Raw genomic sequence first — 72089 nt, 5'->3', positions numbered from 1 at the left:
GCCCAACAATATGCCGAATGGATTGTTCAGGACTGGCATAACGCTCTCTTCACTGATGAGTGCAGCATATGCCTTTAACCGATCATTTGTCGGAGACGTGTTTGGAGGCACACTGTCCAGCTGGTGCAGTAAGGTGGAGGTTACCTGCTGTTTTAGGGTGGGATTATGTGCGGCCGGCGTACGCCGCTGGTCGTCATGGAAGGCACCGTAACGCCTGTACGATACGTGAATGCCATCCTCCGACCGACTGTGCTACCATATCGGCAGGATATTGACGAGCCATTTGTCTTCATGCACGACAATTCGCAACGCCATCGTGCCCATCTAGCGAATGACTTCCTTCAGGATAGAACATAACTGGGATAGATTGAAAAGGGCTGTTTACGAACGACGTGACTCACCAAACACTCTGAGGGGTGTACGCCGAATCGAGGTTTAGGTGTGGGACAATCTGGACCAACAGTGCCTTGATGAACTTGTGGATAGTATGCCACGACGAATACAGGCATGCATCAGTTCAAGAGGACGTGCTACTCGGTATTAGAGGTACCAGTGTGCACAGCGATCTGGACCACCATCTCTGAAGGTCTCGCTGTATAGTGGTACAACCTGCAATGTGTGGTTTTAATGAGCAATAAGAAGGGCGGAAATGATGTTTATATTGACCTCTATTCCAGTTTTCCGTGCAGGTTCCCAAACTCTCGGTACCGAGGTGGTGGAACACTTTTTTTGATGTGTGTATATGAAAATTCTCCAGGTGTGGAGCAACATACACATCTACATCTGCAACGCGTCAGACTCATCTGCCCAAGTCTAAGATATTGTTGCACTCTACAAATTTGGTAACCTTCTCACATTCACTTTCAGAAAAGACAGTGATACTATAGTATAGCTTTGTCCACGCCAATGGTTTCTGTGCTAAAGATGAGCTCCTAGAAGTTGATTCTAGAATAAAACATTACATTTTTTGGAATTAATGAAAAAAATGCATCATCAAAGACGTAAGTCTTCTCGTTTACGTATGTCACGCGTTACACAACCCCAAAACAGGCAGAGGAAGATGTTCACAAGGAAGGGTTACCTTCTTTCATAGAAATCAACTGGCTGCTATAAGACTTGGTTTACCGGAAAAACTGAAAACACAACAAGCTATTGTCGTAAAAGGTAGGAAAAAAACATAGGAAACCAATCTTCTTCGCAAATGTATATGTACCTTCCACTAGGGATCTACCAATATGTCTCTCATTAAATTTCTATACTTGGCCCAGAAATCATCACAGGAGAGCTTAATGCCAGATCAACTGTTGTTGGTGAAGAAACCAAGAAGAAAAACGGCGATCTCCCCATTGCCCTCCGCGAAACTCACGGACTTCGAACGTGGTCAGGTGATTGGGTGTCACTTGTGTCACACGTCTGTACGCGAGATTTCCACACTTGTAAACATCCCTAGGTCCACCTGTGACGGCGACCGGGTGGCAGAAAGTGGGTGGAGGATGCCATGTAAAAGAGACTGCTGTAAACTGAGTTATTGCGCAAACGGTGTGAAGGTCTGTGCATTCTCATGTTAGATCCTGGGACGATACGGACAGAACAGCTGGTGTACCTGTCTAGAGGAGGCAAGACTGTAAGCCCCCCTGACACCAGGAAGTCGCCATGTTCATTTAGTCAGCGCCAGAAATATATTTGATGGGCACGACTATTTGGGAAGCTTAACACCATTCATTCAGAAATTGGAATTGGTTAGCGTGGAAAGATTAGACCTCCTCGTAAATGAGGGATATGACCTCGTCTATGCAGATGCTGTTACGCCAAAACATGGGCATGCTTACCATGAGAACGACACTACCCTAATGTAAAATTTTCTTTTTTCGGACAAGAGAAATTTGGAGTCGCTGATTGGTTCCTCTCGTCATGTGCAAAATGGAGGCTTGCTCAGCAAGTGCGGGAACGCCCTAGCTGCGTATGGATTGGTTACCAGGCCAATAGAACAGTCAAGAGGGGAGATTCAATGAACAGAGGATAGTCCCATTGGTTTCTGCACTGTGGGGCGGTTTGGTTTTTGCTAATTCGGCTCCCGTAGCGGGGCTTGGCGGAAATTGGTTGCGGTTCTCTACCTTCGTCGTCGTCCGGCCTTTCCCTAATGGATGAGACCCGTTGTCTGCATCTTGTGGTGGACTAAGAGCCAGTGGCAGTTTCCACCTGTACTGACAGTGGAACTGCATATCACATCGCACATATCGTGGGTCATGAAGGTGAAATTATTAGTCCTGAGTCGGCCGTCTGACGTTTGATAATTCCAGCACACACCGTGGTGCCTGTGAGTCAGATTGATTTGGCCAGAACAGTCAACGGGTGCACCTCACACTGAAATCTGCCGGGATTTCAGTGATCTGAAAGGGAAGTTTCCCGCGTTCTGATAATCAGAACGGCAGACCGCTCAGTTCTCACATCTTCGTGGACACGTCAGAACTCTACAGCTGCCTAGCGCACCGCTCCCCGTCCACAGCGCGCCGTTTCCTGCTGCCGCCTGAATCAAAGTCAAAGGGCGAAACACTGCTACGCCGGAGGAAGTTTGTTAAATGTTATTCGCAGTAAGACAGAGACTTAGGAACCAGGATTTAAATTGTAAGACATTTCCAGGGGCAGATGTGGACTCTGACAACAATATGAACTGTAGATTAAAACTGAAGAAACTACAAAAAGGTGTGAATTTAAGGAGATGGGACCTGGATAAACTGAAAGAACCAAAGGTTGTACTGAGTTTCAGGGAGAGCATAAGGGATTAATTGACAGGAAAGGGGGCAATAAATACAGTAGAAGAAGAATGGGTAGCTTTGAGGAATGAAATAGTAAAGTCAGCAGAGGATCAAGTAGGTAAAAAGACGAGAGGGCTAGTAGAAATCCTTGGTTAACAAGAGATACTGAATTTCATTGATGAAAGGAGAAAATACAAAAATGCAGTAAGTGAAGCAGGCAAAAAGGAATACAAACGTCTCAAAAATGAGATCGACAGGAAGTGCAAATGGATAAGCAGGGATGGCTAGAGGACAGATGTAAGGATGTAGACGCTTATCTCACTAGGTGTAAGATAGATACTGCCTACAGGAAAATTAAAGAGACCTTTGGAGAAAAGAGAACCACTTGTAAGAATATCAAGAGCTCAGATGGAAAGGCAGTTCTAAGCAAAGAAGGAAAAGCAGAAAGGTGGAAGGCGTATATAGAGGGTCTACACAGGATCGATGTTCTTGAGGACAATATTATGGAAATGGAAGAGAATGTAGATGAAGATGAAATGGGAGATACGATACTGCGTGAAGAGTTTGACAGAGCACTGAAAGACCTAAGTCGAAATAACGCCTCGGGAGTAGACAACATTCCATTAGAATTACTGACAGCCTTGGGAGAGTCAGTCCTGACAAAACTCTACCATTTAGTGAGCAAGATGTATAAGACAGACGAAATTCCCTCAGACTTCAAGAAGAATATATAATTCCAATCGCAAAGAAAGCAGGTGTTGACAGCTGTGGAAATTACCGAACTATCAGTTTAATAAGTCACAGCTGCAAAATACTAACGCGAATTCTTTACAGACGAATGGAAAAACTGGTAGAAGCCGACCTCGGGGAAGATCAGTGTGGATTCCGTAGAAATGTTGGAACACGTGAGGCAATACTGACCCTACGACTTATCTTAGCAGAAAGATTAAGGAAATGCAAACCTACGTTTCTAGTTTCTGTAGACTTAGAGAAAGCTTCTGACTATGTTGACTGGAATACTCTCTTTCAAATTCTGAAGGTGGCAGGGGTAAAATACAGAGAGCGAAAGACTACTTACAATTTGTACAGAAACCAGATGGCAGTTATAAGAGTCGAGGGGCATGAAAGGGAAGCAGTGGTTGGGAAGGAAGTGAGACAAGTTTGTAGCCCCTCCCCGATGCTATTCAATATGTATATTAAGCAAGCAGTAAAGGAAACAAAAGAAAAGTTCGGAGTACGTATTAAAGTCCATGGAGAAGAAATAAAAACTTTGTGGTTCGTCGATGACATTGTAATTCTGTCAGAGACAGCAAAGGACTTGGAAGAGCTGTTGAACGGAATGGACAGTGTCTTGAAAGGAGGGTATAAGATGAACATCAACAAAAGCAAAACGAGGATAATGGAATGTAGTCGAAGTAAGTCGGTTGATGCTGGGGGAATTAGATTAGGAAATGAGACACTTAAAGTAGCAACGGAGTTTTGCTATTTGGGGAGCAAAATAACTGATGATGGTCGAAGTAGAGAGGGTATAAAATGTAGACTGACAATGGCAAGGAAAGCGTTTCCGAAGAAGAAAAATTTCTTCACATCGAGTATAGATTTGTCAGGAAGTCGTTTGTGAAAGTATTTATATGGAGTGTAGCCATGTATGGAAGTGAAACATGGACGATAAATAGTTTGGAAAAGAAGAGAATAGAAGCTTTCGAAATGTGGTGCTACAGAAGAATGCTGAAGATTAGATGGGTAGATCACATAACTAATGAGGAGGTACTGAGTAGATTTGGGGAGAAGAGAAGTTTGTGGCACAACATGACTAGAAGAAGGGATCGGTTGGTAGGACATGTTCTGAGGCATCAAGGGATCACAAATTTAGCATTGGAGCTCAGCGTGGAGGGTAAAAATCGTAGAGGGAGACCACGAGATGAATACACTAAGCAGATTCAGAAGGATGTAGGCTGCAGTAGGTACTTGGAATGAAGAAGCTTGCACAGGATAGAGTAGCATGGAGAGCTGCATCAAACCAGTCTCAGGACTGAAGACCACAACAACAACAACAACAACAACACGTAATATGGATTCGGTAGTCAGAAACAGTTAAGTGCGAAGGAATATTCCTTTTAACGCACATGTCCACAGTCCGGTACCATTATAGCACTAGAAACGATGTTGTGCTGACCAGCGTTCACATCGGATATGCCGTATTACTCCAAACGGAAGCAACGCTGTTTTAAGAAATGAATCGTCCACTTCAAGAGTAAGGTTATGAATTCCAACCGGTGTATACTCAAGCAAGACAGAGTAGCTTCGACACAAGCGGCGCTGCAGCATAGGCGGAAGTTAACTACGACCTGCTCGCTCGACGCGCAATGCGACACTGTCTTCTCCCCCTAGACCACGAGCTGCGGACATTTTATCACTGTTTGCTATGTCACTGATTCTCTTTATTTAAATGTGTTGCATAATTATTTCCTCGCGTTATATTATTTTCTCTTGTTGCTGGGTTGTTGTAGTGGTTCTTAGCACGTGGTCTGATTTAATGCAGTTCTCAACGGCAGTCTACCTTGTAAAAGCTGTTCTGTGTCTTAAAGGCGATCAGTGATAGTCAATGCTGCAACCAGTTTGAAGTATAGTTCCCTACACGCAGTTGATCAGGAACTGAATGAAATTGTAGGTTAACGTGCGACACCCATTTGCAAAGATTCCGATACACAACTGGTAACAACACTGTTGATATATTTTATTTAATGCGGCACTTTAGCGTGACATTAACAATGTAATTATTTTCCTTCACGCGATCTGCAGAAATATAGGCGAAATATCACGATAATTGCGTTTTATACTTCATAACCAGTTACGAGTTGTTGAGTTACACATAGTGCACAGACACCATGAAGAATAACTTTTCAGAAGAAAGATATTTTGTCACTATTGACTGACATGGCACAGTTAACCTTGGTGCAGAAATCCTGCAGTTTTCATACTCATATAAAATGCTTTTGGCGAGTATCAGTGATATTCAGCAGTGACCTATGAACTTCCTATTACAGCATCAGCTCATGAATTTCGCTGACCTCTCGTGTACTTGTGAAAATAGTCTATACGTGTCGAGAGTTACCGTGGCGCGCAAGGACGTGTTCAGTGGAGCTGTGTTAAGAGTTTGGGGACAGGTTGTAGGGTCTGGAGGTGAGGGACGCTGACCTCGATGGTCTCGTGTGCAGTTATCTTCGGTGAGATCTAGTGGTGCATTTTGCGCGAAAGGCACTGCAGCAGATATTTTGGCTGGCCTCCATAACCGGTTTCCTGATTCCAGTAGCCCTCTACGAGAACGTTACGTACCACTTTATATGCGTCTGAGACTCAAACATTCTCTGAGTGGTTTTCCGCTAGGTGACCACGTGGATTAGAGTATCCATTCGATTTTTTTCGCCAAAATTTTTATCTAGTCAAACGTACCTCATTCATAAAGAAAAGAGAGCAACCTCTCATTTGCAGACGAGATCCTTTGTCATGATGTTCGGTGAAAAGCTTTTCCACATGTATACCCCGCAGTCCACCTTGGAGTGCGTGGTGGAGGCTATTTTGTGTGCCGCTGTCACTTCCCACCTTTTCCGGTCCACTCACGAATGGTTCGCGGTTAGATTGATTGCCGATAAGTCTCCGATTGGACGCGAGTCGCTCTAATTTTATGTTCACGGTTCTTTTGCGGGATACACATAGGAGAAAATAATACATTTCTTGCCTGTTCTAGGAACGTACGCTCTCTTTAACAGCAAGCCACACCGCGGTGAAGAATGGTTTTCTTGCATTGTCTGGCACTGGAGTTCGTTGATCATCTCCTGACGCTTTTATTCGGTACAGTTCGGAGTCACATGTATTTCCACTTTGTTTCACATTTGACATTATCCCATGTGATTGTCCAGAACAACTAACATGAATAAATCGTGGGAGTAGATTTTCTTATTGTTTTCCACTGCTGATTTAGGTGACAGGCTGAATAATTTACTCATTTTCTCGGTAATATTGCTTGTGTCCAACTATGCGTTTTCGTTCCCGGTTGTCGAGTGCCTCCAGTTCTCAGATCTTTATGAGCTAGTTAAATAATTTCGCCAACACGGGCGATTTTTCTGGATTTATGGCAACAACTCCTCACTATCCACTATCATTTAAAAGATTGATTTAATGTTTTTGTGGGCTCCTCGCTATATTACATCCTTCCTCAGTAGTAAAGCGATGTGTATATTTCTGGTGATTTTGAGGTTCATTTGGTAATTTCGACGATTTACAACCACGTGAAGCGTAATTTACTTGTTTGATTAGTCAGTGAACTCAGTCGATGCTTGTGGAAACAGTTAACAATGTATCAATGCTTCCACTTTTCTCTGAGCTGGTAGACAAACTAATAGAGAAATTATTATTATCATTATTATTATTATTACAAAATTTTTCAAATGGCTCTGAGCAATATGGGACTTAACCGGCCGGTGTGGCCGAGCGTTTCTAGGCGCTTCAGTCTGGAACCGCGCGACCGCTACGGTCGCAGGTTCGAATCCTGCCACGGGCATGGATGTGTGTGATGTCCTTAGGTTAGTTAGGTTTAAGTAGTTCTAAGTTCTAGGGGCTGATGACCTCAGATGTTAAGTCCCATAGTGCTCAGAGCCATTTGAACCATTTAAACAAATGACCGCCTAACATCGCCACGTCTGTTTCAGACCAATTCATTCTCCATGCTTTAATTTCCTCTTTCTTATTCTTTACGAATATGCAGTACAGATATAGTTCTAGTCGTCCAAGTATTGTTTCACAGTCTAAACGTGCGTAACTCTATGCTGCCAGTGTTTACGCATTATTTCAGCGACCACTGGTGCCTATGACGTATACCAGTCAGCTGATACGTTCCTCTTAGCTGAAAACTATAGAGACACCTGGTGGCGGTTGAGGGTAATTACAATTAATACGTCCATTTCTAATATTTTTACTATGACCATTCGTCTGTTTGTTTAAATATTAGACTGTTATAAAATCGGAATCTTTTGAAAGATTGCGGAACATAGAAAAGCCTACAGCTCCACAATTTGTAGCGAATTAAGGTTTAAAGTATTATCTGCACAGGTGTAAATAAAACAAACAAATAAAACACAGCTGACTCCAGTTAGATTCGAACGCTCGTCCTTTATGTTCGTAAACCACGAGGCTGTAAACTGAGCCATCGAAACAGATTCCAAACGTTCGTCGAGATAGTAATTCTACCGACGTGGAGTACTTATATTTCAATCGTGTCTACTTGCTCGACTAATGATTTTCAAAAGAAATGATACGATGAGTTAAATTGCAATGAGTTTCGATAAATACTGTATCCTAACTATTATATTGCTTCTATTTGACGATATAAACACCAAGCTGAAGCTCCAAAAACCGCCTGAGTTGTGAACACTGGCTCTTCTGGACTTGGGCATTGGCAACGCTCTGTTCTCGGACTCTGAATTATTCGAGCCGCGTAATCTTTCTGTCTGTCATTGTACACTGCCTCACAAGAAACGTGAAGCACCCAGCAGACACGGTCAGATGTCAATGTAACACACGGATACCTCCTTCGTCGCGAGGACCCACCTCAGTGTCGCCGTGGGCTCGCAAATGACGGTCGTCCACCTCTTGCTGGACTGCCCACATTCAGCCGCTCTGCGGCGGACTTTTAACTTTCCTAACACCATAACTTCGGTGTTGGGCGACAATACCTCAACAGCAGCTTTAGTTTTTTATTCGTTAGGGTAGGTTTTATCACTTGATGTAAGTTTTAGCCATGTCCTTTGTCCCTCTGTGTCCTCCACCCTAGTGCTTTTAGGGTGGATGTTCCAATGTGTTGCAGAGTGGCTGGCTTCTCCTTTTTATTCTTACAGTCAGCCAGCCATGCTAATCTGCTTTCTTGTTTTTATCCCTTCTACCTATTTCTTGCGTCTCTCTATGGCTTTCTTGTCCAATTTTGTCCATTTTAGTGTTTGCTGCCCTTCTGTCGTTGTTGTGGTTCTTCCTTTCATTCCGTTTTGTGTTGTAAGTCTCGTTTGTTTTATTTTCACCCCTGTGTCACTGTTTTATTCGGAACAAGGGACCGATGACCTCGTAATTCGGTCCCTACCCCCTTCCCCCCACCCCGCCCCCTCTTTTAAACCAACCAACCAACCAATTCTCTGTGACAGCTAGAATGGCCTACTGAGAGCGTTATTGTTGTTCGTGTTTAGTGTCGGTGCCAGGATAGGTATTGTATGTAAGGGGCGTGAACAGCGCCAGAAGTTGAATGATCACCGTGAACGTCACGGAGATGTCTCGCACTCGTGTGAGACAGCGTTATCTGCATCGGTCATAAACTGAAAGGGAGGGACCTCATTGTGGGTCTCCACCTGGCCGACTGGTCGAATCACGCGACATGCAGGTTTGTGGGGCATTGGAATGGGACGGTGGCCCGGTGCTGGACTCCATGGGGGCGTGGGGGTAGACCTACTCGTCGTCAAGGTTCGAATCCATCACGTCTGACCACGTCGTTCCTAAGACATTCGCGTCTGCGCGTGCCACACGAGAACAAGTAATGGACTCCCAGCAACATTCTGTGTCACCATGCACCATTGGTGAGAGACCAGCAGCAGCAGACTGGGGAATTACCATCCCGCGCTTAGGCTGCCGTAAGCGAAAAGCAGGCACTGCCGTTGAATTCTGTCGATTTCTTTCAGTGACAATTTGGGGTTCTGCACTGCCACGGAAGACCATCGTCAGCGGGCATGGCGGCGACCTGGTGCGTTGTCCCGTTGTTCCAATGCTTGTGAGAGGCACAGCGGCGCTACTCCTGGGGTCGTGGTATACAAAGACATCGAGTATAACTTCAGGTCAAGGCTGACAGTCACTGAGGGAACTCTGTTCAAAAGATAAAGATACTGAGGGAACTCTGGCGGCACAACAATACTTTACGGACTTCTTGCGTTCTCTTGCATTACCTCCCATCCGGCGGTATGATGGTCTCCTTTTTCAACAGGACAATGCTCGTCCACACATGGCACGTATGCCGTACGATGTCGAACTATTCTCCTGGCCTACGAGACTGCCAGATCTGTCCCCAATAGAGCAGGTGTTGGACCAGTGTAAGGTTTGTGCTTTATTTCTAGTATTCAAGGAAAGTGACGTAAGCTCGATTTTCATTCGATGTGTCATATGTCACATTCTATACTGGATATTTTTCAAACAGTAATTTTCGAGTATATGTTACGCCACAGAAGCTCTGAGTGCAAGACTGTGATGTTTGCTGGTAGCACTGTCGTTGCAGTAGGCGTTCTAAGAGCAGCTAGAGAGAGAGAGAGAGAGAGAGAGAGAGAGAGAGAGATTCGGATACTGGCAGTACTGAGAGTACGGGCGGAAACAGCTTGGAGAACACAGACACAGAGATATAGAAAAGGATGAATTATCATTACGTAAAAATTAATTGGTCAAACGAGAAGGTAAAGCGCTGCTGCATTGCTTGCTTGCACGAATTGTAGTGTGTGTGAATAACGGATGGTTTTAGTGGCATCTCTCTTTATTGGTACAGGTTAGTTGGTTTGATTTTTCCGACGAGAGTTGGTAAAAGAGCGATAAAACCTACATCTTCTGAGTGCAAGCCATCTCTGTGGAAAGTTTACTATTTTCAGAAACTGGACTTGGCAGTGTATGATTTGTTACAAGCGATAACTTTTCTAAAGATGACTGTTACAGTTAGATAATGACTTTTTTTGTTGCGAATATTGTTTTTAAAGCTCTACTTTTCCTTCAATCATTTAACAACTTCATTTCCAGCAGCGTTTCCTCACAAACAAACTTTATTTTTTGGTTATGTGTGTCGCCACATTGCACGGAATGGAAGATAGGTCGACAGCGAAAAAGCAAAGCGTGATCAGTTCGGAAGAGTTGAACGTGCTTGCATTGCACTCCAAAACGTCTTCTCTCCTATTTAGGCTGCTTGCTGCTGCTGTTGCACATACGATCATAACTTCGAGCAGTACCAGGATTCTGTTCCACACGTAAGGCACATGAAACTTGTTAGGGCCAGTTTTGTATTAAGGTAAGATAGATCATTCACAGTTAGAGTTAGTTTCCTAAATTCATTGTCAAGTCAGTACAGCTAAAGTTCACGCAACATTTCGTATGCAGGCAGTTTTATTTTCACAATGCAGAGTTGCATGTGGATTATTCTGAGTGTAGAATCTGGCCAGTCTGACTACGTACTTAAATTTACACGAAAAATTTTCGTTCCTTATACAAAATTACCAGTCCAATTTTGAAAGAATGACTTTTTCATTCTGTTTTTTTTTTTTGTGTTGGAATTGCAAGTCACGTATTGTGACGTCGCACATTGTATTGCAGAATAGAATTTCACAGAATTGCTAATTTCATTTATAGTTTACTTTTCGAATCACCTCGGCAGAGTTAATTAGAAATACATTTATAAAGCTAGTTTTGGCGACTTTTTTTTTTTATCAGATAGCGATTCTGTAATTACACCACTTCTTACCCTGTACAGCGGTTCTTGGCGCTTCAGTTCGGAACCGCGCGACTGTTACGGTCGCAGGTTCGAATGCTGCCTCGGGAATGGATGTGTGTGATGTCCTTATGTTAGTTTAAGTAGTTCTAAGTTCTAGGGGACTGATGACCTCAGATGTTAAGTCCCATAGTGCTCAGAGCCATTTGAACCACTTTTTTACCCTGTACAGCAACGAGCCGCAGTGTGATTCAGGAAAACAGCTGCAGTGTCCTCGAACCAAACTGCATAACTTAATACACCACTTGTGTTGTCAGGACACCGACACAGATGCACGAGCATAAGCGACAGCTGTTTTCCCCGTTCACGAAAATAAACCTCAGTAAAAAAGTTAGCCGGCCGCGGTGGTCTAGCAGTTATAGGCGCTCAGTCGGGAACCGCGTGACTGCTACGGTCGCAGGTTCGAATCCTGCCTCAGGCATTAATGTGTGTGATGTCTTTAGGTTAGTTAGGTTTAAGTAGTTCTAAGTTCTAGGGGACTGATGATGTCAGATTTTAAATCCCATAGTGCTCAGAGCCATTTGAATCATTTTTTTAAAAAAGTTACACCAGTTCGGAAGTCAACTCCATCCCAACGCCAGTGTCCGGGCTGAGGACCAGACACAACCGTTGTGGGCCACACTGGCTCACGAGAGCTTCCAAAGCCGTATGACAGCCTTTCAGAACGAATTAGTGCCTGAATACCGGCCAGAGAGAATACAACGTCATTTTCGTAACTGTGTTCATACCGCCAGGTTGTTTGTAGATTTGACTCGATTTTGTAACCCCTGGAATAAAGTCGCGTACCCTCCCAGCCTGTGAGGTTTCATTTCGTTTCGTTCTCCCCTTGTAGGGGGCTCGCTTTTTTTGTTCAAAATGGTTCAAATGGTTCTGAGCACTATGGGACTTAACTTCTGTGGTCATCAGTCCCCTAGAACTTAGAACTACTTAAACCTAACTAACCTAAGGACATCACACACATCCATGCCCGAGGCAGGATTCGAACCTGCGACCGTAGCAGTCGCGCGGTTCCGGACTGAGCGCCTAGAACCGCTAGACCACCGCGGCCGGCACTTTTTTTGTCATTCGGCATATAGGCATATGTCATTTACACGTGAAGAGATCGTCAACAACGCATCTCATCAGCTCGTTGTTCCGGCGCCCTGCAGGCTCTTTAGCGTTCGCAGCGAGGGTGTGGTGGAGCGGGGTTAGGGGCGAGGGGTGCCGCCACCCTGTGACGTCAGCGTACGGCACTCCACTCCCGTGGAGCCGCGTGCTGCTCGGCTTCACACTGATACGATGTGGTCTCGTCGCACCTGGGCCATTTTTTAGTTCTTTTATTTTGAAACGAAAGCCATTTTCCCTTTGCAGTAGACACGCCAGCTCGCTTTGGTAAGATTTTTCAGCAGTCAGGTAAGGATACCGTATTAAGATCCAGGGATGCGGCTTACCACCACAACTCACCGTTTTGTAATTTCGAAGTAGTATCTACAACAGATGGCAACGAGATTTGTCCTTAAGGGGGGTAGGACGTCAAACGGGCCGACTTGGAGCAGGAGAGGCACCACAGGACATATTAATTTCCACTGTCTATACTTTTACAAATAAATTCATGAAACTTTGTCAGCATGACCAGGAAGGATTCAGAATTCACACTCATAGCAGTGGAAGTTCGAAAACATAAACGAAGTAATTTTTTTTACCTGTGAAATTTCATCATCTTTTTCACTTACTAATGGCAGCATTTGTTGCTATAGGTACACTTTTCTTCATAAGTAAGAGATATGGTTCGATGAATTTTGCACAGCATACAAACCATACTCAAACGTGTATGTAACTCTAGAATTTTCCAAATCTATTAAAAACTGGTAAAAATTGAGGTAATCAACTACAAAATTTGTGTTTTTTCTAAATATGAAGTTTAAAATACAACAGATCATTCGTTTTTTCATAAATTAAATAAATTGTAGAGTTTCATACACCTGTAAGTATGGTATGTATGCTGTGCAAAATTCATCGAAGAATCTCTCTAACTCATGAAAAAAAGTGTACCTATAGCAACAAATGCAGCCATTAGCAAGTGAAAAAATGATGAAATTTCACACGTAAAAAAATATTGTGTTATATTTTCTAACTTCCACTGCAATGAGTGTGAATGCTGAATCCTTCCTGGTGATGCTGACAAAGTCTTATGAATTTATTTCTAAAAGTATTTTACTGGAAATTAAAATGTCCTGTGATGCCTCTCCTTCTCCAAGTCGGCCCGTTTGACGTCCTACCCCCCTTAAAGGCGAGATGCGTTACAAGTCTCGTCTTTGTTTAGGCAGTGGGTGAACGTAATATTCGATCTACGCTAATGAGAAACGCTCAACATAAAAATCCCAGCTGCGCGTGCCAAGGTTCTACCGCATAATTACTTAAATTTTGGAACACAGGTTGCATTATCCAGGGTTCTATTTTTGAAAATATGGTATAAAATTCAGGGCGAAACTTGTTCAGAGTTTGTATGAACTTGCACTTTAAATAATCGAATCAGACGAAATGAATTAAAATTTAGGCTGCGGCCGGGACTCGAGCCCGGGTCTTCTCAGAGTCCCGGCCGCAGCACAAATTTTAATTCACTTCGTGTGCATCGATCATTAACGTAGATAATAAAAAGAGACTTAAATGTCTCAGGGAAATGTAAGATCTATTGCACTTTAAATTTTACAAAACGGGATAGGCTTTCAAAGCAAGGGATGAGGTACACTTTAGTAGGAATTTGTGAGTAGAAATTGTGGGTGTCGTCCTCATACGCCATACACAATACTGGCAATATTAACAGCTGAAATTTCATGCTACTGGTGAGTGTTATCTTTGCGGAAAGACAACAGAAAAAGATTTATGTACAACTGACTACCACCACATTTTCCATATGTAGAACGAAACGCCAGACGCTGTGACACAGGAAACACATACATCGAGCACCGCCAGTGTGGAAGTACTCAGTTGCACTGAAGTCACGAATTCAGCCCACACTGCACTCACGTGTCACACTGGCGGTTGGCCAACATCTGGTGACATCGCAGTCACATGACGAGCCCAGCTATTTTGCAGGATTACGATAGACGCAGAAGAAATGAAAAAGAATTCCCTCTGCGGCCGGGACTCGAACGCGGGTCTCCTCGCTTACTAGGCAGAAATACTCACCGTTACACCACCGCAGCATTGGGGTCAACGGTGCTGCACGCACTAGAAAAGTCTAGTGCCCTCCCCAGTACAAACTTAAATTAATATCTTCAGCTTATTTTCCCCCTAAATCGACACTATTGCCAGGGCTCTCCATCACTGTAATGGCACCCCAGCGTTGGATGTAACGGGTAAGTCCCGGACCTCAGGTGATCTTAAATGTCTCGCGGAAAATTTAATTACATATTATGCAGGAAGCAATCTCGATCATTCTATGCTCAGCGGCTCAATAAATATTAATAAAAATCAACCCACCCGTATATCAGGTACGTTTATTACGCGACAGCCAGCTACTTCTAAGTGAACGTTCTAACGTGACAGCAAAACTTAAGCCTTCGTAATTAATTCTCTCAAAGTGACAGAAATATTCTCGTGTGATGACTAAAAGATATCTAATTGCCACGCACTACAATCAAGGACACATTGTGGACCACGGCGAAAACAACACGAGACGTGGTCCACCTCTTCGCACAAGCGCAGCCGTCAGTACGTGTAGAGCACGGGGCGCTGATTAGCCTCGTCACACAACAGCCAGCTTCAGTTCAGTCGTTTATTAGCCTGCATTCAGGGTTCTCAGATGCTGGTGCCGTGCACGACTTCGTACAGGAAAGGTGGGCTGCAGCCGGGCAGAAGCAGAAACGATGAGCGAACGACTAAACAGAAGGTTTACTCAACTTGTATTGCTTCGAGCGCGTGAAGACGCATTGCAGGTAATGCGGCAAGAAATACACTACAGCTCACACTGTGTGGACGAGGATGAGGGCCTCTGTACTGAAGCGCCGACGCCGGAGTCGGAGTCGGAGCGGCGACTGGACAGCGGCGCCCGTGGTGCAGGGCCAGTGGGCGCGTGGCCCAGAGCCCTCCGACAGGTCCTGCGCGGCCGCTGTCGGCATCTGGCGGAAACTTGCAGTTCTGTTCCCAGAGTCACGACGCCCCTGGGGTGGTATCGATACAGGTAGAGCACTGCTTCTCCAGGTTTCGTGTCCAGTGTCTTAACTACTGTTCCACCACGCACAGTAAATCGCGATTTGAGGCAGTGAGAAATAGGCTCAACAATGCCACCTAAACAAAGTCCACACCGCCCGAAAGACGAATAGAATTTCTGCTTTAGTATTTTTCTGTGCATCTCGAAGAGCGGTTTAACTCATTAAAGTGACAGTATTTGGGATAGTCATTACAGCGTTAATATTGGTAAAGTGCCCCCTTAACTTCGCATAAGCTCTTATGAAAATATCAACAAATCTCACGAAAGTGGTCACTGACAATTCGAGAGGGAGTAACAATGAACCTTAACTAATCCACCATCCCTTTCATTACTTTTGCGTTGGATACCTACACTATTTAACGCATTTGTCCATCCATCTTCCTATAGGGCACAATGTGAGAGTTGTTTCTATACCATTACGCAGTACGTCTGTATTCATAGGTCTCATTTTAATGGCAATCGATTTCGCTGTTACATTACACCACCCGGTCAATGTTCTGCCTCCGTTTACACCATTCTCTGTACCCTTGTAACCTCCACGTTCCTAACCGGCCTACTGGATTGTGATATAACTGACCGTGATCGCATGTGCCTACTAAAGTTTTGCAGTTAGTAAGGCTACCGTTACCGAACGAAAATAACCCCGATTATCCGAGGAGAGTGTACAACAGATTCTTCTGAGGAAAGACTCTAATCTAAACTTAAGCCTAACACTGACGATAATTTTCAAATGGGTGGAATATAGCGCAATCGCTCACGAACCGCCTAGGGGAAAAAGGGAACCACGTAATGTTTACTACAAAAATCACTGATAACACAAAGAACACACTGATTCCCTTAGAAAAAAAGTATAATTAAACGGTCGCCAGCTCGCTAGTGAAACGAACCTCCAGAATCTTGAGAAAGGTAACGGCAGAAAAATTTAAGCAAATAACCGCTGTTGTGGCAACACAATGTTGCCACTCGTTTTCACAGCAAAACAGTCCACGAGAAAATGAATGAATCACAAAGCACTGAGTTTGCAGTAGTAGTGCGGCAACAAGGACGTGGCCCCAAGGTACCGTTACCCGAGATGGCGGCCGTCACTCCGAGTACCGTTAAGCAAGATGGTGTCCGTGACGCAAGTACGTGACGTCATGTGACGTCAGCTGATGACGTGAGAACCCTTATCCAAGATAGCGGCTTTTTGAGGTAAGATAGCCCAACTGTGCTACCTCTACTAAAATAAGATAATGGCAGTAAAGAAAGGGCTACCTCCACTAACCTAAGTCAACTCTTCCTAGGAACTAGGCATAAGTCTTTCTTTAAACAATTAGAGGTAGTAACACCATCAAGTGAGTTCGCCATCCTCTTCAAAAACTGGATGTTAATTTTGCTCCAAGAGCTTACTCCTGCAGCTGAGGCGAGTTAGTATTGTGTTGCCTCCACTAGAGCCTGTTCATTCAATTCGAATATAATTTGTTTAAATTTATTATCTATCTACAGCATCAGTGACGTCTTACCGCCATGAGAGGTTTAGATATCGGTGTTTTAATAGCTGTATTACATGCACTGGACGCAAGTCTTTATTTAAACAAGTAGAGCCACTATCAAGATCAAATGTGTTTGCCATCCTCTTTGAAAATGTGCATGAATTTTGCTGAGAGGGGGGGGGGGGGAAGGGGGGGGGGGGTTAGTATGGTGTCGCCCGCACTAGACGCTGCTCATTCATGTAGGCAACAAAATGTGTTCACTACGCTTCTAAATACCTCGTTTCATCAACTTTTCAAGGCCATCCAACCACATTTTCTACACGTATGGAATTACGGATCTCACCTAGTTTATTACGCTGATACAAAATACTCACCATGCCAGCCGTCTGGAGGGGAGGAAAATTGGTGTGAAAAAAGGAATCACCCTGTTCTGGGCTGCTGGAGAGAGGAGGGAGTGTACTTTATTTATTTTTTTGAACAACTTATTTAGCTACGGATTTGACCTAATTTATTTATCACGCTGATGCAAAACACTCACCCTAATGTGCAATATACAGTTTACAGACCACGAAACTACTTGTAAATAATTATACATTACACTGATGTGCCGGGAAGCAAGCAACTCGTAAATTACGAAGCCGGTCAGTGGGTAGCACACTGGATGCGCATTCGGGAGGACGACGGTTCAATTCCGCGTTCGGTCCCATCCTGATTTAGGTTTCCTGTGATTTCCAAAAATCGCTCCAGGCAAATGCCAGGATGGTTCCTTGGAAATGGCGCGAGCGATTTCCTCCCACGTCCTTCCCTAATTCGATGCAACCGATGACCTCGCTGTCTGGTTGTTGTTGTTGTTGTGGTCTTCAGTCCTGAGACTGGTTTGATGCAGCTCTCCATGCTACTCTATCCTGTGCAAGCTTCTTCATCTCCCAGTACCTACTGCAGCCTACATCCATCTGAATCTGCTTAGTGTATGCATCTCTGGGTCTCCCCCTACGATTTTTACCTTCCACGCTGCCCTCCAATACTAAATTGGTGATCCCTTGATGCCTCAGAACATGTCCTACCAACCGATCCCGTCTTCTGGTCAAGTTGTGCCACAAACTCCTCTTCTCCCCAATCCTATTCAGTACCTCCTCATTAGTTTTGTGATCTACCCATCTAATCTTCAGCATTCTTCTGTAGCACCACATTTCGAAAGCTTCTATTCTCTTCTTTTCCAAACTATTTATCGTCCATGTTTCACTTCCATATATGGCTACACTCCATACAAATACTTTCAGAAAAGACTTCCTGACACTTAAATCTATACTCGATGTAAACAAATTTCTCTTCTTCAGAAACGCTTTCCGTGCCATTGCCAGTCTACATTTTATGTCCTCTCTACTTCGACCATCATCAGTTATTTTGCTCCCCAAATAGTAAAACTCCTTTACTACTTTAAGTGTCTCATTTCCTAATCTAATACGCTCAACATCCCCGACTTAATTCGACTACATTCTATTATCCTCGTTTTGTTTTTGTTGATGTTCATCTTGTATCCTCCCTTCAACAGACCATTCATTCCATTCAACTGCTCTTCCAAGTCCCTTGCTGTCTCTGACAGAATTACAATGTCACCGGCGAACCTCAAAGTTTTTATTTCTTCTCCATGGATTTTAATACCTACTCCGAATTTTTCTTTTGTTTCCTTTACTGCTCGCTCAATATACAGATTGAATAACATCGGGGAGAGGCTACAACCCTGTGTCACTCCCTTCCCAACCACTGCTTCCCTTTCATGCCCCTCAACTCTTATAATTGCCATCTGGTTTCTGTACAAATTGTAAATAGCCTTTCGCTCCCTGTATTTTACCCCTGCCACCTTTAGAATTTGAAAGAGAGTATTCCAGTCAACATTGTCAAAAGCTTTCTCTAAGTCTACAAATGCTAGAAACATAGGTTTGCCTTTCCTTAATCTTTCTTCTAAGATAAGTCGTAAGGTCAGTATTGCCTCACGTGTTCCAGTATTTCTACGGAATCCAAACTGATCTTCCCCGAGGTCCGTTTCTACTAGTTTTTCCATTCGTCTGTAAAGAATTCGTGTTAGTATTTTGCAGCTGTGGCTTATTAAACTGATTGTTCGGTAATTCTCACATCTGTCAACACCTGCTTTCTTTGGGATTGGAATTATTATATTCTTCTTGAAGTCTGAGGGTATTTCGCCTGTTTCATACATCTTGCTCACCAGATGGTAGAGTTTTGTCAGGACTGGCTCTCCCAAGGCCGTCAGTAGTTCCAATGGAATGTTGTCTACTCCGGGGACCTTGTTTCGACTCAGGTCTTTCAGTGCTCTGTCTAACTCTTCACGCAGTATCGTATCTCCCATTTCATCTTCATCTACATTCTCTTCCATTTCCATAATATTGTCCTCAAGTACATCGCCCTTGTATAGACCCTCTGTATACTCCTTCCACCTTTCTGCTTTCCCTTCTTTGCTTAGAACTGGGTTTCCATCTGAGCTCTTAATGTTCATACAAGTGGTTCTCTTATCTCCAAAGGTCTTTTTAATTTTCCTGTAGGCAGTATCTATCTTACCCCTAGTGAGATAAGCCTCTACATCCTTACATTTTTCCTCTAGCCATCCCTGCTTAGCCATTTTGCACTTCCTGTCAATCTCATTTTTGGGACGTTTGTATTCCTTTTTGCCTGCTTCATTCACTGCATTTTTATATTTTCTCCTTTCATCAATTAAATTCAATATTTCTTCTGTTACCCAAGGATTTCTACTAGCTCTCGTCTTTTTACCTACTTGATCCTCTGCAGCCTATACTACTTCATCCCTCAAAGCTACCCATTCTTCTTCTACTGTATTTCTTTCCCCCATTCCTGTCAATTGTTCCCTTATGCTCTCCCTGAAACTCTGTACAACATCTGGTTCTTTCCGTTTATCCAGTTCCCATCTCCTTATATTCCCACCTTTTTGCAGTTTCTTCAGTTTTAATCTACAAGTCATAATCAATAGATTGTGGTCAGAGTCCACATCTGCCCCTGGAAATGTCTTACAATTTAAAACCTGGTTCCTAAATCTCTGTCTTACCATTATATAATCTTGCTGATACCTTTTAGTATCTCCAGGGTTCTTCCATGTATACAACCTTCTATCATGATTCTTAAACCAAGTGTTAGGTATGATTAAGTTGTGCTCTGTGCAAAATTCTACCAGGCGGCTTCCTCTTTCATTTCTTAGCCTCAATCCATATTCACCTACTACGTTTCCTTCTCTCCCTTTTCCTACACTCGAATTCCAGTCACCCATGACTATTAAATTTTCGTCTCCCTTCCCTATCTTAATAATTTTTTTTATTTCATCATTCATTTCTTCAATTTCTTCGTCATCTGCAGAGCTAGTTGGCATATAAACTTGTACTACTGTAGTAGGTGTGGGCTTCGTATCCATCTTGGCCACAATAATGCGTTCACTAAGCTGTTTGTAGTAGCTTACCCGCGTTCCTATTTTCCTGTTCATTATTAAACCTACTCCTGCATTACCCCTATTTGACTTTGTGTTTATAACCCTGTAGTCATCTGACCAGAAGTCTTGTTCCTCCTGCCGCCGAACCTCACTAATTCCCACTATATCTAACTTTAACCTATCCATTTCCCCTTTCAAATTTTCTAACCTACCTGCCCGATTAAGGGACCTGACATTCCACGCTCCGATCCGTAGAACGCTAGTTTTCTTTCTCCTGATAACGACATCCTCTTGAGTAGTCCCCGCCCGGAGGTCCGAATGGGGGACTATTTTACCTCCGGAATATTTTACCCAAGAGGACGCCATCATCATTTAATCATACAGTAAAGCTGCATGCCCTCGGGAAAAATTACGGCCGTAGTTTCCCCTTGCTTTCAGCCGTTCGCAGTACCAGCACAGCAAGGCCGTTTTGGTTATTGTTACAAGGCCAGATCAGTCAATCATCCAGACTGTTGCCCTTGCAAATACTGAAAAGGCTGCTGCCCTTCTTCAGGAACCACACGTTTGTCTGGCCTCTCAACAGATTCCCCTCCGTTGTGGTTGTACCTACGGCACGGCTATCTGTATCGATGAGGCACGCAAGCCTCCCCACCAACGGCAAGGTCCATGGTTCATGGGGGCGCTGTCTGGTATCATCCGTCAAACAACCCAAATCCCAAATTACCGAAATAATCCAGTACATACCATTCAGACGTGCAATCTACTCGTAGATCACAAAAATAAAACATGCAAGCCCGCTTACAACGCTTAATCACCAGAAAATAATTCATTGCACAACACTCTCTGCAAGTAAAAAGCCCAACTTATCAACCACTCGAACCCTGATTCTACTGCATTGAAAGCCTTAGTGCACACACGCCCTCTAACACATGGAAACTCTCCAATAACGGGAGGAAAGGTTAGGTTATCGTACTTAATTTATTTTGCTCTGGAGACTGACCCAAATATCCATTCTAATTACATAACTGATCACGAAGATCGGTCCTAATTACGCAACTATATGCATAACACTGAACAAGAACAGTAATAAACCCGCAAACAGTGACAACTCATATTATCCTGTTCGGGAAAAAAATTATACCACTCTAAAGCAGCGACAGTAACACTTAAACCCTACCCTACATCTACAAGCTAGGGCAAAAACTTTCAACACACTATATCCTGCTGTTCGACAGAGATGAGTTTAAAAAAGTCTGTTAGCTCCAAGCATATACCATCTATCCCTGTTTGACGTCAGAGTTCACTACACACGTCTATTAAAAAATCAGCCTAACTGAAGACAGTGGTGTATTTCGGATACTTCGCTCATGGTCGAATGTCATTCACTTGCAAGTATAGCGAACAAATATATATGTGTTCGATTTGGTAGGATGATTATGTCAATGCGTGGCCTGTGGTGGGAATGATTCAAGTCTCGCGCTAACGGCAGGTGGCTATCCATATGGAGAGGGCTGTAGCAATGCGGAAATATATTTGACTTAACCGTGTAGTCGTCTAGACGACCGAATAGCGAACTAATACTAATACTAATACTACTAATACTACTACTAATACTAATACTAATAATAGTATGTGTTGGACAGCTTTCGTGATCAAGTGGAAATATGACAAGACTGAATATGGATGTGTGTTTGCACTGGGTCATTTATTATTCCGTTATCATGTAAATAGTTTGGTCGAGTGCTTCTTCGCATTTGACATCTTATTTTGGTGAGAGGAGGACGATTGTGATGTGTGCATCTAGCAGGGGGAAGGTACGTATGACGGTTGTCTAGATATGAGAAAGACGTTATTTGACTTGGCGTGATTTGGAATTTGCTAAATGACAGAAATCTTTATTCGTGAGTGGAAATATCAGTTTAGACGTAAATCTGTTTGCAGAGGTGATAAGTTTCTAAGTCGAAGGTGAAAAACTATATAGATTTTTGCTCATAAAACTGGACTTTGTCTATTTTCGTGAAAAATAGGACATTTATTGTGGTCAGAAATGTTTTGCTTTATTATAAGAGCGAAGTTGATGTTAAATCGTTAACAATCGAATGCTGAATGGTAGCTCTCGTCCATTCCTGCTCGAGTATACTACGTGACGTGAAACAAAGTCTGGGAACGCGACGCGCTGTGGGGCTGTGAATGCGGTGCTTCGTAGCCATTAGGTCAGTGCACTTTTAGAGGAACAGGATGCATTTGGAGGGAAAGTGGGACTTTCGCGGCGAGCCGTTTTGGGGAGGCAGCCACCGTGAGACTGTTGGCGTAGTAACGCGATCTCATAGTTTGTGATTGTATGTGGATTAGAAGGTAGCCTTTTAAGACGAAGATCTCGCACTAGCTTCGGATAGGGTAATTTTTTAGTAGGCATGTGTAGTGAACTCTGACGTCAAACAGGGATAGATGATATATGCTTGGAGCTAATAGACTGTTTTTAAACTAATGTCTGTCGAACAGCAGGATCTAGTGAGTTGAACGTTTTTCCCCTAGCTTGTAGGTGTAGGGTAGAGTTTGTGTGTTACTGTCGCTGGTTTTGAGTGGTACAATATTTTTCCCGAACACGATAACACGAGTTGTCAGTATTTGCGAGTTTATTGCTGATCTTGTTCAGTGTTATCCATATACTTGTGTAATTAAAGCGGGATAAGGTGAGTTGTATAGTTAATTTTAACAATTTTAAGCCGTCCTTCTGCAGCGCTATGCATATAGTTGCGTAACTCTGATTAATTACGTAATTAGGATAGATATTTGGGTCAGTTTCCCGAGCAAAATAATTCAAGAACAATATCTTAAAAATGGTTCAAATGGCTCTGAGCACTATGCGACTTAACTTCTGAGGTCATCAGTCGCCTAGAACTTAGAACGAATTAAACCTAACTAACCTAAGGACATCACACACATCCATGCCCGAGGCAGGATTCGAACCTGTGACCATAGCGGTCGCTCGGTTCCAGACTGAAGCGCCTAGAACCGCTAGGGCACTCCGGCCGGCCCACACGGCAGGTCTAGAGAGACTTCCTAGCACTCGCCCCAGTTGTACAACCGACTTTGCTAGCGATGGTTCACTGACAAAATACGCTCTCATTTGCCGAGACGATAGTTAGCATAGCCTTCAGCTACGTCATTTGCTACGACCTAGCGAGGCGCCATTACCAGTTACTATTGATACTATAATAATGTACCGTCAAGACCGACGTTCTTCATTAACGGATTAAAGTTAAGTATTCCACCAGTTACGTCCGTTTTTTCTAAATTCTAATTTCCATGTCCTGTTCCAGACCGCACGGCAGCCTGCGTGAGCTAAAACGCGTGCCTTTCGGCTTCCTCTTGTAACCCGGTGTTGGCTCTCCTGCCAACCCACAACACTTTCAATGCAGTAGAATCAGGGTTCGAGTGGTTGATAAGTTGGGCTTTTTACTTGCAGCGAGTGTTGTGCATTGAATTGTTTTCGGGCAGTTAAGCGTTGTAAGCGTGTTTGCGTGCATTATTTTGGTTAGCTACGAGTAGATTGCACGTCTGCATCGTATGTACTGGATTATTTCGGTAATTTAAGAGTTGGGTTGTTAGAGAGAGGAGACCAGACTGCGAGGTCATCGGTCTCATCGAATAAGGAAGGACACAGAAGGAAGTCGGCCGTGCCCTTTCCAATGAACCATCCTGGCATTTGCCTGAAGCAATTTAAGGAAATCACAGAAAACCTAAATCAGGATCGGGCCGAAAGCGGGAGAGAACCGTCGTCCTCCCGGATGCGCGTCCAGTGTGTTAGCCACTGCGCGACTTCGTAATATACGAGTTGTTTGCGTCACATCAGTGCAATGTATTATTATTTACAAGTAGGTTCGTGGTCTGTAAACTGTATATTGCACATTAGGGTGAGTGTTTTGCATCAGCGTGATAAATATATTAGGTGAAATCCGTAACTAAATAAGTTGTTCAAAAAAATAAATAAAGTACACTCCCTCCTCTCTCCAGCAGCACAGAACAGGGTGATTCCTTTTTTCACACCAATTTTCCGCCCCTCCAGACGGCTGGCATGGTGAGTATTTTGTATCAGCGTAATAAACTAGGTGAGATCCGTAATTCCATATGTGTAGAAAATGTGGTTGGATGACCTTGAAAAGTTGTTGAAACGAGATATTTAGAAGCGTAGTGAACACATTTTGTTGCCAATATGATCGAGCAGTCTCTAGTGCGGGCGACACCATACTAACGCCCCCCCCCCCCTCCCCCCCCCTCCTCCTCTGCAAAATTCATGCACATTTTCCAAGAGGATGGCAAACACATTTGATCTTGATAGTGGCTCTAACTGTTTAAATAAAGACTTAGGTCCAGTGCATGAAATACAGCTATTCAAACACCGACATCTAAGCCTCTTATGGCGTTAACACAACACTGATGCTGTTGGTAGATAATAAATTTAAACAAATTTAAAGAAATTTATACGAATGTAAAGAAATTTATACAAATTTATAGAGATTATAGTCCAACTGAATTGAAAACACGATACTAACTCCCATCAGCTGTCAGAGCAAATTTCGTGAACGGAGTTGGTGGTTGTAGTGGTCTAATCGTTTAAATAAAGATTTATGTCTAGTGCATAAATACAGTTATCGATAGCTCAGCCTATTCTGGAGGTAACATGAAATTAATGCTGTAGATAGGTAATAAATTTATAAAAATTTGAACAAAATATATTCGAATTGAAAGGAAACACCATACTAACTCTCATCAGCTGCAAGAATAAACTGTTAGAGCAAATTTCGTGAACATTCTCAAACACGGTGGTGAACACATTTGATGGTTGTAGTGGTTTTAATTGTTTAAATAAGGACTTATGTCCAGTGCAAGTAATAGAGCTATCGATATCTTAGCCTCTTATGGCGGTAACACGACACTAATGCTGTAGGTAGATAATAAATTGAAACAAAGTATTTCCGAATTGAATGAGCAGGATCTAGTGGAGGCAACACTATACTAACTCCCATGATTTGCGGGAGTAAGTTCTCAGAGGTAGTACCATAATCCTCTTGGAAAATGCACGTTCATTTCGCTCTAACTGCTTAAGTAAGGACTTATGTGTAGAGCAGAACTATTTCATGTAACATACCGACAACCTATATCTCAGCCTCTTGTGGTGCTAACATGACACTAATGCTGTAGGTAGATAATAAATTTAAACAAATTTAATCAAATTTAAACTTATCTCAACAAATTTAAGCAAATTTAAACAAATTTATAAGAATTATATTCGAATTGAACGGAATACCATACTAACTGGCCTCAGCTGCAGGAGTAAGCTCTTAGAGGAAAAGTCGTGAACATTTTACAAGAGGATGGCGAATACCCTTGATGGTGTTTCAACCTCTAATTGTTTAAATAAACACTTATACCTAGTTCCTAGGAAGAGTTGACTCAGGTTAGTGGAAGTAGCCCATTCTTTCCCCTAATTATTTTACGTTAGTAGAGGTAGCGCAATTGAGCTATCTTCCCTCCAAAATTCAAACTTGCTGTCAGGGGGGCGTTTTACTTTCTTAGGTTAGTAGAGGAAGCACAAATCTGCTATCTTCCCTCCAACAGCCGCCATCTTGTATAACGGTACTCGAGTCATCAGCTGACGTCAATCGCGTGATCAGCTGACATCACGTACTTCCGTCACGGCCGCCGTCTTGGACAACGGTACTTGCGGTGACGCCCGCCGTCTTGCATAACGGTACTTTGCGGCCACGTCCTTCTTGCCCCACTACTTGCAGTTACTCATTCTGAAACACTAAATTTTGAAAGGAACGTTAATTGTAATTACTGGTTAAGTAAAAGTTTGTTATGCAAAAAAAAAAAAAGAGAAGAAAAAAATCTGTGAGTAACCTCAGGGTAACTTAATGCAAAATTTAGAAAACGGCAAGCAATTTATTTTTGATTATTGAAAGATTGAACTGAATTACCTTTAATCCAATGAGCAATAGGTTTCACTTTTCAAATAACAACAATCAAATAAATATCAAGCCAGCAGAAGTCACTCACTAAGGTTAATACAGAATAAATGAAATTGCTCTCTCTTAATTTATATTGTATCTGTAGTTACTAGTTTTGCCAGCAAAATTTACTTTACTGTAAGTAGCCTCTGTTAAGCAATACGAGAATGAAGAGTTACTGACAAGGGAACCTCCCCATCGCACCCCCCTTAGATTTAATTACAAGTTGGCACAGTGGATAGGCCTTGAAAAACTGAACACAGATCAATCGAGAAAACAGGAAGAAGTTGTTTGGAACTATGAGAAAAAAAGGAAAATATACAAACTGAGTAGTCCATGCGGAAGATAGGCAGCATCAAGGGCAGTGTAAACTCTGAAGCGCCGTGGTCACGTGGTTAGCGTGAGCAGCTGCGAAACGAAAGGTCTTTGGTTCAAGCCTCCCTCGAGTGAAAAATTTTTATTTTCAGACTATTATCAAAGTTAAGGCACTCAAACATAATCAACTTCGCTCTCCAAAATTCCAGGACATGTTCAGATTTGCTTGGACACATGCAGGATTTGACGGTCTACACACGGAAAAATTTGAAAACAAAAAACATATGTTTTGACAGAGCACAGGGAAAACTGTGCGACTGTGAAACTGTTGCATTCATTTGTTGCAGTTCATGTGACAAACTCTTACGTTTTCATCACTTTTTTGGGAGTGATTATCACATCCACAAGAAAACCTAAATCGGAAAGGTAGAAAATTTTTTTACCCATTCGCCAAGTGTACAAGTTAGATGGGTCGACAATATATTCCTGTCAGGTGACGCACATGCCGTCACCAGTGTCGCATAGAATATATCTGACGTGTTGTCCTGTGGAGGAATCGGTTGACCTATGACCTTGCGAGCAAATGTTTTCGGTGCCCATTGGAGAGGCACGTCATTTCGTCTACTAATCGCACGGTTTTGCGGTGCGGTGGCAAAACACAGACACTAAACTTATTACAGTGAACAGAGACGTCAATGAACGAACGGGCGGATCACAACTTTGCGAGAATAAAGACAGTAAAATTTTCACTCGAGGGAAGACTTGAACCAAGAACCTCTCACGCTAACCACGGGACCACGGCGCTCCTGGGCTCACAATATCCTAATGTTGCTTATGTTACTCATGGACTACTCAGTTCGTATATTTAGCTTATTTTTTTCGTAGTTTCACACAACTTCTTCCTGTTTTCTCGATTGATCTGTGTCCAGTTTTTCAAGGCCTATCCACTGTGCTAACTTATAACAAAATCATAGGGGGGTGCGATGGGGAGGTTCCCTTGTGAGGTAGAAAATGTAGACTGAAACTGGTCAGTACGAAATACACGAAACTAGCAGTAAATATTTAACCAGTTTTCATATTCTTATGACACTCGATGATTGCATTGAATGGAAAGGGACCCCGCATGGTAATAATGTCTGAAGACAATACAACACAGATGCCCTAGAAATTTTAACTTTTGCAAGTTATTATTCAAGTTATTGGCTCAAATGGCTCTGAGCACTATGGGACTCAACTGCTGAGGCCATTAGTCCCCTAGAACTTAGAACTAGTTAAACCTAACTAACCTAAGGACATCACAAACATCCATGCCCGAGGCAGGATTCGAACCTGCGACCGTAGCGGTCTTGCGGTTCCAGACTGCAGCGCCTTTAACCGAACGGCCACTTCGGCCGGCTATTCAAGTTATTCATACTCTGTGAATGAAATGTTGCTGGGTGAAGATTTTACATTACAATGTTTGTCAGTTAACAGTGTTACGATATTGTAGCTGTGCGGACGACAAGAATGTAGCCGACGACAATGCTGAGCTGCCGTTGTCCATTATAATTATCCGGGCTGTTATGCCGTGGTCGGTTGATGAATTCTGAGGTGATTCCCAACGTTTCGTCTCCGACTGCGGGAGACATCTTCAAGGGCGTCCGTAGCTTGATGGAAGGTCCAACACACACACTGGCTCGCTACTGACTGCCGCTAAATTCCGTGTCCGCGCGCCACCGCGCCGCGGCGTGACGTCACGTGTTTTGAAAACGTCAGTGCAATTGGCCGCTGTCCGTCGCCGTCGATCGCCGTTGCCATCACCCAGTAGTGGACGAGTGGTACACATCTTCCTTAACACCGGCATCCATATACCGTTTAATTTGACGCCCTCCTCCTTTCGGTTGAAATTATTTGGGTGTTTAGCGATGTCGATTGCCTCCCTGTAGAGCCTTTCGTAGTATCCGCTCGTGGCCGCTAGTACTTGCGTCTCCTCGAAACGAATATTGTGGTTCCCTGGCTGGAAAGCATGCTCCGCAACAGCTGATCGTTCCGTTTCTCCTCTTCTACAATTTCCCTTGTGCTCTTCCAAACGTTTAAAAACAGTTCTTTTGGTGGTACCTACATAAACATCACCACAGCTGCATGGGATCCTATACACTCCAGATTTTTCCAATGGTTTGCGAGCGTCCTTGGCAGGCCTAAGGTATTCCTGTATCTTCCTGCTGGGCTTGTAAATTACGGTAATGTTCCGCTTCGTCAAGATCCTCCCTATTCTTTCCGTTACATTTTTAACAAACGGCAGGGAATCACCTCAGAATTCATCAACCGACCACGGCATAACATTTTAGTATCAGACGCCTCTACGGGGAGGAGATGTCAAGAGAAGTGCGACGCCTGGAAGGACTCCAGATGAAGAGAGTGCAGATTTGTGTTCCCTCACATTCCTGTCTCGTTGCAGAGCCGTCGGCGTTATACCGAAGTTTCTGAAGATAAAGCGACTGTTCTATTCGGGAAAGGCACAACGCATTCAAACGGACTGAGGAGGCCTTACTGCGAGAGCGCATTCAGCAGACCCGACGGGACTTGGCAAGCACAAACTGCAAGTTAATGTCTCTCCATACTACGATCAGTAATAAAGTGTGCAGCGGTGACTGGGATAAAATTGATAGACTACTGCATGATACTATGGGGAAGCGTATGTTGACGACGCCTAGTAGACAGAAGAAGAAGTTTGATAATTTGCTACCTAATCAGACTGTTCGGCATTTAGACGTTTCCCGGACCGTTATCAATTTGTCCAAACGTTCGTTATCTGACGATGAGACATCTGTGCTTGCCAAGGGAGGAAATTTTACTGTTAGTCCGCGTTTTGTGCCCACGGAAGAAATTATAACCAATGTAGAAGCAGGAATTCGCAGTGTAGATTCTGTAACAGCTGAAGAAATCCGTATAGAAACAGTGAGAATATTAGCCAATGCAAAACCGCCGAAAAGTAATATAACTGTGGGTGAGAGAAGAGCTTTAAAACTCCTGAATGACGACGATAGTATTTTGGTTCTCAGAGCTGACAAAGGAAGCGCAACGGTGGTAATAGATGTGGCCGACTATCAGAGAAAAATTACGGATCTACTGGATTCGCAAGCATATAGGAAGCTGAATAAGGACCCCACTAACAACGTTCTCAGAACTGTGTCGCGGTTAATAAAAAAGTCCTCCATTGAAGAGAGTGTACAGAAAGGTCTCTGCAGTTCGGTTGCGCTACCACCGAGGCTTTATGGATTGCCCAAAATTCATAAAGAAAATTTTCCGTTAAGACCGATACTAAGTGCCATTGGTTCGCCCACCTACTCGTTAGCCAAGCTTTTGACTACGCTGTTAAAACCACATGTGGGCCGTTCGGACTCGTATATAAAGAATTCGACACATTTCATCAGCTGATTGAATGGCATAGTGGTCCAGCCGGAGGACATATTGGTCAGCTTCGATGTGGTATCGCTGTTTACCATGGTTCCACTTAATGATGTATTGGATCAGCTGGATCGAATTTTTCCTGCCGATATTTTAGAGCTGTTTAAGTGTTGTTTGACGACCACATACTTCAAGTGGAATGAACGGTTTTATGAGCAAACGGATGGCGTGGCTATGAGAAGCCCCCTAAGTCCCGTAATTGCTAACTTCTTTGTGGAGAAATTCGAAGAACAGGCCTTAGGTAGTGCCAGCAAGAAGCCAAATGTATGGTTCCGATACGTGGATGACACGTTTGTGTTGTGGAGACATGGTAGGGAGGAACTAAGCCGGTTCCACGAACATCTGAACAGTATAAACTCAAGAATTCAGTTTACTATGGAGGAGGAGGTAGACGGCAAATTACATTTCCTCGATGTGCTTGTGTTTAGAAACGAAAATGGTAGTTTGGGCCACTCAGTGTACCGCAAACCCTCGCACACTGACCGTTATTTGCACCGGCATTCGAACCACCACCCACAACAGAAGCGGGGTGTTATCAAGACGTTAGCGGACAGAGCTAGAGATATTTGTGAACCTGAGTTGCTCGACGCTGAGATGGAACATCTCCACAATGCACTAACGAAGAACGGATATTCGTCCGCCGAAATAAAACGTGCGTTGAGGCAGTCACGCAGAAATCATACTGATGTACAGGCTACTGCAAAATCTAAGGTTTTCCTGCCGTTTGTTAAAAATGTAACGGAAAGAACAGGGAAGATCTTGACGAAGCGGAATATTACCGTAATTTACAAGCCCAGCAGGAAGATACAGGAATACCTTAGGCCTGCCAAGGACGCTCGCAAACCATTGGAAAAATCTGGAGTGTATAGGATCCCATGCAGCTGTGGTGATGTTTATGTGGGTACCATCAAAAGAACTGTTTCTAAACGTTTGGAAGAGCACAAGGGAAATTGTAGAAGAGGAGAAACGGAACGATCAGCTGTTGCGGAGCATGCTTTCCAGCCAGGGAACCACAATATTCGTTTCGAGGAGACGCAAGTACTAGCGGCCACGAGCGGATACTACGAAAGGCTCCACAGGGAGGCAATCGAAATCGCTAAACACCCAAATAATTTCAACCGAAAGGAGGAGGGCGTCAAATTAAACGGTATATGGATGCCGGTGTTAAAGAAGATGTGTACCACTCGTCCACTACTGGGTGATGGCAACGGTGATCGACGGCGACGGACAGCGGCCAATTGCACTGACGTTTTCAAAACACGTGACGTCACGCCGCGGCGCGGGGGCGCGCGGACACGGAATTTAGCGGCGGTCAGTAGCGAGCCAGTGTGTGTGTTGGACCTTCCATCAAGCTACGGACCCCCTTGAAGATGTCTCCCGCAGTCGGAGACGAAACGTTGGGAATCACCTCAGAATTCATCAACCGACCACGGCATAACAGCCCGGATAATTATAATGGACATGATATTTCCGGCCGTGAAAGTTTACATTTTAGTATGAGCTGCCGTTGTTGTTGCTGCTGCTGCTGCTTGATGAGAGGAGCCCCGAGTCGTCTCCAGAGCCACGGATAAATATGGGACAGGCAACAGTTGAAACTGCAGCTTCCTCCGCCTGTCCACTCCTGCCGGGCTCTCAATAATCATAGGTTAACGAGTCCGGGATATCTATACTGGCGCGAGTATAGGTGCACACCGGGTCCGCCGGAGCGCCCAACAAACACTTCCGCACTCTTTCACGACACAAGCTGCTCTGCCTCCCATCTGCACGCAACGCGACAGAGACTCTCCATACGCAAAGATAAACATCGGCACAACTATTATCATTTCATCGTTGCTATTGATACATTTCAGTAAAGTTCGCTTGCCTATTACCCAGCTATTTACAATATTTCTATTATAATTACAATCAATTATATACAGTCAAATTTGTATTTAATACGTAATCGAAGTACTAATGTATTTAGTTTCTGTAGTACAGCGTATACCTTCAGAATCAAGAGTATAGTGCAAGTTATCGACGAAAATTAAAAGGCGAAAATTTTGAATGTTGCAGGAGGTACTTTGTGTGCATTTTCAGTGTTATACCCTGTATGAGATGTGTGTATAATGATTATTAGCCGGTACACGCATGGACACATGGTGCCGTAGACATGCAAGAAGATGGAGTAACACTGAAATCCATTGCAAATAAATTAAGACAGCTGAAGGTGGTATTTTGATACCTAAGGAACCACATTTAGGCGTCAACTGCTAGATGTCTCACGCAGACATCTGAAGGAGTATTTCATATATATATATATATATATATATATATATATATATATATATATATATATATATTTGAGGGAATCCCATCATTCCCAGAGTGACAGGTAGGTATGGCAACTCGCCAGACAATGATGTGACCGCCCAACATTCACCAAGCTTTTCTATGTACAGAAAGGACCTCCACTTGCTTTGCCTGTAAGTTAGGAGGATAATTGCCGTGGATGATACTGAGACGAAGAAGATTTACTACTCATCAGGGCACAGTGGTTGCGAATGCTGAGAGACATCGTTAAACCAACCATTAACCAGGAAAGGAATCCTTTAACATTGAAAATTTTTTTGGGTAATACGTCTTTTTTTTAGTGTGTGGCAAAGGCATTGCCCAACCGTAAGGGAAGCTGCTAAGAAGTAATTCAGCTGACTGCTTGTAGAATCCTATCTGGCTAATCAAATGTAAAGAAACGACCACGGTGAATAAAGTGCTCGGAATACAGCTGCATCCAGTAACTGACCTCTGCTGATATTGCGTCCGAGCCGTCTTTGTAACCGTAATATTCTTCACTGATGTCAGCTTCTTCCGAATTGCAGTTATTATATTTTTTAATGATGTCAGAGTCTGTGTTACTCGATACATATATCTCACTTACCTAGTGGAATGGTGGTACGAAGGTAAGTTCACCCAAGGTTTTCAACAATTCTGAAGAAATTTCGTCTACTACAGCTGCCTTCTTTTGATTTATGTCTTTCAGTGCTCTTCAGCAGCTGCTGTTGTTATAACGTCAAAAAACTGAGACTGAAAACTATTCACGTGACGATCAATACTACCTCTGAAATGGGTAGTTTCACGCTCGAGAAGTTGTCAGATACTGTCCTACGCCTTCTATTGTTCATCAGCGGGGCAACCTCATGGCCGTCTGCACGTTCCCCTGACGCTGCGGCATCCCGTCACACCGGTAAGCTCTGCGGACTGCAGAAAAGGTATTTGGTTGGTGCATAAGTTCAAACAGACTTTTGTCATCAATAATACATTCTCCTTCTTTGTTTACAACAGTCTGCCAACGCTGGTGTACGTTTTCTATTCCGCGACTGTGGAAATCACGTGATTTTTAGGAGAAGAACTCGTCTAGCCATGTTCATAGAGCATTTTCATTGCAAAGGGAAGTTAATTCAAGGTTGTATCTGTTATATCCTAGCCAGTAATGCCACCCGAGCCCGCTGCCAAAAGGTTGGCAGCATCAAAGTCCGGACGCCGTCCGCATAAGCAGCGCCAGCGAGACAGGAAATCGCCGCAAGTCTGCGCGCGCCACCGCTGGCTTCTGGTTTCTTAAGCGCTGGAGTCGCGAGCGCTAGGACAGTTCTGTATTCGCCGCTCAGTTGTATACTCGCCACCGAATTGTGTACTTGCTAGTCAGTTGTGTGTTCATCGCAGCAGAGTTGTTGTTTGTCGTCAGCCGACGCTGACCTAGCCGCTCCGACTCGAACTAGACAGATTTCTGTAGACACGGAGTTCACTATTGTGTTTCTGTATCTTCGTTAATAAAGATATGTACCGACTTTTATTTAATCAGAGTGTTTGGGTTTCCATCTTTCTGTTCACTGTTCCAGCGGACCGGTCGGCCCGCTATTAAAAGTGTGGCGGTGACTTCGTAAGCCGTTTCTACAGCGAATTGCTTGTCGCTACGAACGCCGCCACAAAAGTATCTGTGTATGGCGACGCATGATCAGCTGAATAAGGTGGTTGGGGAAGGACTTCCCAACACAACTCCCGTATACTGTCTTCTGTCAGTCCAGCAAAATGCGGGTGGTCGTTATCGTGGAGTAGCACCACTTCACGCGGTCTTCCTGCTTGTCGTGCTCGGACTGCGTCTGCAAGACGTCTCGGTTGTTGAGAATAGACGTCAGCAGTCATGGTTACACTTCGGGGAAGCAATTCGTAGCGCACCAGCTGCATAACATTGTCTTTTGTGGATGATTGCAGGTCGTTGCTGCTTTGTTTGGGCTCAAACATTCCTTTCGTTTCCCTGTGTTAGCATAAAAACTCCATTTCTCGTCACCAGGAGCGGTACAGGGTAGTAATCATCGGTGTTGTTCACGAGCCAAGCAGTGGTGTACGCTGATTTTGTGGTTTTGGCTTAGAGCATGCGAACCCGTACAACTGATGTTTGAGCCTTTCCCATGGCACGTAATTTCGTACGGTAGTGAAGCAGTTCATCACATTTACCAGCTCTCAAGTACACTCGTATGGATCATTGTGGGTTCATGAGTGTAAACGACTTTCATCAAACACCGAAATTATTAACGTCAACACGATCCTCCTTAACACGAGAAAACCATTTGCTTAGAGTGCTCTGTCCAGTAGTATTATCCCCACACACGGTGCACATGTTTCTGGGCCCCTCCGCTGCTGTCGCCCTCGAATGAACTCAGACCGCGAAAAATGTCGGAAATGTTCCAATTTCTCCTGTTTGTACTCCATTTTCTAGCGTCGACAGCTCAACTCACTATCCTCAAACAACAAAATTTCAACACGTATACTATAAAAGCAACAGTGAACTACAAATAAAAATTGAGAATCGATAAATAAACCCATAGCAAGCCGAATACAAGCTTGCAAAACAAAAACGCTATGAATTTCTGCACCCGCCTAATAGATACATGTTTTCAAGTGAACCTACGATTTTCAGAGTTAAATTTTTTGTTTTAGAGCGTTTGTATCTGGACACCAGTTGTGGAATAAGTGTTGTGGTTGGCAGGAGAGCCAACACCGTGTTACTAGAGGAGGCCGAAAGGCACGCGTTTTAGCTCACGCAGGCTGGCGTGAGGTCTGAACAGGACAAGGAAATTAGAATTTAGAAAAACGGACGTACTTAACTTTAATCCATTAATGATGAACGTCGCTCTTGACGGTACATGATTCAAAATATCAATAGTAACTGATAATGGCGCCTTGCTAGGTCGTAGCAAATGACGTAGCTGAAGGCTATGCTAAAGTATCGTCTCGGCAAAAGAGAACGTAAGTACGCAGTGAACTATCGCTAGCAAAGTCGGCTGTACAACTGGCGCGAGTGGTAGGACGTCACTCTATACCTGCCGTGTGGCGGCGCTCGGTCTGCTATCACTGACAGTGGCGACACGCTGGTCCGACGTATACTAACGGACCGCGGCCGATTTAAAGGCTACCACCTAGCAAGTGTGGTGTCTGGCGGTGACACCGCATTCCTCCCCCGCAAATCGGCGTACGGTTGTGGCATAAGGCTTCCGCCCGCCGTGGGGAGGACCCCATGTTGACGCATGTGACGAGGTGGGGAGCCTAACAACAGGACAGGCTGTGCCACCCGCACCCTGCCCTTCGGACCGCGGGGAGCTAGGAAACGTCTGAAAACCTGCTCCAGGGTGCACGCTAACATGCGGTGTATGCGCCCGCAGAGAGACAGGAGGTGCCGAAGGGTCGACCTCCATTTGGCAGGGGCACCCGACGGGCGAAGACGACATATGGTCTGGAGCGGGCAAGAGTTCCATGTCGGAGGACAACTGGCCCCGGGATGCGATCGGCGGCGCGTGACCCAGGGAGGCGCCCGGCGGCTGCAGCTAAGTGTCCACTGCAGGCGTCGCCGGCGGGAGAACAGGCGGGAGAACAGGCGCAGCTGATTGAGATGCCGACGCGCCTCACCAGAGGCCCCCAAAACCAGATATATATCGCGGCCGAGGCATCGAAGAATTCGCCCTTCCAGCCAACGCCGAGAACCTCAATAGTGGCGATAGTAGACAACGTCGCCTGGAGCAAAAGCAGGTGTCTGCCGCTGCACAGGAACCTGATGCGGCGGAAGTAGCAAAGACATCAAGGTTCGATGATGACGACCGTGGAGCAACGCCGCCGGCGAGCGACCATCTCGGGGCTGAGAACGATACGAGGAGAAAAAGAGCAATAACGCGTCCTCCCGAAAATGCGAATATTTTAGCTTCAACATCTGTGAGTTGAATGTCCTGAACAATCTCTCAGCAGCACCGTTTGACTGTGGCGAAATGGGCGCGGACGTCAGATGTTGAATACCATTGGCCTTGCAGAATGACTGAAATTCTGCGGACATGAATTGTGGGCCATTGTCGGAAACAATAGTCTGTGGAAGACCTTCAATGCAAAAGATAGCAGATAACGCTTGGATGGTGGCAGATGACGTCGTGGAAGACATCCTGACAACAATAGGAAACTTACTGAATGAATCTACCACAGCCAACCATCGAGCATTCCAGAATGCACCATCAAAATCGATGTGTAAGCGTTTCCAAAGGGGAAGTGGCGTTTGGCTATGCAAAGAATTTCCGCGGTGGTGCTGATTGTTCTTCGGCGCACACCATGCAAGAAGAGCACATATTCGTAATCGCGGCATCGATTCCGAACCAAGTACAGTGCTGACGAGCAAGTTGTTTCGTTCTCATTATACCCCAATGTTCTTGGTAGAGAAGCTGTAAGACAGAGTACTGTAACGAACGTGGGACCACGACCCTGGACTGATCATTATCAGAACGCAACAGCAAAACACCACGTCGAACAAAAAGTCTATCCTTGTGAGCAAAAAATCGGCGAACCAACGGGTCCCCGATCCGTGACTTTGACAAGGGCCATTGCGTAGCAACAAAACGCAGAACGGTAGCAAGGACAGGGTCCGCAGCTGTGGGTGTAGCTACACGACGAAAATCAATCGGAAACGATTCGACCACGTCATCGGTTTCTGCATCAATGAACATGCAAGCAAGTTCGGAGGAATCGAATGCCCTATCCTCAGCAACAGGCAAACGGGACAACGCATCGGCGTTTCCGTGCTTAGCAGTGGACCGATACAAGATATCGTAGCGGTACTGCGAGAGGAAAATAGACCAGCGAATGAATTTTTGCGCTGTACGTGGAGGTACAAGTTTGGTCGGATGAAAAAGCGATGTCAAAGGTTTGTGGTCTGTGACTATGGTAAAGTGACGACCGTACAAGGAATCATTAAACTTTGTAACACCAAATACGAGAGCCAATGCTTCTTTCTCGATCTGTGAATAATTTCATTGCGCAGACGAGAGCAATTTGGACGTAAAGGCAATAGGGTGATCGTGCGAGCCATCTTTGTGCGCAAGCACAGCACCGACCCCGAAATCCGATGCATCCACCATGTACAAAAGGGGCTTCTGGGGATCGAATGGCGTGAGGCAAGTATTGGAAAGCAACGCCGATTTCAACTGGCGAAAGGCGCGTTCGCATTCCGTCGTCCAGACGAACGGAACACCTTTATGGCGTAAGCGATGAAGCGGAGCTGAAATGGAAGAGGCGTGTGGAACATATCGGTGATAATAATAGATTTTTCCCAGCACACTCTGTAGCTGCTTCAAATTCTGCGGCGAAGGCAAGTCTTGTATGGCACGAAGGTGCGTGGGACTGGTATGTATGCCTTGGGCATTGAGTACATGTCCCAGGTATGGCAAATCATGAGCAAAAAACACACATTTGTCCTTCCCCAAGCGAAGACCATTTTGTCGCAAGACCTGAAATAATGTTCCGAGATTGGGCAAATGTTCTTCTTCCGTCTTTCCGGAGATCACAATATCGTCCAGATAGTTTGCTGCAGTAGGGACCAACGCACAAACAGTTTGTAGATATTGCTGAAACAATCCAGGGGCGGATGCACATCCGAATGGCAGTCGTATGAATTGATACAACCCAAGATGCGTGTTAACCACCAAAACGCGTTGGGATTCTTCGTCCACTCGTATTTGCAAGGACGCATCTGCGAGGTCCAACTTCGAAAAACATTTACAAAGGCACAATTTGTCAAAAAGATCTTCCAGGCAGGGTAAAGAAAGAGTTGCAATCACTAGTTGTGGATTCACTGTTCCCTTGAAGTCCACACAAAGTCTCAATTTTCTGGAATGGTTTGGCAAAATTACTAAGGGTAATGCCCAGAGACAAGCCTGCAGACGTTCAATTAGACCTTGTGATTCCAAATCGTGTAATGTTTTTGCGACCTCATACGCAATGCGTGGGGAACATTGCGCGCTCTGAAAAATTTCGGTTTCGCGTTTACTTTCAGTTCCAAATGTGCTTTATAGTTCTTAGCGCAACCAAGGCCCGGTGGAAAAATGTCTGCAAATTCTTCACATTGACGAGAAACACTGTCTGAAGGCACAGTCTGTTTCACTGATAGGACCTGATTAACTATAGACAAGTTAAACAACTGAAATAAATCGAAACAAACAAAGTTCACTGCAGAAGAAGAACGAAGGACGTAAAACGACACAAGTTTTGTTTGTCCGTTGTATGTTGCAAGAAGGCTGCACTGTCCTAACACAGGGATCTTTTGACCTGAATAGCTAGTTAACCTAACGTGTGCGGCACACAACGGAGATGTGCCCAGCAGTTTGTAAGTGTCTTGATTGGTCAGTGAAACTGCAGCCCTGGTATCGAGCTGGATTGGTATCACTTTGCCGTTAATGTCCAAGTCCACAAAAAGTTTATTGTCCTACTGACAACAAGAGCGACTGTCTCGTGCAATGTAAACTGAGACTAGTACAAAATCACTTGCAACTCGATGGGGGTTCTGGCGATGTCGATGCGCACTATTTGTGGGACGAACACAATCACTGTTAGAGAGAGTGGCACTGGGCGGAGTGGAATGAACTACATGAATTTCCATGGGCGAAGTTACGTGAGCCTGAGTATCCTTGGTTCGATTCCGATTCCGGCGTGAAGCAAAGGGCCTGGAATGGTTTTGAGCTTCCGATCTGAGCTGTTTCTGGCAAACACTCTGAACATGTCCTTTTTTATTACAATAAAAGCAAACAGCTTGTCATGACGGACAATTCTAACGTGAATGTCTAGTAGCACACCGCGTGCATGATTTTAGCACTGCATTTGCTTACCGGCGCGGCACACGGGTCTGAGAGCCTGGTGGCAGCCGTGCGGCCAGGCGCGAGGGCTGTTTACTGCTCCGTGCAGCTCGCCCTGTGGGCCGGTTAACCTGACACATAGCTGGTGAAGTTTCAAATGATTCCTGAGCAAAGTCAAGTGTGTCCTTCCCATCCAATATGTCCATCACTTGTTGAAGGGAGGGATTGACAAGTTTCAAAATCTGTTCCATTATACGAACATCAGAAACGTTCTGTGCATTTGTATCACGTACCATAGTATCTGAATAAGGGAGTCCACATTGAAACTCAAAAGCACAATCCCTAGTAAGGCCTTGCAAGGTTACAACCCACTCAAATTAGTGTGACCTGCCGTACGTTTTGTACGAAAGAAGGTATACTGTTTTGCAACTACATTGACTGATTCTTTGAAATATGCATCTAATGCAGACAAAATTTCTTCATAGGACAGAGTTGCTACGTCACGTCGGTGAAATAATTTGACTATCACACGGTACATTTGTACACCGACCGATGATATGAGATAAGGCTGCGGCTCGATACCTTGAATTCTGTAGGCGGCGAGATGGAATCCAAGTTGGCGTGACCACTCCGTCCAGCTTTCCAGCTTTCCAGTGCAGCATCAAAAGGTCGAAAAGATGGTGCAACAGCGTGTTGTGGCTGCGTCAGCGGTGGAGCGGCTGCTGCCACATTGTTTTGCATTGCACATTGACCCTGGACGAGCTGTCCAAGGGCATCCAGTAAGGCCTGCGTCTGCTGATTCTGTAAGCGATAAGATTTGGACAGTACATCTGGAGATTGTGGCGAAGCCATTACACAAGTAAATCAGGGCAATGTTGTGGTTGGCAGGAGAGCCAACACCGTGTTACTAGAGGAGGCTGAAAGGCACGCGTTTTAGCTCACGCAGGCTGGTGTGTGGTCTGGAACAGGACAACGAAATCAGAATTTAGAAAAACGGACGTACTTAACTTTAATCCATTAATGATGAACGTCGCTCTTGACGGTACATGATTCACAATATCAATAGTAACTGATAATGGCGCCTTGCTAGGTCGTAGCAAATGATGCAGCTGAAGGCTATGCTAAACTATCGTCTCGGCAAATGAGAACGTAAGTACGCAGTGAACTATCGCTAGCAAAGTCGGCTGTACAACTGGGGCGAGTGCTAGGAAGTCTCTCTAGACCTGCCGTGTGGCAGCGCTCGGTTTGCAATCACTGATAGTGGCGACACGCTGGTCCGACGTATACTAACGGACCGCGGCCGATTTAAAGGCTACCACCTAGCAAGTGTGGTGTCTGGCGGTTGTAAGTAGGCTGTTTAGGTTTTTTTATTGGTAACGCCACCTCTGTATGAAAATCACTGGCTGTTCTGTGTGCAGTCTGTGGCTGCTTTGCATTGTTGTAATACTCGCCATTGTAATGTTGGGCAGCAGCAGCTGGATGCGAACAGCGCGTAGCGTTGCGCAGTTGGAGGTGAGCCGACAACAGTGGTGGATGTGGGGAGAGAGATGGCGGAGTTTTGTAATTTGTCATAAACTGCTATATATATTATGACTAGTAAGGTAAATACATTGTTTGTTCTCTATTTAAAACTTTCATTTGCTAACTATGCCTATCAGTAGTTAGTGCCTTCCGTAGTTTGAATCTTTTATTTAGCTGGCAGTAGTGGCGCTCGCTGTATTGCAGTAGTTCGAGTAATGAAGATTTTTGTGAGGTAAGTGATTTCTGAAAGGTATAGTTTAATGTTAGTCGGGGCATTCTTTTGTAGGGATTTTTGAAAGTCAGATTGCGTTGCGCTAAAAATATTGTGTGTCAGTTTAAGCACAGTCGTGTATAATTCTTCAATAAGGGGACGTTTCATATGTGGACACTTAGCCGAGGATACTGCACTGGAATCTTCTGATTTTTTCTTGTAGTTTGTGTAATTAGTGTAGCTTTTGTTTATTGCTAGCGCGTAATCATAGAGAGAATTTCCTTTGTAGTTGTAGTTTTTCATTGTTGTACAGTAAAACAGTTGTGGCATGCATGTAGATTTGCACCAAGTATTTCGCAGCTGCAATTAACTAGATATTATTTTCAGTGCTATGTTAATATGTTCTCTTATTTTTGCTCTTCAAATTGTGCTTTTCTGTGTTATCGTGTGAAATATTGTGACAATAATGGCGTGTGAAAAACGTAATACTAGGCTCCGAAGTAAACTGAGAAATGACAGTGAAGACGAAAGCAGTGTGTTAGCGCCACCGAGTAATAAATTAACTAATGTTCAAAGTAGTAATTTGGTAATTGTGCATAGGGAAATGGAGCGGGCGGCAAACAATGGCGTAGGCAGTGAAAGAGGTAGTGAACAGGGAATGATTATCGATACATCGGTCGGCAACAGCTCGCCTCAGGAATTCGAAATGACAGGACACAATTTTGCAAATACTGTACATTCAGGTTTTGAGTCCTCACCGTTTTCGCAAATAAGTCAAGACACATTTTCTGCTTGTCAAAATGTAAATGTCGCCGGTGCAACTTCACTGCCGAAAAGCACTGAGGAACATGTTTCAGACACCAGTGCATTGTTATTACAGTTAATGCAACAAATGGGACAAAGGCTACAAAAGTTAGACACAACACTTGAACAAAATCAGAAACAAATGGGACAAAATCTTCAAAAGTTAGACACAGTGGAACAAAATCTTAAAAAGTTAGACACCACACTTGAACAAACACGTCAAGATTTAACTACTGAGTTACATAACATTGAATCGCAATGTCAAAAAGTCTGTAATGACGTAAAAACACAAATTTGTGATCATTTTCAACCTATTTTTTTGCGCCATGAAAATGCATTACAGAATCACGAAGCAGCCATAAAAGAACTGCAAACCATTGTTCATGAAAATCATGAGACCTTGTGGGCTAAAATTGACTCAGTTGCATCTACCGATTCGGTTACGCAACTTGCAAAAACTCAGGAAAACTTAAAGGACACAGTAGATTCGATTTCAACACAAATGGACACACTGAAACTTGGTTCAGAAAAACACACTGAGGAAATGTGTTCACTATCGGAGAAAGTAGCCGAACTTTCGGATCAGGTCACTAACTTATCTACAAAGGTAGATGATGATCTGAATGACACAAGACCTGTAGCCTTCACTGGCACAGAAGAGTATGAACAAATTAGAAAATTCAAACAAAATCAAAATCAAATCAATACACAGTACAAAAGAGAAATCCGGGAAGTACAAGATCAGTTGACACAGGTAATACAAGAATTACATATTTCAGAGGACACTCGCACTCCAGTACGGGAAGAGGGACATAGAAATACGGAACAGCCACAAAATAATAACACAGGGCATTTCGGAAGTTATGAAAGAAATTGGCAATGTGCACCGAATTTTGAGATGGAACGGCCGACACGACCTAACAATGACCGATATGCGACTCGCTGACATGATGATTTTGACTATAAGCTGTTCATTACTACACGTAAATTCAAAACATTTAAGAATTCTGGCAACAACATTCATCCACAAGCATGGCTCCATCAATTCTCTCATTGTTTTCCTCCCAACTGGTCGTTAGAACACAGATTGGAATTTATGTGTGGCTACTTAGAGAATGAACCAGCTGTGAGAATGCGATCGGTCATTCACGATTGCCACAGTGAAGGAGAATTTTACCATGCCTTCCTCTCAGCATATTGGTCTCAAGCTACACAAGACCGAGTAAAACATAGCATCATGATGATGAAACACTTTGAACAATCTGAATTTTCCAGTCTTGTCAAATATTTTGATGACATGTTGTACAATAATCAGTACCTGACAAACCCATACAGCCCCTCAGATGTCATCCGCATTTGCTTAATCAAATTACCTGAACATTTACGACGTATTATTTTGGCAGGACGTTGCAAAGACGACATTGAAGCTTCTCAAGGACTCTTACAAGAATTAGAAATTGAAACAGACAGTCGCCAGATGCGAAAACAGGAAAATAATCACTACAGGTCACATACGTCACAATTCCGTGATGACAGAAACAATAACTGGACACGACAAGGCTATTCTTACAACGCAAATCGTGACCCAAACAGACACCACCCATATGACAACCACTGGCAGAGTAATAATAGTTACAGAGAAAGATCGCATTTCCGTAGTAATGAATATGACAGAGACAATCATAGAAACAGACAATATGGTAACCAGAACTATTTTTATCAAGGGATACAGAATAACTTCAGACTCAACAATTCAGCGGGCAGTTACGATTCAGGAAGAAATTCTCCACCACATGACCGACAAGAAAGAAATTATGAAATCTACCGACATGACGACAAACGAGATAATCATAACGACAGACCTGAATTTCATCAGAACTGGCGGGATTTAAACAGGGCAGGGCCCTCTCGTCACGGTGAATTTGTAGAAGTTAGCTCTCCTAATCCCAATAACGGCGTGCGCCAACAAAGAGACAGACAGTGACTCGCACCACAGGCAGCCGCGTGCGACGGCTGGCTCAGAGAAAAATAACACAGACGCTAACCTTGAGAAAAATTTTAGCATTCCTTACCGACGTATAAAACATGACAATTGCTTTTCAGTTGAAAGTCTGCGTACTAGGAAGAGTAAAGGTTTACATCACATTTCACATGTAAAACCATTTATTGAGAGATAATCTGCTTTCTAACTTAGTCTTTGGTATAAAACTTTTCACTTCACATTTCTAGTATGCTTTGTCAGACTTAAGAAACTGTTAACAAGCAACAATGTTTGAAGTTAAATATAACCTAGGGAACATTTTTAAACAGAAATTACGAATGCATTGTTATAGTGAACAGGCGTCACAGTGTTATTGTGTGTGTACATTCTTGCTTGTTAGTTGCACGATTACGTAACGACTATAAGGCTCACATACTTAGAACATTTACCAGTACTGCTAATGAGATTTTAATGCAACGTTTTGGTTTACTTGAAATTCGGTGTATCATGAGGTAAGTACATTGGCTTCTGCAGAACTTAGCTTTCGGAGCACGATAACTACGACACTTCCACAGAGATTATCTTACAGCAAGACGCACATTTAGCGCTACAGTACATGTGTTTGAGTGATTAATTTTGTACTTAAATCATTTATTTTTTAAAGATATTTGGAGCACAATAATACAAAGGTTTTCAGTGATACATTTCATTCCATTGCTGTAATCTGTAACACCTGAGGGTATAATTACATTAATCCTCAGGGGGGTACATGCTCACTTTGTGTACCATGTGTTTGGCAAGCACAAGGAGCCCTAGCTAATATGGTGTTTGCTTATACAACTTTACACATTGGTACCATATTCCTCTAACACACAAATTATACACAGCTATCTGATCATTTAACTGAGAGATAAACATTTTTTTTATTACGTCAGTGACACATGTTTACGCAATTACAGAGTTGGATTACTACACACTTACGAAATTGTATTTTGTCTGTACTTTGTGAAATGTTCATATTTTTTTTGGAACCATTGTGATACTATGAGAGCTTTGAATATTGTATTTCGTATGAGATCATGATTTTTAAAGTACGTTTGATGTAGATGACACTACTGAAATGAGAAGAGAATTATTTTTAGGTTTTGACACTATTGGAGGAAGCTACGACGATTTGGAGATTTGACTGAGGTGTTATGATGTTATTTTTATGACGACAATTTGTATTATGCTGTTGAGGTACGTTTATGATCAATAAAGTGTTGCTACTGTATATGAGGAATTTGATTATGCTACGTATTTATTTTGATGAAATATTGAAGAAGTGTTGACAAATACGTATATGAATAATGAGTAGTGGTTAGGGACTCTGATTTGTGGAAAAGGATGTTGGAAACCAAGAATCGTACTTTAAGAGTTATAAAATGTGTGTAAATGCATGAATGTATCACAATGCCGACGAAAATTTTTTTGGACACTTATATCAATAAGACTTTGTTTCTACAGATTTGTAACGCAAATTCTTGACCTGTGAAATTTTTTATATGAGACTGCCACTGTAGCGGAAACTGCTGTCGTAAACATTTCGTTAAGAAAGGTAAGTGACCTTGACATAATGCGTTTTTGGCGCCCAGCTGAGAGGTAGTCGTCTGACAAAAGAAAGCCATTAGGTGGAGAAAAAAAGAGGCCATTATTCTCGCCATTGACATTCCTTTAGAGAAAGCATCGCAAATACGGCAAGCTCATTACTTGGAAAGATGCATCTGCACACCTGATTATGACAAGCATCTTTCTAAGAGAGTTGAGAGAATTTCTACTAACTTACGAAATGTCACATTACTATTGAATGATATTTTTATGCTTTGCTTTTCATAGTTGCTTATTTCATTTGATATCTAGTTTCCAGCTGTGTTGCAGCATTGCTTTTATAAAATAAAATGCATTTGCTAATGTGAACACTTTCTGTCAACAGATCTATTAAATAATAATTTTGTAATCCACATTCTTAAAAAAAAAAGGAGCACTTGGAAAGGAAAGAACAATAAGAAGGAACTAGTAACAGTAACTGCACACATAATTTTCTTTTCAAGTACACGGTAATATTTTTTTTACAATAAGTTGTTGTGGTGCACCACTTTAATTACATATACATTAAGATGTGATTATACATTTCCCTTGTCTGCATTGTTATCTTTAGTGTACTATTTTTTGTGCTTGAGCTTTGTCATGCTTAGGTATACGTTATAGCATTTACTGCTGCTGTTTGCCAGGCATGGTGGTACTGAATTTTAATTTGTGTTACTCTGCTAAGCCAGATTTATTTTTCTTGTTTGCTGCACGTTGCCTTATATTAGTTGTAATATTGCAATTGCTTTGCCAATTTGAATTTTTTGCCATTGATGTTTGTGTTACTAGTTTTGTGCTGCTGAATTGCCTCATCCCTTAGTTTAGCATCTGAGCTCAGTAGATTTAAGTTAGCTTAAGAGGGGGTAGACTATATAAGAGAATGAGTTGCAATGAATTGGAAGAAATGCATTGAGAAGTTATACGAAAAAAGTACAGAAGGCAGGTATAGATAGGACTTTTGGGAATAATGATGAACCAAGGGAGATCTCCATGCAAACCACTGCAGTAAAATAAACCCTGTCCTTCCCTTTTGTGTTATCCCACTATGTGTTTGTGTACCCTTGTGTATTTGTTTTCTTCCTGTCTCTATGTAGTTTCATAGAATTTTTTTTCCTTCTAATACTAAGCTACATTCACTATGATGAGGAATACTGTTATCCTCAAATATAATTGACATTAATAATATGTTATTTACCTTGTAAATATGTTTAGACATTATTTATTCTGTTTTGTTTTAATGCTCATGTGTAAAGTTGATGTTCCAAAAGTTATTCTGATCTTTGATGTATTTACTTATGTCATAATTCCTGTAACACTGATATATATGTTAGTTCGATTCTTTTGTAAAGCCTGTACCACAAATGTTATTTGTATCGTTATGTTCTTTAATGATGTATTTTGTACCTTTGTAATTGTATTTTTATGTTATAAAATTGTAATTGACACCAGTTTATCAAATTAAGTAACTTGTAAGTTACATTTCACTGCACATGTTTCTGTTGGTCATAGTATATGGACAATATGTGAGAAGTAGGGACTGTTAGTGTTTGCACGTGTGTTAATAATTCAGCAAGGGACTGGATAACAGCATTGCTGGTTCTCAGGACAATTCAAAAACTTTGTGAGTGCACAAGTGGTGGTTTATGGACTTGCTATATTCTCCGCAAAACTCTTTGATGGTGATTGTGCACCTGCACAGTCGCAACAGATGGCTGCTGGCCGTCTCTACATGGACTACAGTGGGTCTGAATCTTTCATGGGCCACCAATACCATTATCTCTACAAGGGCTATAGTGGGTCTGCATCTTTGGTGGCCCACCAATACCATACTCTCTACCAGGACTACAGTGGGTCTACTCTGTGATGACCTACCTACCAATATTCTTCAAAACGTCGAATGACTCTGCTGTGGGTTTGCTCTGTTGTGGCCCATTACCTGTCTGCATGTCAAGAGTCAGCACTGTCTTTCCATTGGAAGGACAACACTACTTCTTCAAGACTGCATGGAAATCCACTACTTCTGTGTGCATTTTCTTTTACTGCTCAAACTTTGTGCATAAAATTGAAATTAATACTGTGATGAATCAGGACTGTCTTTATAGACTGTGAGGAAATTTTAGCTTTTGACCAACATTGTATCAATAAGTGTGTGCATTTGATATCTTTGTTATTGTAATTATGAAAAATTTTATCAAGTCATTATTGGCCACTGCCCAAAACAATTTGTAAAATTTTTTGTGGGGAGCATGGGGGCTATGTAAGTAGGCTGTTTAGGTTTCTTTATTGGTAACGCCACCTCTGTATGAAAATCACTGGCTGTTCTGTGTGCAGTCTGTGGCTGCTTTGCATTGTTGTAATACTCGCCATTGTAATGTTGGGCAGCAGCAGCTGGATGCGAACAGCGCGTAGCGTTGCGCAGTTGGAGGTGAGCCGACAACAGTGGTGGATGTGGGGAGAGAGATGGCGGAGTTTTGTAATTTGTCATAAACTGCTATATATATTATGACTAGTAAGGTAAATACATTGTTTGTTCTCTATTTAAAACTTTCATTTGCTAACTATGCCTATCAGTAGTTAGTGCCTTCCGTAGTTTGAATCTTTTATTTAGCTGGCAGTAGTGGCGCTCGCTGTATTGCAGTAGTTCGAGTAATGAAGATTTTTGTGAGGTAAGTGATTTCTGAAAGGTATAGTTTAATGTTAGTCGGGGCATTCTTTTGTAGGGATTTTTGAAAGTCAGATTGCGTTGCGCTAAAAATATTGTGTGTCAGTTTAAGCACAGTCGTGTATAATTCTTCAATAAGGGGACGTTTCATATGTGGACACTTAGCCGAGGATACTGCACTGGAATCTTCTGATTTTTTCTTGTAGTTTGTGTAATTAGTGTAGCTTTTGTTTATTGCTAGCGCGTAATCATAGAGAGAATTTCCTTTGTAGTTGTAGTTTTTCATTGTTGTACAGTAAAACAGTTGTGGCATGCATGTAGATTTGCACCAAGTATTTCGCAGCTGCAATTAACTAGATATTATTTTCAGTGCTATGTTAATATGTTCTCTTATTTTTGCTCTTCAAATTGTGCTTTTCTGTGTTATCGTGTGAAATATTGTGACAATAATGGCGTGTGAAAAACGTAATACTAGGCTCCGAAGTAAACTGAGAAATGACAGTGAAGACGAAAGCAGTGTGTTAGTGCCACCGAGTAATAAATTAACTAATGTTCAAAGTAGTAATTTGGTAATTGTGCATAGGGAAATGGAGCGGGCGGCAAACAATGGCGTAGGCAGTGAAAGAGGTAGTGAACAGGGAATGATTATCGATACATCGGTCGGCAACAGCTCGCCTCAGGAATTCGAAATGACAGGACACAATTTTGCAAATACTGTACATTCAGGTTTTGAGTCCTCACCGTTTTCGCAAATAAGTCAAGACACATTTTCTGCTTGTCAAAATGTAAATGTCGCCGGTGCAACTTCACTGCCGAAAAGCACTGAGGAACATGTTTCAGACACCAGTGCATTGTTATTACAGTTAATGCAACAAATGGGACAAAGGCTACAAAAGTTAGACACAACACTTGAACAAAATCAGAAACAAATGGGACAAAATCTTCAAAAGTTAGACACAGTGGAACAAAATCTTAAAAAGTTAGACACCACACTTGAACAAACACGTCAAGATTTAACTACTGAGTTACATAACATTGAATCGCAATGTCAAAAAGTCTGTAATGACGTAAAAACACAAATTTGTGATCATTTTCAACCTATTTTTTTGCGCCATGAAAATGCATTACAGAATCACGAAGCAGCCATAAAAGAACTGCAAACCATTGTTCATGAAAATCATGAGACCTTGTGGGCTAAAATTGACTCAGTTGCATCTACCGATTCGGTTACGCAACTTGCAAAAACTCAGGAAAACTTAAAGGACACAGTAGATTCGATTTCAACACAAATGGACACACTGAAACTTGGTTCAGAAAAACACACTGAGGAAATGTGTTCACTATCGGAGAAAGTAGCCGAACTTTCGGATCAGGTCACTAACTTATCTACAAAGGTAGATGATGATCTGAATGACACAAGACCTGTAGCCTTCACTGGCACAGAAGAGTATGAACAAATTAGAAAATTCAAACAAAATCAAAATCAAATCAATACACAGTACAAAAGAGAAATCCGGGAAGTACAAGATCAGTTGACACAGGTAATACAAGAATTACATATTTCAGAGGACACTCGCACTCCAGTACGGGAAGAGGGACATAGAAATACGGAACAGCCACAAAATAATAACACAGGGCATTTCGGAAGTTATGAAAGAAATTGGCAATGTGCACCGAATTTTGAGATGGAACGGCCGACACGACCTAACAATGACCGATATGCGACTCGCCGACATGATGATTTTGACTATAAGCTGTTCATTACTACACGTAAATTCAAAACATTTAAGAATTCTGGCAACAACATTCATCCACAAGCATGGCTCCATCAATTCTCTCATTGTTTTCCTCCCAACTGGTCGTTAGAACACAGATTGGAATTTATGTGTGGCTACTTAGAGAATGAACCAGCTGTGAGAATGCGATCGGTCATTCACGATTGCCACAGTGAAGGAGAATTTTACCATGCCTTCCTCTCAGCATATTGGTCTCAAGCTACACAAGACCGAGTAAAACATAGCATCATGATGATGAAACACTTTGAACAATCTGAATTTTCCAGTCTTGTCAAATATTTTGATGACATGTTGTACAATAATCAGTACCTGACAAACCCATACAGCCCCTCAGATGTCATCCGCATTTGCTTAATCAAATTACCTGAACATTTACGACGTATTATTTTGGCAGGACGTTGCAAAGACGACATTGAAGCTTCTCAAGGACTCTTACAAGAATTAGAAATTGAAACAGACAGTCGCCAGATGCGAAAACAGGAAAATAATCACTACAGGTCACATACGTCACAATTCCGTGATGACAGAAACAATAACTGGACACGACAAGGCTATTCTTACAACGCAAATCGTGACCCAAACAGACACCACCCATATGACAACCACTGGCAGAGTAATAATAGTTACAGAGAAAGATCGCATTTCCGTAGTAATGAATATGACAGAGACAATCATAGAAACAGACAATATGGTAACCAGAACTATTTTTATCAAGGGATACAGAATAACTTCAGACTCAACAATTCAGCGGGCAGTTACGATTCAGGAAGAAATTCTCCACCACATGACCGACAAGAAAGAAATTATGAAATCTACCGACATGACGACAAACGAGATAATCATAACGACAGACCTGAATTTCATCAGAACTGGCGGGATTTAAACAGGGCAGGGCCCTCTCGTCACGGTGAATTTGTAGAAGTTAGCTCTCCTAATCCCAATAACGGCGTGCGCCAACAAAGAGACAGACAGTGACTCGCACCACAGGCAGCCGCGTGCGACGGCTGGCTCAGAGAAAAATAACACAGACGCTAACCTTGAGAAAAATTTTAGCATTCCTTACCGACGTATAAAACATGACAATTGCTTTTCAGTTGAAAGTCTGCGTACTAGGAAGAGTAAAGGTTTACATCACATTTCACATGTAAAACCATTTATTGAGAGATAATCTGCTTTCTAACTTAGTCTTTGGTATAAAACTTTTCACTTCACATTTCTAGTATGCTTTGTCAGACTTAAGAAACTGTTAACAAGCAACAATGTTTGAAGTTAAATATAACCTAGGGAACATTTTTAAACAGAAATTACGAATGCATTGTTATAGTGAACAGACGTCACAGTGTTATTGTGTGTGTACATTCTTGCTTGTTAGTTGCACGATTACGTAACGACTATAAGGCTCACATACTTAGAACATTTACCAGTACTGCTAATGAGATTTTAATGCAACGTTTTGGTTTACTTGAAATTCGGTGTATCATGAGGTAAGTACATTGGCTTCTGCAGAACTTAGCTTTCGGAGCACGATAACTACGACACTTCCACAGAGATTATCTTACAGCAAGACGCACATTTAGCGCTACAGTACATGTGTTTGAGTGATTAATTTTGTACTTAAATCATTTATTTTTTAAAGATATTTGGAGCACAATAATACAAAGGTTTTCAGTGATACATTTCATTCCATTGCTGTAATCTGTAACACCTGAGGGTATAATTACATTAATCCTCAGGGGGGTACATGCTCACTTTGTGTACCATGTGTTTGGCAAGCACAAGGAGCCCTAGCTAATATGGTGTTTGCTTATACAACTTTACACATTGGTACCATATTCCTCTAACACACAAATTATACACAGCTATCTGATCATTTAACTGAGAGATAAACATTTTTTTTATTACGTCAGTGACACATGTTTACGCAATTACAGAGTTGGATTACTACACACTTACGAAATTGTATTTTGTCTGTACTTTGTGAAATGTTCATATTTTTTTTGGAACCATTGTGATACTATGAGAGCTTTGAATATTGTATTTCGTATGAGATCATGATTTTTAAAGTACGTTTGATGTAGATGACACTACTGAAATGAGAAGAGAATTATTTTTAGGTTTTGACACTATTGGAGGAAGCTACGACGATTTGGAGATTTGACTGAGGTGTTATGATGTTATTTTTATGACGACAATTTGTATTATGCTGTTGAGGTACGTTTATGATCAATAAAGTGTTGCTACTGTATATGAGGAATTTGATTATGCTACATATTTATTTTGATGAAATATTGAAGAAGTGTTGACAAATACGTATATGAATAATGAGTAGTGGTTAGGGACTCTGATTTGTGGAAAAGGATGTTGGAAACCAAGAATCGTACTTTAAGAGTTATAAAATGTGTGTAAATGCATGAATGTATCACAATGCCGACGAAAATTTTTTTGGACACTTATATCAATAAGACTTTGTTTCTACAGATTTGTAACGCAAATTCTTGACCTGTGAAATTTTTTATATGAGACTGCCACTGTAGCGGAAACTGCTGTCGTAAACATTTCGTTAAGAAAGGTAAGTGACCTTGACATAATGCGTTTTTGGCGCCCAGCTGAGAGGTAGTCGTCTGACAAAAGAAAGCCATTAGGTGGAGAAAAAAAGAGGCCATTATTCTCGCCATTGACATTCCTTTAGAGAAAGCATCGCAAATACGGCAAGCTCATTACTTGGAAAGATGCATCTGCACACCTGATTATGACAAGCATCTTTCTAAGAGAGTTGAGAGAATTTCTACTAACTTACGAAATGTCACATTACTATTGAATGATATTTTTATGCTTTGCTTTTCATAGTTGCTTATTTCATTTGATATCTAGTTTCCAGCTGTGTTGCAGCATTGCTTTTATAAAATAAAATGCATTTGCTAATGTGAACACTTTCTGTCAACAGATCTATTAAATAATAATTTTGTAATCCACATTCTTAAAAAAAAAAGGAGCACTTGGAAAGGAAAGAACAATAAGAAGGGACTAGTAACAGTAACTGCACACATAATTTTCTTTTCAAGTACACGGTAATATTTTTTTTACAATAAGTTGTTGTGGTGCACCACTTTAATTACATATACATTAAGATGTGATTATACATTTCCCTTGTCTGCATTGTTATCTTTAGTGTACTATTTTTTGTGCTTGAGCTTTGTCATGCTTAGGTATACGTTATAGCATTTACTGCTGCTGTTTGCCAGGCATGGTGGTACTGAATTTTAATTTGTGTTACTCTGCTAAGCCAGATTTATTTTTCTTGTTTGCTGCACGTTGCCTTATATTAGTTGTAATATTGCAATTGCTTTGCCAATTTGAATTTTTTGCCATTGATGTTTGTGTTACTAGTTTTGTGCTGCTGAATTGCCTCATCCCTTAGTTTAGCATCTGAGCTCAGTAGATTTAAGTTAGCTTAAGAGGGGGTAGACTATATAAGAGAATGAGTTGCAATGAATTGGAAGAAATGCATTGAGAAGTTATACGAAAAAAGTACAGAAGGCAGGTATAGATAGGACTTTTGGGAATAATGATGAACCAAGGGAGATCTCCATGCAAACCACTGCAGTAAAATAAACCCTGTCCTTCCCTTTTGTGTTATCCCACTATGTGTTTGTGTACCCTTGTGTATTTGTTTTCTTCCTGTCTCTATGTAGTTTCATAGAATTTTTTTTCCTTCTAATACTAAGCTACATTCACTATGATGAGGAATACTGTTATCCTCAAATATAATTGACATTAATAATATGTTATTTACCTTGTAAATATGTTTAGACATTATTTATTCTGTTTTGTTTTAATGCTCATGTGTAAAGTTGATGTTCCAAAAGTTATTCTGATCTTTTATGTATTTACTTATGTCATAATTCCTGTAACACTGATATATATGTTAGTTCGATTCTTTTGTAAAGCCTGTACCACAAATGTTATTTGTATCGTTATGTTCTTTAATGATGTATTTTGTACCTTTGTAATTGTATTTTTATGTTATAAAATTGTAATTGACACCAGTTTATCAAATTAAGTAACTTGTAAGTTACATTTCACTGCACATGTTTCTGTTGGTCATAGTATATGGACAATATGTGAGAAGTAGGGACTGTTAGTGTTTGCACGTGTGTTAATAATTCAGCAAGGGACTGGATAACAGCATTGCTGGTTCTCAGGACAATTCAAAAACTTTGTGAGTGCACAAGTGGTGGTTTATGGACTTGCTATATTCTCCGCAAAACTCTTTGATGGTGATTGTGCACCTGCACAGTCGCAACAGATGGCTGCTGGCCGTCTCTACATGGACTACAGTGGGTCTGAATCTTTCATGGGCCACCAATACCATTATCTCTACAAGGGCTATAGTGGGTCTGCATCTTTGGTGGCCCACCAATACCATACTCTCTACCAGGACTACAGTGGGTCTACTCTGTGATGACCTACCTACCAATATTCTTCAAAACGTCGAATGACTCTGCTGTGGGTTTGCTCTGTTGTGGCCCATCACCTGTCTGCATGTCAAGAGTCAGCACTGTCTTTCCATTGGAAGGACAACACTACTTCTTCAAGACTGCATGGAAATCCACTACTTCTGTGTGCATTTTCTTTTACTGCTCAAACTTTGTGCATAAAATTGAAATTAATACTGTGATGAATCAGGACTGTCTTTATAGACTGTGAGGAAATTTTAGCTTTTGACCAACATTGTATCAATAAGTGTGTGCATTTGATATCTTTGTTATTGTAATTATGAAAAATTTTATCAAGTCATTATTGGCCACTGCCCAAAACAATTTGTAAAATTTTTTGTGGGGAGCATGGGGGCTATGTAAGTAGGCTGTTTAGGTTTCTTTATTGGTAACGCCACCTCTGTATGAAAATCACTGGCTGTTCTGTGTGCAGTCTGTGGCTGCTTTGCATTGTTGTAATACTCGCCATTGTAGTGTTGGGCAGCAGCAGCTGGATGCGAACAGCACGTAGCGTTGCGCAGTTGGAGGTGAGCCGCCAACAGTGGTGGATGTGGGGAGAGAGATGGCGGAGTTTTGTAATTTGTCATGAACTGCTATATATATTATGACTAGTAAGGTAAATACATTGTTTGTTCTCTATTTAAAACTTTCATTTGCTAACTATGCCTATCAGTAGTTAGTGCCTTCCGTAGTTTGAATCATTTATTTAGCTGGCAGTAGTGGCGCTCGCTGTATTGCAGTAGTTCGAGTAATGAAGATTTTTGTGAGATAAGTGATTTCTGAAAGGTATAGTTTAATATTAGTCAGGGCCATTCTTTTGTAGGGATTTTTGAAAGTCAGATTGCGTTGCGCTAAAAATATTGTGTGTCAGTATAAGCACAGTCGTGTATAATTCTTCAATAAGGGGACGTTCCACGGTGACACCACAATAAGTATGACAAATCGTGAAATATTGCTCACAAAATTTCGACATAATATTTACAGATGGCTTTCACATAACACAATTCAATATTTTGTACATTCTACGCCATTTTCTGGGGCATCTATGTTCCACTACATCCGCATTATGTACAAACCAGCAGAATTTGTGAGATGTATAGTAGTGTTGCAAAACAATATCTATGATGTATAAGAAAATACAATTAGTTACTTCAGACATTTTTTGAGTACTTCCTGTGGTCCGTAGCATTCTACTTCAAGTTCCTAAAGCATCTCGCTATACACTAACACTAGGCAGATATGAGACATGGACGTCACAATTCTAAACACTGCGTATGACTTCAGTATGACAGATGTATCCCAACGAAAGATTTAAGTTTTTCTCAGCTACCCTGATTTTTTTAAAGAAGTTAAATCGTTTTTCGCAAAACTAGGCCTCACGCTGGTCTATTTGACTCCTCATTTGGTCATATCCTATTCTTTGTCTGACTATTAAATTTCGAACAAAAACCCACTGCGCAATTTATAGGGAATCATATTTTTGTTTCACTGAAAAATTTGACCAGTTAAATACACAAACAGAATTCAGTTCTTGGCAGAAGCATTAAAGTGTAGTCTGTATAGAAACAAAAACTGTTGTACAATTATGGAACATATTTTCATTTTCCAAAAACATCGCAATTCTTACACATAAAACCTCTTCTATAAAAATCAACATTGACTTATCTGGATGGAAACGTGAGAAGGCAGTATTGAGTACTGAAAAGAAGTGTGACAGGACTGTTGCTCTTTACAACGTATGTGAGCCATGGATGGCTGGAGTGGAGCCTTGTTTTTTTAATCATTGGTTGTAGTCCAGTGGTGTCTTATTTCTTCTTCGGTTACCGCCATAACGCTGCTGTCTTCTCTCCGTGAGCGGCAGCAGCAGCGTGTATCGATACTAGTACTGCTGTACTATCTTTGGTGTGGCGGATATGTTTTCCGGGTGTGCTGTGTGTGGCAGCCGGTCGGTTGGGGCAGAGCAACGAGGAGGTCTCCGTGGCGCATAGTCAGGCCGGAGCCGCTGGCGGCGTGCACGCACGGTTGGAGTTGTGAAGCGCTTCTTGCGAGAGTTACGAAGTTCGTCAGCCACCGAAACTGGACACTATCATGCCATCACATCTCTTCGTTTGATCCTGGTTGTCGCTTTCTGAGAGATTCCCGCGAGCAACAACGTGTGTGCATTGAAGTCGGCTAGAATTGCAGCCGTCTTCCTGCGTGGTGTTTAACTTAATTTAATTCATTCCTTCATTAATGAAGTGTACCAGAGGTATCTTCTGCCTTGCGGCCGTTGATGTTCCGGTGACCTGCCCTGGTTGTTGACGTACTTTTTGGCAGTGTATTTTCCACATCGTGTTGATACTGTCCACTACAGCGTGTAGTTCGACAGCTGAGGTGTTGTTGGTAGTTTTATGCGTTTATTCTGACTTGGCTGGATCGGCCACCAGTATCCAGAACATTGTGCTATTGACGTCTTGTTGTCGTTTTGCTATTCGGGTGAAGTAGAACTGATCTTGTTGGTTGGTTCGTCGGCTGGCTTTCGGTTGGGTTGCCTTCTTATTAAGAGGTTGTCGGTCTGGCTGCCTGTCTCACCTAAACGTGCGTTGTAGTTACCTCCCAAGGTCGGTCCTTGGAACCTTCTGAGGGCCGGTCCTAGTGTTTTACATAGTGATTTACTTTTTAGTCTTAAGTACTCTGTGTGACCTTCAGCGGAGTTTTTGCTTATTGAAATTGCAAGGCTTTTCTTCTTAGGCCTTAAGCCGTAAAAAATATTTATTGACTGGTATGTGGCCTTCAGCCGAGTTTCAGCCTTTCAAAATTAAAATTGAAAATTTCTTGAGCCTAGGCCTTAAGCCGTAAATTGGTTTCAAGTTGGTATGTGGCCTTCAGCCGAGTTTTCAGCCTTTTCAAAAGTTGAAAATTTTGTCTAGGCTTTAAGCCGTAAGAGATATTTTCTAGTTTTTATGTGGCCTTCAGCCGAGTTTTCCAGCTGAAAGTAAAAATTGGAGATTTCTTTGTCTGAGATTTAAGCCGTGAGATTTTTTGGGTTTCATATGTGGCCTTCTTCCGAGAGTTATGTGGAGCATTTTAGGATAAAGCCTTTAGTCTATTTTAGTTGAAGTTCAGAAGCTCTTCCCTGTAGGCCTTAAGCCGTAAAATTGTTTTCTCCATGGTGTGTGGCCTTCAGTCGAGTTTTAATCTCTCTTCTTCTTCTTTACGAGTTGGCAATAAGGCGCCAACCCATCGAGGGCAGTGTTCCGGATTTAGTGGCCCGTTTAGGTGCTGCCGTTATTCAGCCGGTGACGTCACGCTGGCGGTGGTGGGTGAGACAGGAGCAGTCACTGAATTTTTGTTGAAGGCGCCGGCCGCGGTGGTCTAGCGGTTCTGGGCGCGCAGTCAGGAACCGCGCGGCTGCTACGGTCGCAGGTTCGAATCCTGCCTCGGGCATGGATGTGTGTGATGTCCTTAGGTTAGTTAGGTTTAAGTAGTTCTAAGTTCTAGGGGACTGATGACCACAGTAGTTAAGTCCCATAGTGCTCAGAGCCATTTGAACCATTTTGTTGAAGGCTGGTAGGGGCCTTGAGGACACTATTTGTGTTTTGGAAGGCACTGAACCTATTGTCAGTCAAATGGATAGAGTGTGGGCGCAGTTAATGCATTTAACTAATCGGATAGCGGATTTGGGCATGTTAGCTTTGGAAGATCATCATAAAAAATTAACCGTCGAATTGGGATCTTTGGTTAGCGTATTGAAGTTTAAGCTTACGTGTTTAGAATGGGATGGGAAGAGGATTGAAGAGCGGGACTTGCTGTGTTAGGGAGAGGGCGAGAGCCAGCCCGGGGGCGGCACTGTTACATCCTCTGTGAAGTTAGACTCAATGTTTGCCAAGTTGCCTAATCCTCTGGTGTATTTCTTTCCTGATATTACTGAATTAGTCGTGGAGCGGCTTGAACAGGTCGAAAAATTATTATGGTTGTTGATTCGTCTTGAACAATATGCTGCTCCCTTTCGTGGTTCCACACCAAGTAATGTTGTCACTGTTGTACCCGTTAGCTGGAGGTGAGTTGCAGAACCTCCTCTCTCGAGCCATGGCAGAAGGGCTCTCCTTACAGCAATTCAGAGAGCTCGTCATTAGCCAGAGATTGACCACCGGAGTTCGAAAACAGCTTGAGTGTCGTTACATTTGGGAAATGCAGTGGGATAAAGAGCAGTTACATCAGTATGTGGACAGAGTTCAGACGGCGTCCTTGGTTTTGCTAATCGATTTGCCTGAACAAGAGCTGGTGTCTATTGTTCTTAAGGCAATACGCGTCGCGGATAAGTAGCACTTTGTCTTCCGTAATCAGCCTTCAACTTGGGAAGAGCTCCGTGCCGCGGTTGTAGCGATGTCTGCGTTGCCGCTTGGATACGATGTGTGTCACGAAGTCAAGGGGCAGGCCGCCGGCATTGGCAAGGGAAATTCCGAAGTGTCTGCATCAGCTGAAGCAGTAAGAAGGGAACCCCGGGGTTGTTTCAGGTGCGGCAGCGCGGCTCACTTGGTGCGTGGCGAACCGATTTGTGCTCTTTCCGATTCTGGTAGCTCCTTTTCATTATTGTGCTACGAGTGGTTTTTGGAAGTTGATCATCTTACGAAACTTCGGTCGGTGCTTTCTCCAGTGCAGAGATGTCGGGTGGCCAATGGCCAGGTGTTGCCTCTGCATGATTGGGTCCGAGGAAGTATATCGGTGGGGGATTTTTCCTGGCCCTTGGTCGAGGAGCTGCCGGTCGATCTAATTTTCGGATGTGATTTCACTAATGACTGGGTTAGTCTTGGATTATTCTGGCCACACCTTTTTCTTTAAGTTCGCTCCTGTCGAGAAGTTTCGTTTCTGTAAGTGCGCTAAACGTGTTGTGCATCGAAGTGCAGATGCATTGGCCGTTGAGGCTGTGGCTAATGAGTTTGATCCTACCCATCTCTCGCCGCATCAGGCTTCTCAATTACGGGATTTGTTACAGAGTTTTCCTGAGCTTCTTAGTGATAACTTGGGTGTCACTAATGCTCTTAATTACCATATCCGTCTATCCGACGATAGTCCTGTCAGGCAGTCCCCATATCGCCTCTCACCTCCTAAGGTGAAGGTACTGAAGGCGAAAATATCACAAATGCTCCAACAAGGAGTTATTAGGCCTTCTACATCTACTTATGCTTCCCCCATATTCCTTGTTCCCAAGGATCAGGGGCGCGATTTCAGACCTGTGGTTGACTACCGGGTGCATGAACACTAAGGTTGGCTTCGAATGTGCCTCTGCCTCTGATCTGCATAACTCTTACCTGGTTTGCCGGTGCTAATTGGTTTACTGTTCCTGATTTGAACTAAGCCTATTATCAGATTCCATTAGCTGAAAAATGTACACATGTTATCGCATTTTGTACTGATTGGCATCTGTTTAATAGAGTTCCCTTTGGTTTGGCAACTTGTTTGCTGGATAATATCCTCAGGGACTTGAAATTAGTGTGTGTGTGTAATTATTTGGACGATTTAGTCATCTACAGTCCTTCGTTTCAGGACCATTTGGGTCATATCCAGCAAGTTCTTTCGAGGTTGCAGGGATCCGGGATGACAGTTAAACCCAGTAAGATGACGTTAGCCAGGCAGCAGGTGTCCTTCTTAGGTCACGTAGTGTCAGTTCGCTCTTGGTCGATGCGAATACTCTGACCTAAGACCTTACGGGCGTTGCCTCCGCCTACTGATAAACGCTGAATTGGTAGATTCATAGGCATGGCGAACTATTTTACGTGTTTTGTCCCTAATTTTGCTTAGTTGGCGGCGCCCTTGAACGAACTGCGCCGGAAGGGAGTGCATTTTGAATGAGGACCTGTCCAGGAGGCCGCGTTTGAGTATATTAAGGCAGCTGTAGCCAATCCTCCGGTTCTCGGAGTACCAGACTTTAATAAAAGGTTTATTGTCCAAACTGACACATCTAATGCTGGTATTTGAGCTGTCCTCCTCCAGGAGTTCGAAGGTCAGAGGCAGCCATTAGCTAACGCGTCTCATCGGTTAACTGGTGCCGAACTTAAGTACTCCGTCTACGAGTGCGAGGCGTTGGCCGTTTTGTTTGCATTGGAGAAGTACCACTTCTACCTTGAGCATCGGCTATTTCAGTCAGAAACCGACAATCAGGCTTTGAGCTGGGTGTTGGCTAGACCGCGTAAAATTGGCCGTAGTGCCAGATGGGCGGTACGCAATTCAATTTGAAGTTAAACACGTGAAGTGACACTGAAAATATCCTTGTGGATGTCCTCAGCCGGATGTTCGCCGAATCTACACCTAGTGAGGGAACCCGGGAGACAGATGGAGGCAGTATTGGGTGAAATTCCTCTTTTGTTTGATGATGTCGCTCAGGAGCAGGACCAGGACCCTATTTGGGGGCCGATTAGGCAACGCCTTTTGGCTGGGGAACTGTCGCATGAGTATATTACTAATAGTGGCATTCTGCGTAAATAGGTGGGGCATGCGAAGCAGTTCAAGATCTGTTTGCCAGTAGCTCTGGTGCCCCCGGTTTTTCGTTACTTTCATGACTCGTTGGTGAGTAGCCACTTAGGAACTTATAAGGAGCATTTGACTTGGCCCTCCATAGAACGAGATGTCAGAGAGATGGTATCGCAACATCGCTTGTGTAATGTAGCCAAACCCAAGAATGCTCTTCAAAGGATTTGCTGAGCTCTGAGCGCGAGTCCTGTCCTATGCACAAACTCTGTATCTATCATCTAGGACCCTTAGTTCGTACTAAGAACGGTCACCGATACGTGTTAGTTATTACTGATGCGTTCTTCAGATTCACTTGGCTCCTTCCGAGTCCTGACGTCACTGCTACCACCACTATTTCTCACTTAACTAATGTTTTCAGTGTTTTTGACTCCCCTAATAAAATTGTTAGTCATAATACGCCGCCGTCCTTTCGGCTCCTTTCAAGGCGTTCTATTTTCAGAACGGTGTCAAGCCTATCACGACTACACCGTATTATCCGCAGGGATGCTTTGCGGAGAGGGTTAACCGAAATCTTAAATCCGCTTTGATTATTTATCATCAGAAAACGCCTCGTAAGTGGGACTCCAGTCTTCTTTGGCTTAGTTTTGCTTTTAATACCGCCAATCATGAAGCCTTGCGAACTACTCCCGCCTCTTTGATCCTTTCCTATCCTGTTAATTCCCCTCATTCGAACTTGTGGGGGATTCAAGATCTAGCTACGGTGGATATTACTCCTCAAGTTATCAAGGAAAACTGGAACCGTGCAGTAATATACTCAGAATCCATAATAATCAAGCTGAGCGCTACAATCGCCATCGGCGAACCTTTAGAGGGAGGCCAGGACATCAGGTCTATGTCCGTAATTTCCCCATTAGGCAGGTGTGTGGCGGAAATATGAGTAAATTTACTCCCCGTTTTCTGGGGCCTTGCACCATTGTGCGCATTTTAGGCCCGGTGAATCTGCTGGTTAAGGATAACCACTCCGTCTGATGGTTGACCCCCCCCCCCCCCCCCAGGCAACGTGTTTGAGGGTGGGAGGTTGAGCCGTGGCTGGCTCGTGTTATGCTTTGCATTAAACCTTGGTTGCTATTCTGTGATTAGTCTAGCGCGGTTGTCGCGATTATTCTGTTATCCTCTCTATCCGTGAGACGCAGCAGCAGCGTGTATCGATATTCGTACCCTTGTACTATCTTTGGCGTCGTGCTTATAGTTTTCCGTCTGCGCCGTGCGCGGGTAATGCTACCGACCTTTTGCCTCAGGAAGTCTACAAGGGAAAGCTATGTGGTCTACTTAGTTCTGGTGCATACCGGAAGATTAACAAAGATCCTACTAACAAGGTGGCAATAAGGACTGCTGCCTTGCTGAACGCTTCATCACTACCGAAGGAAGTGAAAGAAGTGCGAGGTGCAGTACCACCGAGATTTTATGGTCTTCCTAAGGTTCACAAAATGGGTAAGGATGAGCGTCTAGAGGTCTATGAGACCTATAACGAGCACTATTGGTTCACCAACGTATTTTCCTGCGAAATACTTAGCTTCCTAATTAAAAGAATTGGTAGGAAAATGTAGTCACCACATTCGTAATTCTATGGATTTTATTCAGAGACGTCAGGCTAAATAATACTGATGTGCTTGTTAGTTTTGACGTGTTATCATTATACACCAAGGTACCTTTAAAGGACGCTTTATCTCTTATCAGCCAACATTTTGATAAGAACATTATGGCCTTATTTGAACATGTGCTTTAACATCTTATTTTCAGATTGATGGTGAATTTTATGAGAAGATTGATGGTTAATAAAATTTTCTCGGGTTTCCAGCCGCGTCAGGTGCTTAAAATCCCACAGGCTTTCGACCGAGCTCTCCCCGGTTCGTGTCACTGCTGTCTCGCCGTGGCTGCGTCGTTATATAGCCTCACTGCATGCTGTGACGTCACTGTATAAAATAAATAAAATAAATTAAATAAAATAAAATATTAATTATTTTATCTGTATGATTGTCTCTCCTATGAGTCGTCAGGTTTTAATTATTCGGTATCAGACGCTTGACAATGGCTTTTTCGTAAAGGCAATGTTACTCGTAGTTGACCGTGAAATAAAACTGAAATAATCGGACTTCGTAATTAAATCGTTTCCAAAGACTGCTGCGGTAGGTGCGGACTCATAAACTAAATCTCAATATTACAATAATTTGCCAGCCATGCCAAAACGTCGTACAGAGGTGATTGTCTACTAAACAAAAAGATTACACAGTTAGTTAAATCAGATATATTCAATGAATAAGCCTACAGTTCACAATCCTACTTACTTTCATAAATATAAATTCTTTTCAGAATCGAGTGCCTAGTATGGTTGCAACTCGCAGTAATTTTCTATAACATAAAATATGGCGGTGTGCCAGACAATAAACTAAAATACGTGCTTCTCGCGCCACTTCAACGAGAGCTCTCCTTTCTTAATCAAACATACGAGTAACGTAATTGTGCTTTTGTTTTATCAGCGACACAGCGCTGCAGTTGTGTGCCATAGGCTTTATTTATTTGTCACTGATTATTTATTTAATTAATATCTCGCGTTTCCGAGGAAACTCACGCTCGGCATGCAAATGTGCCTTTATATTGCCCCCTGAATTGCGAGGCGAAAGGACACACCTGCAGGCGAGCAATTCACCTAAAGGCACAAGAAAATCTAAGTTATCTACAACTATTTACATGACCTACATTATACACATTATACACATTATATACAAACTTTGAATGACGCGGGTGCGCCGTAAAAGTTCTTATGTTGGCAGATAGAGTGCGCGCATGCGCAGAAGCGTCTATGTGACTGCCGTTATGTCGTATAGTTAGATCACGCGGCACAGTATTGCAGTTCATATTGTTCGTGTGCGCGCGTTTCTCAGTCGTTACACAAAGAAAATATTCAACCAAGATTACATATGAAGACTACATTCTACGACAGGTAACTTAGTTTTAAATTTACAATATTCGTTATAACACAATACAACTTAGATTGTTGAATGTTCTTAGTTACATAGTATTGTTTTGAAATACTTCAAAGAAAAATGTCCGTATTTTTCAGGTGCGTTGACCTATACACATCGTGTCGTTATTACAGTTCATATTCATCTGCTGCACAATAATTTTTTTTTTTACAGGTTAGTATCGTCGTGGTAAAATTTTTTCATCACAGTAACATCGTTGTATAACAACGTGATTAATACATAAGCGTGTCCATTTTCCATTTCCATTATAGTCGTTGTGATGCAGTTCGTTGTGAGTAAAAGCATTGCTTATTACAGATCAGACGTAACCCGTCGAGTAATTGGTCCACGTGCAGTTCGTTATTTTTTTACATTCCGTGGAAGCTTGGTTGCAGAACCTCGGACGGCACATAGCTGGCGTCGATCCTTGGACAGTCCAGGTAAGAGTGTCCGTCACATTTCGAGAACATTTCATTCCCTGAAGTTCCAACCAAAATTCTTCCACCCGTCGTGTTGTTTTCTGGACAGGCACTTTGTGTCCATTTAATCCAGTTAACATCTTGAAGTTGGGTACTGTAGTAATGTCACTAGACGATGCACGAATTATTCACTTCACATTTTCAGTTTTTTGCTGAATATAGCTCACCTAAATGTTCGTAGTTATTAATCAAGGAAATCGTTCATCGCGTTTACATAGGTACGATGCATAATGAATGGCATTAACCGTTTCCTTCACATAGGTTTCTGCGTAGTGACAGAGTTAGTAATGTTCGTTAATGTCCGTGAACAGAGGTTCACTATGCAATGTCTTTTTGGCACTCGTTTTGTTCAAATTTTTACATGATACATCAGTTAAAAAGAAAATAAGTAATTATACATATACACGTCACATATTTTCTTAGCATAAACATAATACAGTTGCACATAAACATGTTTACATCGTCATTACATCGCTATAGGTTATTACATTGTGTCACATTTGATTACATGAATTGCAGATATTTACATCCTCTTTAGCGGTTTTGCTGGGATATTATCGATGTTTTTTTTTGTGATGTCATCTGAAATTAAGATAGGTTAGACACAACATTCATTACATCAGTAGGCAAGACCAGGCGTTTTCACTACTCAATAAATATTCAAAATAGTAAGAGAGAGAAAATGTTCGATTCCTCGCGTTTTGTGCGTGTGTGTAGAGTGTCTGTGTGGCCTTGACTACTGATAGATGCTTTTCGTGTTGAGGGATGTGCGTCTAATCTATTTCTCAAAGTAAAAGATCGCTTCACAGATGACGTCTGTCAGTTCGTCAGGTGTCATACCAAGTCAGTGGTACCTACAATAACAAATGTTCCGTGAAAAATTAACATGTCATTCACTGCTACGTAATCATAAATTTTACTTTAATATTCAGTCTTCTCGGTGGAGCCGCAGCGTTGAAAGAAAAGTTCTTCTGTCTTCAACTGCGACTCTGGAACGCTGAAATGAAAATTTCTATACTACTTATTATCTGTGTTGTAGCAACAGAGTTTTTCGAGTTGCTTAGCAATATTTTGATGGGTATGTCTTTGACATTATTCAGCATGAAATGCTCTAAGATCTCGGTGTGCGTATAGCCCAATAATTTTGTTAGTTCTACGATGTTGTAACAGATACGCACCAGGGTGCGGTATGTTAACAATTATATAAGGTCCTTCATATAGCAGACGCCACTTAGCGTTGCGTCGTTTGAGTGCAACAGATTTATGATGAGTACGAAGTAGTACAAGCATTCCTACCTCGAATTTTTGTTTTCTTTTTATTATGTTTCTGTGATGTTTGTTTCGTATCTGTGCGTGATGTGTCAGCGTAGTCAATACTTCTTTTATTTTCTGTTCAGGTGTGATTTCCTTGTCTGACAACTTAGGTAATGGTTCTATCCACTGATCCTTCTGTTTGCAATTGAACATAATCTCGTTAGGTGTGTAATTTGTATCGTAAATATTTAAGTTATTGTGTACGTCTTCGAAAAGACTTAGGTAGGACACCCAATTAGTATGTTTTGATGAAATATAGGTCCTCATGAAACGATTTAATTCTCGGAAAAGTCTCTCAGTCGCGTTACATTGTGGACTAAACCTCGAAATAAATATACTTTTAATGTTATTGTCCTTCAAGAAATTTCTCCATTTGTACCCAGAGTAGTATGCTGCATTATCTGATAGAATTGCTTTAGGTTTTCCCACGTGCGTCAGGTAATCACTTGAGAATCTTCGTATTATAGCACTTGCAGTGGCGGATTTTAAAGCATAAAGTTTAACATGTTTAGAAAATATATCGTAAAAAGCTAAGATACATTTGACGCCTCCAGAGCTTGCTGGATGCGGTCCACTGATGTCAGTACACAGAATTTCCGGGGGTTTACTAGGTAAAATAGAATGTAAATCTGTTTTTGTGGATAAATTCTGAGGTTTTGATTTTTGACATATGACACATGTTTTCAGTTCCCTGTAAATTTTTCTTCTCATATTGCTAAAATAACAGTATGTACTGAGCTTCGCTAAACACTTTTTGTCCCATAATGACCCCATACTAAGTGTGTGTGCCAAATTAAATTACGTTCAGACTCTTTGGGAATGCATACACACCAGTTAGTAGCATTTGGATGTCGGCAGTAAAATAGCACATCATTGTGTAACTTGTAATACTTAGTCAAAGGATGATTGTGTTTTTCTACCAGTAATGTTATTATTTTATACCAGTGAGGATCAGATTTTTGTAATTCAGCCATGTTTCTGCACATATCCATATAATATTGGTGACACTGATTGTCTTGCATTAAGAGAATCCTGTAGTCATTTATATTTTCTAAGTCACTGTTGGTATCATTCATACCTTGTGGAAGTCTAGACAAAGTGTCTGCAATGGTGTTGTCCTTACCTCTTATGTACTTAATTTCAAAAGAGTAGTTCTGAAGTGTAACTGCCCATCGTGATAGTCTAGGGTGTACAAGTTTACAAGTTAACAAAAATGTCAGGGCCTGGTGATCGGTGTAAATTACTGTATGTTTTCCAAATAAATAATAATTGAATTTCTTGAATGCCCATACTATGGAAAGTGTTTCTAACTCAGTAGTGGAGTATGTACGCTCACATTCAGTTAGAGTGCGACTCGCAAACCCAATAATTCTTATCTGTTCTTCCTCTTTATTCTTTACAACTTGAAATAAGCAACAGCCCAAGCCAGTACGTGAAGCGTCACAAGTCATACAAAAATCTAAATTGAAATCTGGATGGTTCAATATGTTAGCATTCACTAAAGCATGTTTAATTGTATTAAAGTCATTCTGGCACTGTTCCGACCAGATCCAGACTTGATTCTTTCTGAGTAGATTTAGCAGATGTTTACTGTTCAAAAGTGGTTGTGGCACAAAACGTCTGAAAAATGAACATAGCCCAAGGAATGATTTTAACTGCTTTTTAGTTCGAGGGCTAGGAAAGTTTCTGATAGCATCTAATTTACTGGGATCCGGACGTATGCCCTGTGAATTAATGATATGTCCTAAATACTTTATCTCACTGCAACCAAACTTTGATTTTCTAAGATTGGCTGTGACTCCAGCTTGTGCAAATTTTTCTAAAATTCTTTGAAGTGTGTGAACGTGTTCATTCCAGGATTGTGTAGCTATCAGTATATCATCTACATAATGTGTGACTGTCTCAACTAAATCGTCGCCAAGCACGGTATCCAGGGCTGTAATGAATACCCCAGAGCTGACATTCAGTCCGAAGGGTAGAACACAAAACTGATAGGTTCGCCCCCTGAACATAAATGCAGTATATTTCCGAGAATCAGGAGTGATACCCACCTGCCAAAACGAATTAGCGAGATCTATTGTGGAAAAATATTTTGCATCTAGAAATTTCTGTAATTGCTCTTCTAAATTTTCAGGTTTTGTGTGAACCGGTAAAATTATTTCATTAATAGCTCGTGCGTCTAACACTAACCTAATGCTTCCATTTGATTTTTTGACAACAAGTAGAGGACTACAGTAAGGTGAGGTGGATGGTTCAATGACCTTCCAGTCTAACATTTGTTTTAATTCTTGCCACACAGCAGGTCGTTGAGATAACGGTACGTTATATGTCTTATGGTAGAAGATCTTGTGAGGCTTAACTTCAATCTTGTACACATACGTGTTGATAACACCTAATCGTTTGGTAAAAACTTGTGAATATTTGGATAACACGTCCTGTAGTTTTATACGTTCATGTACACTGAGAGCTGTAGCTTCACTTATCTTATGATCAAGCAATGTTTTCAAGTCCATTAGCTCTGCGTCAGATGAGCGTGTTTGCATGTCTTGAATGACTTCGTCAAGTACTAACTGAACCTTGTACCCTGTACAGTGTTTGTCATGCTTTAGAGTTCTCCTGTCCAAATCAGTAATAATTACCCTGCTTTTATCATTTAAAATACATTTACCTTTGGAGAAGTCTATAATGCAGTCCTTCTCGCTCATAATATCTATTCCTAATATGCAATTAGTCACAAGGTTTTGTACAACCAGGAATGGCCATTGTACGTTTCCATTACCTATTTTAACGTTTACAAAAACTTGCTTCGTAACCCTACATGACTTATTACCTAGTACAGTAGTTATTTTACAGTTTTGGGCAGGAAACTCAGGCACAGGTTCCAATTCACACATCTTTTTATAAAAATTAAAAGATAAAACGCTCACAGCTGCACCTGTATCTAGGATAATAGTAGTTGGAATCCCACCTACTACACCAGTAGTGGATGCTAAAACAATTTCATTTGTGTTTAAACGACATTGTGTACTGTCTTGTAAAAGTTCATCTGATATATTGTTATTGTGGTTGTATCTTATAAATAAAACAGGTAGTTTTTGTTTAGAATTACTCGGCATATCATTATTCTGTTGTTCAAGTGTGGTGTCAAATAACTGATTAACATTGAAGCCGCCCCCCAAGGATTCTTCAGCCACGACCTGGGGCAAAGTAGTGACTGTTTCTAGTTTGTTGGATTAGCATTTGTACTAGGTACTGACACAGATTGAGGTTGTGCATCAGGTGTCATTTCTATTATATTCACATTCGGATATTGCCTATTATGATCTCCAAACTTTTGCGGTTGTTGTTGCTGTTGCGCATTATAACTTACCTGTCGGTCGTAAGGTATGCTCCAATTTTGACCTGGTGGCTGCTGTGGTAAAGCAGAGTTTGAATGAAAGTACTGATCGCTACGAGTCCAACCTTGATGCTGTCTTGGCTCGTAGTTATTATTATTTCTATTTCTGTTTGTGTTTTTGTTATTACCTTTGTATCCGTTGTTACCGTTGTAGTTATTACCGCGGTGCCTTTTGTATGGATTGCCGCATGAAATGTTATTACTGTTGTAACTATTGTTTGTATTGGAATACGCGTGTTGATTTTGATTTCCGTACTGAGACGGCATGTGAGTTTGCTGTTTTTGTTGTACCGCGTATCCAACTGTGGGCGCGCCAGAATAGTGTTGGCAAGCCTGCATGTTTTGCATACCACTAGTGTAAACATTGTGGCTGCTGTTTTGCCGCGCGAAGCGCTGATCTTCAAGTAACATGTCAACCGAATCTAAAGCTGTTAAAAAATAATCTGAATCGTCATCCGGGATATGTAGGAGTTTTTCTTTAATGCTGAAAGGCAATTTGGCCTTCAACGCACGGAGTATATCTCGCGTTGCGACTGGTTCGTCTAACAAGTGTCCCATGTTCAAGTATTTTTCAAAATATCTGCGTAAGTTACCATTTTTACTGTTAAAAGTTTCAGGTTCAAAAATTTGTCTTCTGAGTCGCTCCTGAACGGATTGCGACCAGAATTTGTTCAGAAAAGCACGCTCAAACTCACTGTACGTGGTACATACGTCAGCTTAACTGTATGCCCAGACAGCTGCATCGCCTTGGATTTAACCGACAATATATGAAATCTTTTTCCGGTCACTCCAAGTGCGTGGAAATGCGTTACTAAAAGATTTGAGAAAAATCACGGGATGAATGGTTCGTTTTTCTGGGATAAAAATCTGAAATTGCCTGTGTTTCATTAAGCTTTCGTCTTCCTTTGCATTATGATATGGATTTGTCCCACTGTAATTACTGCTATGTCCAGCTGGCGAGTAATTACGATAATGTTGCTGTGGTTTACCATGATAATAGCTTGTGTTTGTGTTTCCACATCGTGGTATGTGTTGTAGTCGTGGTGTGTTTTGTTCTTGTGTATTTGTCGTGTGCGGTATGTGTGTGTCATACTCGAATGTATATTGGTTCCTGAACTGTGCATTTTGACTGATATTTTCGTTACATTCAGACTGTGGTCGATCGGTGAATTGTCTCATGGGTGCAGTGACGGATTGTACTGCGTCACTGATCAGCTGTTTGTTATTAGTAATGTATTGCGCTACGGAGTCGTGCACAATTGTTGGTAAATTTTCACGTAAGCATCTATCAAAATGTTTGTCTTTGTTGACTACACAATCATGAAATTCTTTATTAATATTTTGAAAATGAGCTGTGGCATCAGATTGTAAGATGTCAGTCAGGTGTTGTTCAACATTGTCAAATTTATTCTGTACGTCAGTAATTCGTTTTTCAAGATTGTCATGTACTGAAGGATATGTTTGAATTTGTTCAGTAAGAACTTCACACGTGACATTAAGGTTTTTTACTTGTGTCTGTAAAAGTACTACGTCAGTTGTAGTCTTTTCTTGTCTCGTATTAAGCTGGGAAAATTTAGCACTGAGTTCAGTCATCTGTTTGGTCAGTGTGGCGTCTATAAGTTCCACACGCTTACATAAAGTGTCATTACCTGTCTTGAGTGCTATGAGATCAGATTTGATTCCGTCATTTTGTGTCTTTAACTGTTCATTTTGCGTCTGTAAGGTTGCCATATTTTCTGCGTTTTGTTTCATTAGCATTTGTAACATGTCGGCAATGTTTGCCGTTTGCAAGGTCTCTGCCCCCGCCGCGTCATTAGACGTGACGTCATGCATTAACATGGGCTCTGATTGAGACTTTGAAATTTTTGTGGTGGAAGGCCTATTGTCAAAATTTTCGTCAACACTTGCGTCAATGTTTGATGAATTGTCACTACCGGTTGCTGTCGTAAAGTCATTTTCTAACATTTGTCTCTCGTCCGAGTCGGATTGCGTCTGAATAGTACGTCTTTGCTGTTCCATTTTTGCGTATTGTTTTCTAGTTATTACCATGCCACACGTGATATATGTTTCAAGAAAATATTTGACACTGATTTTAAAATAAAATGCAGTTGAGCATGAATCGGTCGTAGCAACAATGGCTGTCTGTTAATTTAAAAATATAAACTCAATTTGAGATTATTGGTAATGGCTGCTGGCCATGTTACATGATATCGTACAGAAGTCGGCCATATTGTACGCTCGTGTATTGGTATTGTTGTATACGTTATTGTTTAAGGAAAAATACTGAGAATGGAATTTATCACTGAAACTGTTATGCGGAAAAGAAACACTACAGAATCTACTGAAAAGCTAATACACTGAATTATACGTCTGGTCAAGCCTGCTAATGCAAAGATGCTGCGTCTTACCTTATTTTGCTGGAAGCTTCTTTGCGTCTTCCCGCAAAATTTTATAATTGGCAAATATCTTCTGATTTTTGTTATTTCTCATATAGTCAAGTCCAGGTCCAGAAAGTTGATTTTTCACATGAAACAAAGAGAAAAATGTAACAAATGACAAAATAACAAGTCCGACACGCAGTCGCCAATATAAAATAAATAAAATAAAATAAAATATTAATTATTTTATCTGTATGATTGTCTCTCCTATGAGTCGTCAGGTTTTAATTATTCGGTATCAGACGCTTGACAATGGCTTTTTCGTAAAGGCAATGTTACTCGTAGTTGACCGTGAAATAAAACTGAAATAATCGGACTTCGTAATTAAATCGTTTCCAAAGACTGCTGCGGTAGGTGCGGACTCATAAACTAAATCTCAATATTACAATAATTTGCCAGCCAAGCCAAAACGTCGTACAGAGGTGATTGTCTACTAAACAAAAAAATTACACAGTTAGTTAAATCAGATATATTCAATGAATAAGCCTACAGTTCACAATCCTACTTACTTTTATAAATATAAATTCTTTTCAGAATCGAGTGCCTAGTATGGCTG

This window comes from Schistocerca serialis, chromosome 4, assembly GCF_023864345.2.
Source record: "Schistocerca serialis cubense isolate TAMUIC-IGC-003099 chromosome 4, iqSchSeri2.2, whole genome shotgun sequence".
In the NCBI taxonomy this organism is placed as follows: Eukaryota; Metazoa; Arthropoda; class Insecta; order Orthoptera; family Acrididae; genus Schistocerca; species Schistocerca serialis.
This window is presented reverse-complemented; position numbering follows the sequence as displayed.